Source organism: Mirounga leonina, unplaced genomic scaffold, assembly GCF_011800145.1.
Source record: "Mirounga leonina isolate KUSES-001 unplaced genomic scaffold, KU_Mleo_1.0 Mir_54, whole genome shotgun sequence".
NCBI classification, from domain to species: Eukaryota; Metazoa; Chordata; class Mammalia; order Carnivora; family Phocidae; genus Mirounga; species Mirounga leonina.
Window position 1 is genome coordinate 9,491,378 of NW_023270812.1, and position 53,167 is coordinate 9,544,544.

Below are 53,167 nucleotides of genomic sequence, written 5' to 3' on the forward strand. Positions count from 1 at the left end.
CCAGTACTTCAGCTCCAGCATCCAGTCCTGCAGCCCCGGCCTCCAGTCCTGCAGACCAAGGTCCAGTACTTCAGACCAACATCCAGTGCTGCAGACCCGACATGCAGGGCAACAAATGCGTTGTGCAGGCCTGACACCAGAAGAATACTGGGGCCAGTTTGGGAACACTGACAGGTAGGGTTTCGGTTCTAAACTGGACATCTCCTTACTACAAGTGAAGTTTTCAAAATATCTTCATTTGCAAGCAGTCAGCGGGGGAAGGGCAGACTTTGGGGCAGATGGTTCTGTGTTCTGATTTCAGCCCTGCCACTCACCCTGTGGCACTGGGAACCAGCTCTTCCCAGCCTAATCGCCTCAAGACATACACCTACTTCAGTGGTTAAATGAGAATAGATATACTGCACCTGATCTCAGGCGAAATAGCAGGAGGCTGCCTTACTCTGTTTTACTTGTGAGTGTACTCACGGACTCAGTTTATCTTCCAACTAGGAATTTGAAAGAGTGAAACCCTCCTTACTAGAGGAATAACTAATCCAACCCATCTTTCCAGTTTTGCATAAACACTGCAAACCTTCAAAAAACTGTCTACTGTTCTCTGGTTGCTCCAGGGTGAATGAACACTAGCCCATGGGGAAGAAGCATTTTTTTCCTTATTACCCACCATGGATATTTTAAAGAGAGATTAAAAATTAGGGCTACCTGTACAATATGAATTTCAGAGTATCTTGGAGCTTTCCATAAATATACTACTCTAAGGTCATCAAGTGATAGGTTTTGCTTTTGAGTTTGGTAAGATCATAATGAAAATGTCTATTATTTTGTTTTGTTACATCACCTAGATTCCTAAAATCTGACAATTAAAAGGTGATCCCCAGGGACTTTTATTATCCATCATAATGCCTTCAGTAGAGATTTTATCTCATCTCAGATAAATACAGGTATTATAAAGACCCTAAAAAAGCAGATCATACACTTGCTCAAATAAAGCAGTCCAATGTTCAGCATCTTTTGGGCAGAAAATACTTATATTTGGCCTATTTATACTAAAGTGTGAGATCTTATCTTTTTGTCCTTAATTTTAAAAGATCAGAAAATAGATGATAAACATCTGCTATAAGATAAATCTCTATGCTTCTAACTAATAAAAGAGTAAATACATCTATACCTTCTGTAAAGACTTCCTTTTGAACTATAGTAACTTTAGCTTTCCATATGCAAAAAGAGGGAACAAATGGATATCTCTGGTAATGGACAGAAAGCTTTCCAAGGATATATGAGATTGAACCATGTAAAACTGACAATGTCTAACCACTTTTAACCTAAAAAGGACAATTTCCTATGTTTCAACCTGTACTTGGGTATAAGACATTTTACTTGGGAGATAATACTGAACATTTAAGAATGTGGTTTGGGTTTTTTCATTTCTTGTACCTCCTGAGCCAGGCTTAGTTTCCTTAAAAATACTGCACAAAGTGTATTGGGGGTGTGACCCCCAATGCAAACAGTACAATCGTGGAATCTAGGCTCTGAAGCCAGACTGCCTGAGTTAGAGTCCTGGCTCCCCCACTTTGTAACTCTGGGATTTTGAGCAGGCAACCCACACTATTTCACTTTCTCATGTGTGAAAATGAAGGTGATAACAATTCCTACCTTGCAGCATTGTTATAAGGATTGAATAAAAAAATTGCTGCAATGGATCCTCATTTTTCATGGGTTCCGTATTTGCAAATTCGCCTAATTGCCAAAGTTCATTTGTAACCTCTAAATCAATACTTGCAAGTGTGTTCATGGTAACTGAAGGACAGGTGCAGAACAGCATAAAATTTGAATCATCTGGGGCACATGGTCCCTGCTAAGAGGGAGCAAGGTGATGCTCTGCCTTCTCATTTCAGTTCATACCATAAACAAGTGCCATTTTTGTGGCCTATTTAGTGTCATGTTTTTCACATCTTTGTGCTTTTTGTTGATTTCTTTTTTTAAGACTTCTCTTTTTTAAAGATTTTATTTATTTATTTATTTATGACAGAGAGAGCATGAGTGGGGGAGGGACAGAAGGAGAGAGAATCTCAAGCAGACTCCCCAAAGAGTTGGACATTCAACCAACTGAGCCACCCAGGCGCACCTTTTGTTGATGATTTCACTGTTTTGAATGGTCCCCAAGCCTAGTGCTAAGGGCGGTCTAGTGTTCCTGCTCAGGAGGAGGCCTTGGCTCCCAGGCTGCTTCCCCTGGGACCATGGTCCCCACACCTGAAATCAGCCCCTGCCCCCTCCCCCTGCCTCCCTCACTTCCCCTGATTGCAGGAAAGCAAGAATAAACGAGGCAAAGACCAGGCCAGAGAGGAGAGCCTGGATCAGGGAGACAGAGGTCTCCCCGCTGGGGGAGTGGGCCACGGGAGCTGGAGACTGGTCCTTTCTGCAGGCCCAGCCCACCCTCCAGATGGGAGCCTCCATCCTGTGTCAGGATCTCTGCACAAACCACCACCCCTTATTCCCACTTTTGGTGAATGAGGCTTGGTTCCCAGAGAGCTTCTTAGGAGAGGAACATCATACAGGGATGTAGGAGTCCTTCCCTTGTGGCAGCACTTCCAGCATTTTGAAAAAAGATACTGTAGAACTTTTAAAATGTCCTGTTCCCTCCTCTAAGATCTCATGTAGCACTTGGTAGGAAGTATCAAATGTGTCCAATACTCTTAAGCATTCAGATAGGAAATGACACTTGAAATTGAATTAGAAGTATCTTGGAAAGAGTGCAGACCCCTAAGTTTGGATAGATGGAGTAATGTTTAATCACTGCTCTTTTACTCTCTCTCATGAGCTTGTCTCAACCACTTCTCTGGACATGGTAGCAAATCTTGATACAAGTAGTAACATCATATCCTCCTTAAGGACTAAGCCCCCCCCCCCCCCCCCCCCCGCTTTGTGAAGGAACAAATCAGTAACCAGTGAGCAGGTCTGTGGCCAGAGTTACCTGAGTCCTTCACAGCAGAAGGGGTCTGGGTCAGAGGGGAGCAAGGTGGGCCTGAGCAGAGGGAACAGGACTGCTTGCGAAGGTGTGGGTGGAAAGCAGAGATTCCTGTAGTTGCTTAGAAGTTATAGAACTGAGCTGAGAAGAGACAATACAGACCTCGGGAAAAACAGCCTAAGTTCTAATCATGTTTCCTGTTTTTCCAAAGAGACCTTAATTCTCCCTGTCGCATTTCCTGGTCCTGTTCCTGACATCCCCCCGGAAACAGAGTGAGCTGCTCTGACCACCACTGCCAGGAAGGTGACAGGAGGGAGGTGGCCGATTACAACAGAGCGCTAGCCCCATCCCCACACTTCCACTGAGGCCACAGGGATCCTGCGCTGATCCAGAGGCACACCCGCCCCAAGGGAAGGCAGACACGGAGGCCAGTATGTCCCAGGGTTTGAGGAGGCCAGCGATCCCAGGAGATACAAGGTGTGCAGGTGGTCACCACCACCTCTGGCTGGTACGTCCAGGCTGGCCCCACCTGCAGCCACTCTCCATGCACTGGCTGGGGAGGCCCTTTAATTTTATTTATTTCTTAATTTTTTGGTGTGGAGGTCCTTTTTAATCTGTTCCACTCATTCTTCTGCTTAAAAGCTTTCCACTCCCCCCATGTTTTTAGAATAAAGATCACAGCGATAGTCATAAAGGACAGAGTAAGTTAGCATAATATAGAGAACTGGTCAGTCTTCTTTCCAGCCTCATGCATTACCACATTCTTTGCACAACCTGGGCGTGTGCACACGTGTGTACATGCATAAACACACTCAGAAACTCACATGATTAGCCAGACCATCCTGCTCAAAGTCTATGAAATCTGTGCCCCACCTAAAAGCCTTTCTCTACTCAGTTCTCGTTGCTTGAAATCTTCCCCAAAATGCCTTGTCCCCCACCCCCAACGCCTCCAAGCTTCTTTTCTTGGCCAGTTCTCACTGACCTATGGGTCTCCTTGGAGAGCCTTCCTGGACCTCCCAAGACATGGCCAGGTGCCCCTCCCTGTGCCCTCCTAGCTGCTCTGTCCATCCTGCACAGACTCACCAATCACTCTGCTGATGCCTGTCCCCAGTCAGCTGCCCCCCGAGACAACCTGGTTCGTGTCCTGGCCCCATCCCGGAGCCGAGAGCCCGGCGCTGGGTGGAAGCTCAGCATGAGTTCCTCTAATGAATAAATGAGTAACAATAACTAGAGCATGTTAAAGAATCTGAGGTATAAATTGCTTCCGTATGACATCTAGGGTTGACTATAGAGGAGAAAATAAAGCCAGATGTTAATTAATGAACAGTTATTTCTTGCGTATGTCCTGTGTGGCCATGCTACCCGGGTCGGCAGCGTATGTCCATGGATGAGTGACAGAAGTCCTGTCCCTACCCAGTGATGGAGCTGGCTGGGAGAGAAGAGGCTTTAAGAAGTCATTATAATGGGCAAACTGTGGTTCAGCCAAGCCATGGGATATTACTCAGCCCTAAAAAGAAACAAGCTATCAAGTCATGAAAAGACATGGAGGAACCTTAAATGCACATTACTAAGTGAAAGAAGCCAATCTGAAAAGGCTACATCCTGTATGATTCCAACCACATGACATTCTGGAGAAGGCAAAACTACAGAGACAGTGAAAAGATCGGTGTTTGCCAGGGGCTGGAGAGAGGGGTGAACAGGTAGTGCACAAGGGGCCTTTAGGGCAGTGAAACTGTTCTGTATGACACTGTCATGGGGGACACATGTTGTCACACTTTTATCAAAACCCATAGAATGGGGGCACCTGGGTGGCTCAGTTATTAAGCGTCTGCCTTCGGCTCAGGTCACGATCCCAGGGTCCTGGGATCGAGCCCCGCATCGGGCTCCCTGCTCGGCGGGAGGCCTGCATCTCCCTCTCCTGCTCCCCCTGCTTGTGTTCCCTCTCTCGCTGTGTCTCTCTCTGTCAAATAAATAAAAATAAAATCTTTAAAAAAAAAAAAAACCCATAGAATGTACAACACAAGGAAGAAACCCTGGTGTAGAAGACGGACTTCAGTTAGTAACAATGTATCAGTTGGCTCATCAATTGTAACAAACACTAACGAGCCCTAATGCAAGATGTTTATAGTAGGGGAAACAGGGACCGGAGAGGCAATATATGGGAACTCTCTACTTTCTGCCCTTTTTCCAGGAAACCTAAAACTGCTCCAAAAATGTATTAATTTAAAAAATAATAATATACCACTGAGTTCGTTGTATTTGTGAGCGTGGCTCTGTAAGGACATGCAGGTTTCCGCAAGAGCTGTGCCTGGGAGCTCTGCTGGTCTCCACAAGCAGGAGAGGCCACTGAGACCTCAGGAATGAGTGGGCACAGACCGCGGAGAGGGACTCCAGGAGGAGGGCGATGCTCATGCGAGGCCTTGAGCTGGGAAGGAGCTTAGCGCATTTGAAACAGGAAGAAAGTTGTGAGTGTACGTTGTTTGGCTGGTATGAGCAGCACAAGAGGGAGGAGCACAAGCAGGGAAGAGCCTGCTTCTCCCTCTCTCTCTGCTCCTCCCACTCGTGCTCTCTCTCTCTCTGACAGATAAATAAAATCTTAAAAAAAAAAAAAGAAGGAAAGCTCATTCACTCAGACAGTCACTCAGACTAAGCCCTATGCAGGACTCCATCCAGGGACTCCGGGATCATGACCTGAGCCGAAGGCAGTCGTTTAACCAACTGAGCCACCCAGACGCCCTCAAGAGAGAAGTTTTTATACCTCGATTCCCCAGGAGAGAAACTGCCTCCCTAGGGGAGGTGGGAAGGAGCTGACTGGGGAAGGCTTGCAGACCATTGTCTTGGTCGGTTTGGGCCATCACAACAAATACCAGACTGTGCAGCTTATGGAAATTTCTGTCCCACAGCTCTGCAGGCTGGAAGTCCAAGACCAAGGCGCTAGCTGATTCGGTGTCTGGTGAGGGCCCAGTTCCTGGCTTGTGGACGGTCGACTTCTCCCGGTGTCCTCATATGCTGGACAGAAAGGAAGCTCTGGTGTCTCCCTCTTTGTATAAAGGTGTTAATTCCATCATGAGAGCACCAATCTCGTGGCCTAATCTATCCTAATCTCCCCCAGAGGCCCCCTCCAAATATTATCGCCTTGGGGATTAGGGTTTCGACATACGAAGTTTGGAGGGACATAAACATTCAGTCCATAGCAAGTCTGTTAAGGATCTGGAATTGTCACCTCTGAAAGATGGGAAGCCATTGAATTTGTCACATCAAATGCGAATGGGACACATCAGATTTGCGGTTTTTAGAAAGCTCGATCACTCAGGACACGTGGGTGGCTCAGTCAGTTAAGCATCTGTCTTCAGCTCAGGTCATGATCTGGGGTCCTGGGATCGAGCCCCAAATCGGCCTCTCTGCTCAGTGGGGAGCCTGCTTCTCCCTCTCCCTCTGCTCCTCCCACTCGTGCTCTCTCTCTCTCTCTGACAGATAAAATCTTTAAAAAAAAAAAAAAAAGAAAGCTCATTCACTCATGCTTGGAAAGTGGGTCTCAGAGGGCAGGCGTGGATGTGCACCATCTCTTAGGGTTTGTAAGGTGGGCCAGAGGAGGGAGGGGCACCATACCTTAGACAGCGATGGTGTGGAAATGGGCAGAGGGAACAGTCACCAGACTAACGATGGGATCCACAGGCCTTGATGGCTCGCAGAGAGGGTAGCAGTGGAGGGGGGCTCCCGGGGTGGGCACGGAGCGTGGTGCGCAGATGGACTAGAGATGGAAATTTGGGGGGCATCTGGGTGGAGCCCTAGTGGTGCAGGAAACCCCCCAGGAAGCGTGTGGGCAGAAGAGACGTCTGCACAAAGGAGAGGAGCAGTGAGCAGAGGGCGGGGAAGCGGCGCAGTGTCTAAGATAAGCAAGGCGGCTGGACTCACATCGGCCACCACAGCGCCTGCGCACTTCTGTAGCTCTCCCTTCAGAGGACTAGTGAGGATTCGAATGGCTCGACTAAAGCAGGCATTTCCTCTGCCATGGGTGCTCATGGAACATCACCCCATTACCGAAGAAAAGATCCAGAATCTTTGCTGCGCGCGCATTAAGTATGTCCAGCGAAGCCCAATTCACCTTGACACTCAGGTTCACATTTGCTGAGCCATGTAAGTCACCAAATGGTAAGTGAGTGAAATATTTTCCCCAGGGACCTGCACTTTGTAGAAAATATTCTGCTTCTAAATTTTGCCCATATGTGTTATTATAAAAAAAAGACACAAAGGTGACTTTTCATGGCTATCGGGCATTGTATCTTTTCAAGAGAGAAGTTTTTGTTTTGTTTTTTTTAAAGATTTTATTTATTTATTTGAGAGAGAGAGAATGAGAGAGAGCACATGAGAGAGGGGAGGGTCAGAGAGAGAAGGAGGCTTCCCGCTGAGCAGGGAGCCCGATGCAGGACTCGATCCAGGGACTCCAGGATCATGACCTGAGCTGAAGACAGTCGCTTAACCAACTGAGCCACCCAGGCGCCCTCAAGAGAGAAGTTTTTATACCTCGATTCCCCAGGAGAGAAACTGCCTTCCCCAGATCCTATCTCCTGAAAGGCAGCAGGGGGAACCTGGTACCCTAAGAACAGAACTCTCCTCTTCGCTGTATCTTTCCAACAACAGCTGGTGTCATCGGCCACAGTGTCCCTGCTGCAGTCACAGCTATGTTGAAGTGGAGCTCCAGTCACTGTGTTCATGTCCTTCCGAAACTCCTGAAAGTCAGGATTACTTTCCGGAAACTCCTTTGCTAGTGCATGAAGACAAGTCCTCCTTCCGTGACTGACGCTTGGAATTAATGGGCCAGCAGTAAACAAGTTTTGGATGTTGATTGCTTAAAAGCAAAAGTAAAGTTAGCATTTTGATCATTTATTTCTCCTGATCTATTTGCTAATATCCCAGCACTCAGGTGGCTCATCCAAGGTTACATGTGAGAGGGGTCAGCCTAGTGACCGAGGACAGGTGCGCACCATTGTGCAGCCCACCGCAAGGCCAGTATTGGGAGCTAACGCAAGGTTGGCAACAGCCACAACTCGGGGTGGGGCAGGGGGGAGGCCCGTGTGTGTGGCCAGAAAGGCTTAGCAACCTGCACTTTCTTGAGGCGGACTTGGCTGATGATCAGGACAGTTTGGCAATAGCTTTTCTCAACGTTGGAGGCTGTCTGTGCTTGAATCCTGACCTGAATAGCAAGACCAATTCACTTTATGTTTTTCTCTGTTTTCTTCTCTATAAACTGGGAATCATAATAGAATTACATAATAGGGATGTTATAAGGATTAAATGAGATTATACAAGTGGGGTCTTAGAATGGCACCTGCTACATACCATGAGCTCCATCAATGAATGATGGATTTTGGCATTGTTTGTTTGGATAAACCATTTCTTGTATTCCAGCTTGGTCACTTATTGGGTATGATCTTGTGCAGATGGTTTTGTTTGTGTTTTAACTTCATGTGTCTCCTTAGGAAAAAGAAAACATTATTACAGCAGTTTTTTGTTGATTGCATCTTCTGGCAATTCTGTTCTCTGGATAAGAAAATGAACTGCAATTTTGTGCTGGGCATGGCGCCTACTTAAGATTCTTTCTCTTCCTCTCCCTCTGCCCATTCTTTCTCTCTCTCTCTTTAAAAAACAAAACAGCCCCACATATTTAAAAGTTCACTTAGGGGCGCCTGGGTGGCTCAGTCGTTAAGCGTCTGCCTTCGGCTCAGGTCGTGATCTCAGGGTACTGGGATCGAGCCCCACATCGGGCTCCCTGCTCCACGGGAAGCCTGCTTCTCCCTCTCCCACTCCCCCTGCTTGCGTTCCCTCTCTCGCTGTCTCTCTTTCTGTCAAATAAATAAAATCTAAAAAAAAAAAAAAAAAAAGAGTCTCTTATGAAAAAGAAAATGAAAAAAAAAGAGTTCACTTACAGGGGGCACCTGGGTGGCTCAGTTGGTTGGGCATCTGCCTTCAGCTCAGGTTGTGACCTCAGGATCCTGGAATCAAGCCCCATGTTGAGCTCCCTGCTCAGTGGGAAGCCTGCTTCTCCTTCTCCCTCTATTCCCTGCTCATGCTTGCGCTCTCTCTCTCTCTCAAATAAATAAATGCTCTTCTGTTTTGTTGTTTTAAAGATTATATTTATTTATTTGACTGGGTGGGGGAGGGGAGAGCCCAAGTTGGGGGTGGGGAGAGGCAGAGGGTGAAGCATGCCCCACCCCGCTGAGCGGGGAGCCCAATGCGGGGCTCCATCCCAGGACCCCGGGATCATGACCTGAGCAGAAGGCGGATGCTTAACCGACTGAGCCACCCAGGGGCCCCTTCCGTTTTATTTTGTTTTGGTTTGATTTTTGGTTTTGGGCTGTCCTTTAGCTGGTTAAAGGTGCAGCAAATGACACCCAAATTAACAAACTCTTGGTGACCAGAATTCATCTGGGTGGGCTGGGTGGGAGATGGTGAGGACGGGCTCTCAGGCGTCCTCCCCGACAGGAAAAGCCTCCTATGTTCACCAGCTGCCTCTCCCACGCGGATATATATTTATGGAGGCGGAAGTCAGTCAGGGGTAGACTTCTGTGTTGGCATCAGGGTCACTTGCAGAGGGGCTGGTTACAAACAAAACGTGCAGGTGGTACGATCCAATCCCAGTCTGTGTGTCTTCGCCCCTGCCTGACTTGGGCCCAGACGCCCCATCCGCCGTCTGCGCGCTCTTTGTCCTGGGTTTGCACGTACGCCTTAGCAGATGAAAGGGGTATTCCAGTAAGGTGGATGTCAGCAAATACTAGCTGAACATGAAGCCCAATGTATCACTCATGACCTCTGCGTTCAAACCTTGTGAGGCCACAAGGTGGCGGAATTTTGCCACAAAATAGTCTCAGATGGGGCGGCGGGGGTTGGTAATCTCTCCCTTTGGGGCCTTGCTGGCATTCTGGAGGCAAGTGTTTGCCTGTTTCCCGGTTCCCGTTCACATGCTGCCTACTGCTCAGAGTCCAAGGAAGTCCCTTCCTGCACGGCCCAGTGACCATGTCCCCAAGAGACCTCAGCTGACCGAGGGGGAGAGAAAGTGAGCTCTGCCGGTAGGTGGATCGCACAGGGGGGGTTCATTTATCTTCCTCCCTCCCTCCCTTCCTTCTGAGGCGGGGTCGCCCAGCGCGATGGTCAGGACAGAATTCCTGAGACCTTTTACAGTGCAGCTTAGTAAGTTTATTTGAGTAGCATGAGGACAGGACCCGTGGGCAGAAGGAGTTGCACTTTTGCTGTATGAAGCTGGTGGTTATTATATGCTTAGTGCTCAAGCAGGAGGGGAGGGGATGTGCAGGGATTATTGGATCATGAATGTCTTCAAATTTCTATTTGTAAACAACTTCCACAAGATTTCTCTGGTGCCCGTCGTTCGGTTGGATATTAACTGTTGGTGAGATTTACAGGCAGTCATGAGACCCTTTAAGAATGTAGCAGCCAGCGTGTATTTGATCCTTATAGGAACTCCGCAGGCTACAGGTCAGCCTTCTGGGCTATAGGTGAACATTTTCTGCTTCTATCCCTCATCCCTCTCCCTCTCTCCCTCCCTCTCTCTCTTACTTCCTCTCTCTCCCTCCTTCCCTCTCCCCCTCCTTCTCTCTCTCCCTCTCCCCCCTTCGCTCTCTCCCTCCCTCCCCCTTTCTCTCCCTCCTTCCCTCTCCCCCCTCTCCCTCCCTCTCTCTTTGTTCCTCTCTCCCTCTCTCTCCCTCTCTTTCTCTTCCTCTCTTCCTCCCTCCCTCCCTCTCTCTCTCTCCCTTCTTCCCTCTCCCCCCCCCCATCCCTCCCTCCCTCCCTTCCTCCCATTTTCAGGAGCCTCCATCTCCTTTCTTACTTTTGGCCTTGACCTTTGCATTTCTGCCTATGGAGCAGCCCGCTAGTGTCTCTGTAACAGGAAAAGAGCAAAGGGCCGAGGGCCACCCCTGGGAAATGAGCTCTGTGTCCAGGGCTTTCTGGAAGGACTTCTGGGTCCCGGAGGTCCCCAGGAGGACACGTGTGTGCCCCGACGGCAGTGCGTCCTCTGAGTTCTGCTTACGAACACCAGCGGGGCGGCCAGTGCTCGCATCTTTCTCACGGAATGAGACAAGCGTCTCAGCTAGCGTGGCTGTGGCAACGACCACATCCGAATTTGTGCTTCTAGGTGAACCGTCCAGGGTGACTGGGAATGAGACCCACGGCAGTGCTCAGGGGCTAGGTGGTGGGTTCTGGTCTTAAAGAGCTGGATTCGGGCTCTCAACCCGAGCTGCATGATTGGTCTGCTGTGCTAGTTCAGCTCTTCGCATCCAGGCTCTTCACGTGTGACGTGCTCGGCGCATCTTAAGGGCTCCGTATACATTAGTTAGTACAATGGCATCCTGTTTGTCGCAGCTCGTCTTTGTCCTGCAAGATGTCTCCTTTCAAAGTAACTGTAGACTCACAAAATCCTTGCAGACGTAAGTAGAGTTTGCTTCTACCCTTCCCCTAATTTCCTAATGTTAACATCTTACAGAACCAGACCACTGGGATCGAAACCAGGAAGTCGGTGCTGGAGTAATAGTATTGTGCACTGATCGACAGACCTTACTCGGTTCCTCCATCTGTCCTGCCAACACGCTGCTTTCTGGGGCAGGATCCCTTCCGCCTTGCGTTCGGCCGCCGTGTCTCCAGCCTGCGGCAGCTCTACTACCTTTATTTTTCATAACCTTAACACTTTTTTTAAATTTTTTTTTTAAAGATTTTATTTATTTGAGAGAGAGAGACAAAGAGAGCAGAGGCAGGGGGAGTGGGAGAGGGAGAAGCAGGCTCCCGCCGAGCAGGGAGCCCGACGCGGGACTTGATCCCAGGACCCTGGGATCATGACCTGGGCCGAAGGCAGACGCCCAACCGACTGAGCCACCCAGGCGCCCTGAGGCTATGAGAATTCTTAGTGCATCCTGTCAGGAAGGGCATGGTGTGTCTGTATCTTACTACAGATACTCCTAACTTTGATCCCTTGGGCAGGGTTGCTGGCCGCCAGATGCCTTCACTGTAGAATTGCTGTTTTCCAGTGTCATTAATGTGTACCTGGGAGGAGATACGTTGACACTGCAACTGTCATTTCTCCTGATGCCTCCGCCCACTGAGTCCAGCATCAACAATGAATCTGGCCTGTGCCCAGTATTCCCGTGGTGTTGGCCTAACGGGAATTTTCATCACCCATTCAATATTTATCTCGTGGCATTCTATCATAAGGCGGAGCTCGCCCCATCTTCCGCATGAACACATGTATATACATGTATGCATGCGTGTGTGTATTCATTTACTCATTCATTTAATTATTCAGTTGTAGGACTACGGACTTCTGGGTATTTATTTTACTCTGTGAGTTCGTAATTGCTATCATTATTTGTTTTGTTGCTTAAATTTGTCCCTGATTGGGAGCTCTGCAAGCTGGCTCTTGTGTTCTTTCAATATGCCCTCTTCATTTCTTGCGACTTCCTTAACTTCTGGCACGATGCAATGTGTTTCCCCCACCCCACCATTTCCCGGGGAACCCCGGTTCCTTTCACGGGAAATGGGTGTTTATGAACGGGGATCTGGCCTAGCCCTAGGTATGTGTGTTCGTCCTGCGTACCATCGCCTCCAGGCCACCTGAGCAGGTAGAGCCGGGGGGACTTTTGCATATACACACATCATGAGTTCAGTCTTAGACGCCCACTTTGCCTTCGTCTTTTTCTGAGAGCCAGAAATCTGGCTCTGGTCATCCAGTGTATTTACGTATTTGCTGGGTCCTGGATTAAACGAACATAGTTTCAGACCTTCTTGCCCGCACTGTTGTGGAAAACACATTTCCTGATGAGAGTATAACATTTGTGTGTAGGTTTCTTCATTCCAGCTTCCCATGTGCAGTTGATATACTGTTCTCCAGACTGATACAGGCTAGTTCTTTTCTACCCCACCCTGCTGTAGTTCTGTCTTCATTCCTAAGGCCGGTAGGGGCATTTCCTGCTGCTGCATTCCATTTGGGATCCCCCAACAACCCAGCTCAGTCTAAGAATTTATTTTTGGCGGAATTGTTCCAAGAGAACTATACCCAAACACGCGCAGACACTTTTCCTCCATTCCCTCCCCCTCCTCCTGCCTCCCCATCCCCGCCCTCCCCTTGCAGGCAGGTAGCTCATTAACTCCTGGTTTGTGCTTCCTGTGCTGATTTTGCACAAAAGATCAGACACACGTACTTGCCTCACCCCTTCTTTCCTACATGAGGATGGCATGTATGCCTTTTTCACTTAATATATTCTGAAATCAGTCCATATCAGTTCTTAGAGCTCTCTCTCTCTCTCTCTGTTACAAGGGCATAATGCTACACTGCGTTCCATAGTTTTCTCAATGACTACTTAGGTTCTTTCTGTAATTTTTCAATAAAGACAATGTTGCAATAAGTAACCTAATGCACACACATACATAATTTTTTAATTGTTGGAATTATAAGTTGTGTACTGCCATGTCAAACTGCCCCTGAGTGTAATAGCTTCAAACGGCAAACATCTGTGAGGCCGGAGTCTGTGAGCAGCTTGGCTGGGTCATCAGCTCAGGGTCCGCCCTGCAAGGGTGTCCTTAGGCTGCCATCAGGCCAGAGGGCAGGGCTGCCGTCTCAGCTGACAGCTGGGCTGACGGAGGACCCCTCGCAAGCTCCCACGTGGTGCTGCGGGCCGGAGGCCATCCCTCACAGGTTGTTAGGCCACCAGGTTGGACGGAAGCTGCCCCCACTCCCGGATCCTATAATGGACTTTCCATAGGTATTTGATCTCCCTGAATTCCACATCTCTTGTAACAATCTCCCGGATTTGTTTCTTTTCTTATCCCAATTCTTCCTTCAAGAGCATTTCCGATGCATGGCAAACTTTTGGGGCTTTATATGAGGGAGAACATTTATATTACACTCACACTTGAATGACAATTTGAATACAATTTTAACATTCAGAGTTATTTTCTTTTACTACATTAAAAACATTACACCATTAACCTCGCATACCATTTTGCTATTAAGAAGTCTTTTATCCGTCTTTTATTCCTTGGTAGGTAGGTGAAGAAATAATTTGTCGTTCAGCCAGGAGACTTTTGAGAGTGAAGGGCACACTACTAATGATTAAGCTTGGACAGTAGGTGTAAACCAGCAAGGTCATAGCTGAACGAAGTCACTAAATAGGTTTATCTATTTATAGGTTGTTTGGTCAACCTATTTATAGGTGATTTGTTCTTTTGCTCTGGAATCTTTTAGAATTTTCTTTCTGCATTTGATATTCTTGGGTTTTGCTGTAGTGCTCCTACACGTGGTTTTCCTGCGTCCCTGCTTGGCCTTCTGTGAATTCTTTATGCCTGAACCACTGCTCTCCCTCCCACCTTCTCTCCCCCCGCACCGCCCCCATCTATGTTCCCTCTACTGATTTCTCAATAGAGAAATCAGGGCCAGGGCGGAGCAGCAAGCTGCCAGCACTGCACCGCACCCCCGGCTCACTGCCTGGGCTCCCACTGCCACACGGGCACGGTTCTCAGCGGCGGGAGCCGCCCGGGCCCCAAGGCGGCTGTTCTGCCAGAGCCTGCTTCCCGGGACGCTTCCACCGGGAAGCCTGACCGGCCGGGGGTGGTGTGCCAGGAGCCAGAGCTGATCAACAGGGAGCCTGACACCCCTGAAGCCAAGACTGCACTAGATGCTAACTCACTCGAATTTAAGTTAAAAAAAGAAAAACAAATGGAGTTTGGGAACTTCCTAAAATCCATAAGGGCTGTTTAAATCATGTGGGCTGCGTTTATGACACGCCTTCCCTCCCTGCGGATGCCCTGGGGAGCCTGCAATCTCCGCAGTTTTCCGAACTGCCTGTTGGCCGAGTGACCCAGGTCTACCCACGATGTCACTCTAACCTGAGACAGCTAACACCAACACGGAAAACCGGACACTTCCTTCGAGGGCTTTTTGTTTTGTTTTGTTTTGTTTAATTTTATTTATTTATTTGAGAGAGATAGAATGAGAGACAGAGAGCATGAGAGGGAGGAGGGTCAGAGGGAGAAGCAAACTCCCGCCAAGCAGGGAGCCCGATGCGGGACTCGATCCCGGGACTCCAGGATCATGACCTGAGCCGAAGGCAGTCGCTTAACCAACTGAGCCACCTAGGCGCCCCTACCCCAAGTGTTTTTAAAGACTTCTAGCAACTTCTAAACACTACAACAAATTATGAAGTTGTAATTCTTCATGAGAAAGGCTTTTAGGGGCGGCTGACTGCCTTAGTCGGGGGAGCGTGTGACTCTTCATCTCGGGGTTCGAGCCCCACGTTGGGTGTAGAGATTATTCTAAAAAATAAGAACTTTTTTTTTAAAAAGGCTTTTAGAAGGAAGTGGAGTGGGTTGAATTTAAATGTGGTAAAACTTGAACATCTGCTGAGCACTCTATTACTGTGCGTGAGGTAGTCCACTTTCTAGGTTAAATGCAAAGCGCAGTAGACTCGTGGCCAGGAAGGGGCCCAGGCATGCCCAGGGCGTGCTCTCGGAGCCTGCTCTAATGTGTTCTGCCCTATGTTCCTATTTCTCTCTCTTGGCCAGAAGCAGAGATATTGCGGTGAAGCTCACTGCTGCCCACACGAGCCTTCCAGCCGCCCCGTGCTCACCCTTCCCTGACTTACAGCTCAGTCGGGCCCAAAGTACTGTTGCTGAGCCAAACGAAGCACATTTCGTCTTGGGTTTCTTTGTTTTTCTTTTCTTTTCTTTTTATTAACATATACTGTATTATTTGTTTCAGGGGTACAAGTCTGTGATTCAACAGGCTTACACAATTCACAGGGCTCACCATAGCACATACCCTCCCCAATGTTCATCACCCATCCACCCCGTCCCTCCCACCCCCCTCCCTATCGTTTGTATTTTTAAACAATTAGAGTCACTAAAAGGTGGCAAGTACATAACTATGGTCACTATACTCGAAGGGTATTTAATTGTGCTAGAAAAGATATAAATAAAGCATTTTGACTTCCGAGTAAAGGGAAAATTTCAGACAAAACCCTAGAGCTTGCTTTTACCTAAGTCGCCTTTGCTTCCCTGTGGGATCTGAAGAAACCCTGAAGGCACATCTCCCTGGAATCTCCCAGAGGAAAGTTAAACAGGGACTCACACAATCAGGAGCATGTTCACGGAGAGAATTGTTTGAATTTACGCAGGGTAAGCCTTGGTGTGGAAATTCACAGCACGGTCTGTGGGAACTTTGGGGTGTCGTTATTACTTACAGAGAAGAGTCAGAAAGGGCACAAGAGAACTTTCACATCAGGACAAGATTAAAAAGTCAAACTGGGGAGGGAGGTGACGGTACTAGAAATAAAATAGTAAAAGGCAGAACTGACTTGTTTAGCCAGAACTCATCAGTTCTGGCTTGAAGCACTCACAGAGATTGCTCAGATGGGCCAGTCACCTCGAAACGCACGGGCTCACCCAGCCCCGATTTCCTGCACTAGGAAGACTGGCCCAGAGCTCCTGCGTCCTCCTTGTCCTCCTGGGAACAATCGGCTGCCAGAAGGCACACACCTTCGCCTGAGAACAAACGTGCACAATCGTGGGGAACGCCACACTGAGTATGTGCCTGGGCAACACATAGTGAGAGATTATTTTATGTGAATTTACAACTACTACCTGGAACTTACATACTTAGGACATGCACTCTGAGGACAAACTGTAAGGAAAATTTTGAGCTTTTATTTCATAGTTTCATCATTTATGGTAATAAAGGTGTGATTGTGAAACCATTTTTGTCTAGTTGGGTAATGAAGTGTCCGAGTTGTTAGAAATGGTGCTGTTCAGTACAAAAGATTCAACTGTGAAAATCAAATACTGTACTATATACAACAGCAGAAGTATCAGTACGGACTTACGATGTTTTAGAAACCTCTGTTTTAGTGCTGGGCGCCGACACGGCCACAAGGGACTGTCCTGCCAGCAGCGAGAGCCTGCAGGAGCTCCGAGGGTGGTGCACTCCATTCCCCACACATGGAGACGGCGCGGCCCAGGAAGGACGTGTCTCCATGTGGAGGATAGGAGGCACCATGCGCCAGATCATTTCTGCTGTCAGAGATCGGTGGGATCTTATCTGAAGATACCTTTAAAGGGGTTACTAGTGGCCAAAGGAATGACATTCGAGCCAAAAAGAATAACGGGTGAGGGGAATCAAAAAGTACAAGCTTCCAGTTATAAAATAAGCAAGCCATGGGATGTGATGGACAGCATGGTGACTGTAGTTAATAACAGTGTATTGAGTATTTGGAAGTTGCTAAGAGGGTCACCTGGGTGGCTCAGTCGTTAAGCGTCCGCCTTCGGCTCAGGTCATGATCCCAGGGTCCTGGGATCGAGCCCCGCATCGGGCTCCCTGCTCGGCGGGAAGCCTGCTTCTCCCTCTCCCACTCCCCCTGCTTGTGGTCTCTCTCTCTGTCAAATAATAAATAAAATCTTTAAAAAAAAAAGTTGCTAAGAGAGTAGATCTTTTTCTTTAAAGATTTTATTTCTTTGAGAGAGAGAGAGAGAGCATGAGTGGAGGGGAGGGACAGAGGGAGAAGCAGGCTCCCCTGAGCAGGGAGCCTGATGCGGGACTCGATCCCAGGACCCTGGGATCATGACCTGGGCCGAAGGAAGACACTTAACCGACTGAGCCACTCAGGTGCCCCAAGAGACTAGATCTTAAAATCCTTATCACAAGAAAAAACTGTAATTGTGGCAACGGATGTTAACAGACTCGCGGTAATCACTTTGCACACATACGGACGTCAAATCAGTATGTCGTACACCTGAAAATCATGTCAATTACACCTCGATAAAAAATGATAAAATTTACCACTTACCGCAGACTTAACCCAAATTAAATCCTTCACAAATCCTACTACTTAGCCTTTTGACATCTGCCTGTTCACCTTGGGTCATAAGAGCCAGGATCCTGAGAAAACCCCATTTTCTGCATGAACTCCTGCTCCCCAGACTCTGCTCACTTTTTTTCTTCTGTAAACTCTGATTAAATTTATAGTTATTAGTCACAAACTTATAATCGTTAATTGCAACTTTATTGGGTACACTTCACTCTCCAATGTTGAACTTCCCATTCTGCTGGAGGCGGGTAGCTGTTTCAGACATTTTTCTTTTATTAATACGCTCCCGATATCTAAAACAATGCAGAATGCATGACAAGATTGTTTTCCTTTATTTTTTAAAAATACATAATTATTTATTTGAGAGAGAGAGAGAGAGAGCACGAATAGGAAGGGCAAAGGCAGAGGGAAAGAGAGCATCTCAAGCAGACTCCTCGCGGAGTGCAGAGCCCGGCAGGGGGCTTAATCCCACAACCCCAAGATCACGACCTGAGCTGAAACCAAAAGTCAGACGCCCAACCGGCTGAGCCACCCAAGAGCCCCAGGTTGTTTTCCTGTGTGACATGAGCAGCCCTGATGAGTGAGGGGGACCTACCACCTTCTAGTGGGGGGGGGGGGGGGGGGGGGGGGAAAGAAACAAGAGCCCCCCCCCCCCCCAATGGTTAGTTCAGGCGGGAAGGGCCCATGGGGCACAGAATGGTCACATCTGCCGCAGACAGACGAGCTTCCCGAGTTAGGAAGGCAGTTAGGGCCGCTCCTCACCGGGGCTTGGCTTTAGATCACGAGGTCTCGTGGTCTCTAAGCTAGCGTCCCCTCCAGACCTGCAAAGGGAGCTCATCTTTGAGGCCATCAAGTGACTTCTAAGTAATGTGACCTCACGTGGACCTGTGGGGACCTCAGATGTAAGGACTCGCACTTCCTACCTACTAGTCTGTAAACGCCCCATACAGAAGGATCCAGAAAACCCCTACGGAGCCAAGCTGCAGGTGTAAAAGGTCCAGGAGTGACAGCGCAGCCTGAGGCGGGCGGGCAGGACCAGGACCACCGCCACCCACGCACCCACCCACCCAGGCACCTGGGACCGTGCAGCGCTGAGCCAGGCCGAGGGGGGGAGGGGGGATTAGGAAACAAAGGGCGCTTATTCTCTGGTTTCCTCACACCGGCCACAGGCGCCAAGTGCAGGGACACAACGTGCAGGAAGCACTGGGCGACGGTCACCTCCTCCGCCCCACGAAGCTGACACAACGAGAAAGGAGACGCCTGTGTAGCCAAAACCACACGTTAGCCTCGCCGGCTCGTGCCAACCTCACCTTGGAAGCTCGACAGCGCGTTTGTGTCCTCGCCACCTTTATTATTGGGAAGGAAAAAGACTTCGAGCCCTTGTGTATTACTTCTGGGGAGAACGTCACCGGCGGTAATGAAACGTCGGCAATACGTCCTACTGGGCCTCTTAAGGTCAGTCCAGTGCGGCCTCAACCCAACCCCGTCTTTGCGTTTCAGCGGTGGGGCTGGGGCTGCGTTCCCGCTCCTGCGCTCCCGCCCCGAGCGGGCCTGTGGCCCGCACACCGCGCACCTGCTGAGGACGGGCGAAGGGACCGGAGCGATGACCACCACCGAGCACAGCGCCCTGAGCGCAGGGCGACCACCACCTTTTGTGACCCCCGCAGACCAAGCCCTGCCGGTCCCGGGACAAGGCAGGAGAGCCGGGGCTGGCCCAGCACGACGCCCGCGTCCCGGCGGCAGGAGGGCGCACAGCCAGCCCGCAGGCTTCTCTCCACAAGGCTACTGCCCGGCTGAAACCCCGTAGTTAGAAGGGTCCTTTTTGCTAACGAGCCACGCCGGCCATCGTAAAGCAGCCAAGGACAGTCAGAATAAAAGCACAAAGGGCGCCTGCCCCGGGCGCTCACGCAGGCGCCGAGGCTGGGCGAGATCCGGCCCCCGGCCCCCGGCCCCCGGCCCCCGGCCCCGCAGCGCGGCCTCCCGGCCTCCCGCCCCCCCACGCGGGTCTCCTTCCGCAAACCCTCCGCGCACCCGTCCCCCGCCTTCGTCCCTGCGAGCGCTCGGCTCTGGGCCGAGAAGGCGGACGCGGGGCACCTTCGGGCGCTCTGGGGGAGCCAGGGACAGGCCCGGGCCCGGGGTGGGCGCGTCGCGCCTTGCCCCGCGGCACGGGGCTCTCGTTCCTTGAGCGACTTGTGCGTCCGCACGTACTTCGCACCCGAGGGCTCGTCTGGGCCCTCTGCAGGCCTCCGGCTCGCGTGGGAAGCACCCGTGGGAGAGCAGCGACCCCGCCGGCCCCTCCGAGCCGCAGGGACGCGGCCACCGAAGCAGCCCGCAGCCGCGAGGTCGCGCGGCCTTTCCCGCTCGACGTCGGCGCCGCGGGCCCCGGCGAGCGGGGGGAGGCCCTTGCTCTCACCGGCACACGGGCCGGCCGGGCGGGAGTCCTGCCACGGGGCGGCAGAGGAAGGCCCCGGAGCAGAGGCGCGGCGCCGGCTGGCGTGGGCCGGCGGAGAGCGAGGGCCGGGAAGGCCTGGGCTGGCCCTTCCGGCGCCCCTGCGGTTGGGCTGCGTGCCCTTCACGAAGCCAGTCCAGCCTCTGGCCGCCCCGCGCCGGGTCGACGGCGGGGCCCCGCGCGGCCGAGCAGCAGCGCCAGCCCCGCCTGCCCCCCCCCCCCCGGCCCGGCCCGAGGGCAGCTCGCGCGCCGAGCCCCGAGACGAGCCCCGAGACGACGCTTGGTGACCGGCCTCCACCCGCACAGAGAAAGCGGCAGCGGAGAACCGACGCGGGGGCGCCCGGGCCGCCCGCGCCCGCCGCTGCCACGGGGACAGAGGCCGCCGAGCGTCCCCGGCGAAGCTGTTACCGCCCCGCCTTCACCGCACAACCGGGGCGGCCAGGCGAGGGCTGTGGTCGCCGTGGCCCCTCCGGCCGCGGGGACGCCTTCCCGGGAGCCCCGCTCTTACCCACGACGGTCTCTTCAGGGATATTCCAGCACAGCGAGATACTTACCGTACTCGTTTGACAGAGCTTTAAGTCATTTATTGCCATTAAGTTACAGCACTTGAATATACACGCCGCGTGGAAGCACAGACCCGTTCTCTACGGCTGGCGAGGACAGCGCGCGTGGCCAGCCGCGGTGGGCTCGTGGTCAGTAAAGACTTAAGGACTCCGAGGACTTTAGTGCTAAGAAGTACAAATTTTCTCTGTTCGGTCTTCCATTAAGTAAATTCTACCAAGTAATATACATATTACTGCAGATAAAACCATCATTGGGAGTTATTAAATTGATTGCATATTCTGAGCTACTCTTTATGAAAAGAAGTAAAACATCCGGTATGTGTAAGGCAGCAGAGAGCTGGTTTAGGGGCTCTCCGCTATTTCTAGAAAAATTGGTTAGTAAAAATAGCAGTCAGCTGATTTTCCTTAGCAAGACTATTCTGAGCAGCGCTGGGCGACACTGTCCCTCCGCAGACCTGCTTTCTCGAGTTCCACTGTTACACTGATGCCTTTTTACTCATCCTGGAGACAAACACACAAAAAAATTCAATGAGAAACAAATTTCGCTGCCCACCCCAAAGGCCTTGGGTGGCGTTCAGAAACACCTTGACATTTATTTCAACTTATCATTTTATAAAATGTTAATCTGCATTGCATTCACTGGCCAATCAGGGTTTTAAATTCAGCAGCATATTTCTTCTTTCCCAATGGCACATTTTTGCTCCGAATCCGGCTTCCCCAACCGGTAACACCTGTCTCCGTACACACATTCACACCCAGCCCCCCAAGGCCTCGAGATTTGAGTTTCTCTCTCCCCAGCTCCCAAGACAGAAGCGATTAAATCGGATCTGCTTACTCGTGCTTGAGAAGGCGTCCTCCCTGGATGAGCTGGGCTACTTCGTTCGTGGCGTGGCAAGCAAACAGGAGCCAGTTTCGAGGCTGAACCTTGTAGGCAAATCTCATGAACGTCAAGGAGTAACAACAGAGAGCTGCCACAAACAGCAAAGCAAAGACTCACAATCCAGCAGATTCGGAGCCGGTGTGATCACACATCGGTGGCTCAATCACTTCATCAGAAAAAGAGCTCTTCTGCTAAAACTTTCCACACGATAGAAGTTGTTGCTTAAACGCTCCCAAGAATGGGAAGCTCATCCTGTATTTTCTCCACTGTGAGGTATTTTACTTAGTAAACGTTTCAGGCACACGTTTGTTTGCTAGAGTGGGCTGTTTGCTCCAGCTGCTTTTTCTGTCCCCTTAGAATTGTTTGCAACCCACGGTCTCAAAGAATGGCCACTTAATCCCCATGAGACTTTTATGGTCAAATATCAGGATTCCAAATAAATTTAAAGGCACTTCTTCCAAACAAAGTGCAAGAGGACACATTCTTCAGTTGTGTGTACTAGATCTAAAGGCACACAGGACCTTAACACTTCCTGGATAAGTATTTCAAAGCACCACCGTTTTCTTCCTCTGCATGCACAAGCAACACCCTTCCGTGCCATCATATATCTGTATGTTATTTTCCAACAGTGACTGTAGTATCTGGAGCTACAAACCTGAAATGTAAACAGGAGCCTAAAGTCCTCCCAATTATTCAAATCTGTGTCCTTACCAAATGTCATCCGCCCACTGATAATCTCTGGAGACTTTTTCATGTCATTGATGGCAGCAATGGGAAGACCCCAGTTGGCTACAGGGCCCCAGAAATGCTACAAAATGAGAGGAGGGGAGAGGAGAGGAGAAGGGTAAGGCGGGGTGTGAACACTGCAATTTCTTCCTTTAAACTATAATGGGAATGTTCGAAATGATTCTTCACGTTTACATCGTGCGGGTTTACTGGTTAACGGATAGCCGCTTAACATCTGGGCACGGACTATTCAAGGGTTTGCCTGGACATTGGAGGCTCTTCCAGGGTGAGCCCCGAGTCAGAAAGGACTTGGCCCTTCACCAAGGTCCGCATGAACTTCCAGCTTACCGGTAGGTAATCTCCGTCCCACTGAGAGAACTTTCAATCAGATTAACTTCTTACCCAATTCCCGCCGGCCGCAACTTAAACCTCCTTACAACTGTTCTCGATAATGTAATGTTTAAACTATCAAAATCTCTTTTTCAAATTTTCATTAAGGTATTTGTCAATCTCTCTTACAATGCCGATCCCAGATTGGAGATTGTTTCTGAGGAAGGCAACTTAAAAAGGGAGAACTGGCTTTTCAGCTCCTATGAGCTGTATTTGGATCAGAGAGCCTGGAAATCACTCAGAACCCCAGAGATACTAAGAAATTAAGACTGGAAGATACTTTCAAAGTCCTAGCAGCAACCTACGCCTGGAAAGGGCTCAACAGCTCTTCAGGCTGTGACGGCAGTCGTCCCAGGACCGCAAAACGACGTCCATGTTTAACGGCAACAACATCCAATCGACTGAAGTTCTGAGGCTGAACTAAGTTCAGTGGCTTCTCCCATTAAATTGAAAATTCTTTTATTAATGTACACTTTGCAATACTTTAAAGTATGAGAGAAACCACACATTGTTGGCTAAACACCCTTTTCAGTTATCAGACTATTATCAGTGATCCACTTCTGCCCTCAGAGCATTTAAGATAAACTCAGACTGCTGAATGCATTTCTAACACTGACCAGGAGTCATTAAAATCCGGAATTCCGTAAGAAGTAGGAAACCAGGGAAATACAAGAGAAGTAAATGAGAATTATGTCTGGCATGATAGGAGAATATTTCGAAACGCTTACGTAACGCGCTTCAATGTAAGCAGGAGGCCCAGGCCACCAGGAGCTGTAAAGCGCCAGAGCCCCCACAGGGCCAGCAAGCTAAGCATGGAAGCGTCTACAGCAGAGTTACGACCCCGAAAATCAGACACAGCTGGTGTAAAGGATCTCGGAGGTTCTGGGGTGGCTAATGAGTCCTCTTGTCTTCGGACTGGATATTGTCTGAGGAAGACCCACACTTTTGGAACTGTTATTTCTTATACCTGGACGTGGGGTGGCCATTTCCCCTCCCTCTCCCCACCGGAGCTCTGGAGAGGTCTGGAGAGGGAGGGTGCCTCGCCTTCCCTTACCAGCTGCCTTCTGTCCCCACCTGTCCTTTTCCTGGGAGGCCCTTGCTTTCTCCGCTCCCTGTCGTGCCAGTGTCTCCCTTTCCTCCCCTACTGACCTGACCTTTCTCCACTTTGGTCTAGTTTCAACTTTTTCTAGTTCACCTCTTTCCGTAGATAGCTCTGCTCTGTGCGTTGGTCCAATGTCTACCTTCTCACGCATAGAGCTGGGGCTGGAACAGAGCCTGGAGAGTTCTCCACCACCAGGCACAAAGGCGTCTCCACCCACAGCCAGGGCCAAGGAGCAGGACCATGGCGTAGATCTGACACCTCAAGTAGCCCTGGGGGGCTTGTGCTCAAAGGGTGGCGTCACAGGTTCTAGTGTGAGGACTGTTACACATGAACAGTTCTGCAAGTTAGGGGCGGTATACACACTTGTGATGATGAACATTGAGCTACACTTCAGACAGGTTTCTTAAAAAGAACATGAAAGGTAAAAATGATCTCAACACTAGTTTACTACAAGATCCAACCTTAGAAAGTTAAGACTGCATCCTTTCTATCTAGTGCAAGCTTCTAGTTCCCACTTCCCTGTTTGGTCCAGCTCAGCAGTCGATGCACTGGTCCTGCCAGGAGTGAGCGCCCCGAGTGGATGAGGACCACCAAGGGGCCACTGGGAGAGCCACCAGGCATGGCGGCCGCATCTGCATCTGCATCTGCTAGCTCAAGCAAAGGAAGCCAGGTCTGCTGTCCATAAGTCTGGCAATGCACAAAGCCTGCAAGAGCCTGAAATAAAGTAGAACAGTGTTCTTACCGTACTATTTTGTGAAGAGTCCCCAAGGTTCAGACAGGAGAGATGTGGGAGGGGAAAAAAAAAAAAAAAGATCAGATGCTTTGGAAGATTTCGGTTCTTAGGTTACTTCAACCTCACACGTGTGTTCAAGTTTCAGCAGCAGAACGACCAGCTGAGCAGGACGCATTCCCAACAACTCTGACCCAGCGAAATTAAACCTCAATTTTATGAAAATAAACATAAGCCTTAGAGTGAAGCTGTCCAATAGAAATATAATGCAGGTCACCACTAGGAGCCACATATGTAATTTAAAAATTTCTAGAAGCCACATTAGACGTAAAAAGAAGCTACAGAATTTTATTAAGTTTATTCTAACATATCAAAAATATTTTAATGAATATGTACTCAACCAAAACTTAGCAATGAGATATTTTACATTCTTTCTTTGTTCTAAGTGTCTGAGATCTGGTGTGTGTTGACATTCATGGCGTGTCACTTGGACAGGCCACGGGGACGATGCTCTGCTGCCTTCTGCGGCCCAGGCTTGCACACGGCATTTCTCTGGAAATGACGAGAAGAGAACGGAGTGCTACAGGACTCTAGCAACAGTGAGCTCGCCATTTTTACTAACAGGTTATCACCAGAATGAAAGCCCCTAAAAATAGTCATGTAATTATACATTTCGTTCACTTCAAAACTCTGGAACCTCAAACAGTGCCTGGCATTTACAAGCATTCAGGAAGTGTTTGTTGAATGAATGAGTAGCAAAAACTTTCAACACTGTGTTTTTCTGAATGTTAAACTTGGTACCGTTTAAAAACACATCAAAAGTTTTATAATGAATTACTTCTATTTCTGACATGGGAATTCTTTTTGCAGGATATAGCTTAATTGTTCTGTACAGCAAAATCTTAAAAGTTTACATACTGAAAGAGTTAATGAAGTAAAATGATAAAATCCCTTATAAACACACATCCAAACGGCTCTTCTCACCATTTTGACTTGGAGGTTGAGAAGGTTCTAATTTCCAGCATGAAAATATTTGTTGACAGTGCTAATAATATTCTTCAAATAGGTTCTATTATGAAATACAAGAAGCCTAGAAAGAGCCTTTCAAAGTTAAGTCAATTGTTAGAACAAATTATGTTTCAACTGTGGTAACAGATGGTGTTACCCAAGACTACGTCACAGGAAGTCCAAACTGGGCAGGGTGCTTTGTGGCAGGAGGGGTGGGCCGCCTTACTGGATCAGTGTAACCTAGCAGACTGTGGGCTACGCTCAGCTGCAGTGTCACCACTCTTTGTTGTTGCTAGTTTCAGAGGTAGGATTTAGTGATTCATCAGCTGCATAAAACACCCAGTGCTCATCACATCTCATGCCCTCCTTCATGTCCATCACCCAGTTATCCCATCCCCCTACCACCTCCCCTCCGGCAACCCTCAGTTTGTTCCCTAGAGTTATGAGTCTCTTATGGTTTGTCTCCCTCTCTATTTTCATCTTTTATTATTTTTCCCTCCCTTTCCCTGTGTTCATCTGTTTTGTTTCTTAAATTCCACATGAGTGAAATCATATGGTGTTTGTCTTTCTCTGACTTACTTCACTTAGCACAATACCCTCTAGTTCCATCCACAGTGTTGCAAATGGCAAGATTTCATTCTTTTTGATGGCTGAGTAATATTCCATTGTGTGTGTGTATGTGTGTGTATACACACACATACACACACACACCACCTCTTCTTTACCCATTCATCTGTCGATGGACATCATCTGGGCTCTTCCTGTATTGTGGCTATTGTGGACATTGCTGCTATAAACACTGGGGTGCAGGTGCCCCTTCAGATCACTATGTTTGTATCATTGGGGTAAATACCCAGTAGTACAATTGCTGGATCGTATGGTAGCTCTACTTTCAACTTTTTGAGGAACCTCCATACTGTTTTCCAGAGTGGCTGCACCAGCTTGCATTCCCACCAACAGTGTAGGAGGGTTCCCCTTTTTCTGCATCCTTGCCAACATCTGTTGTTTCCTGACTTGTCCATTTTAGCCATTCTGACTGGTGTGAGGTGGTATCTCATTGTGGTTTTGATTTATATTTTCCTGATACTGATGTTGAGCACTTTTTCATGTGTCTATTGGCTATTTGTATGTCTTCTTTGGAGAAATGTCTGTTCATGTCTTCTGCCCATTTCTTGACTGGATATTTTGGTTTTTGCAGTGTCATTATTCTTAAAGCATCTTTGTTCAGGATCTGAACAAAGAACCATATTTAATTAGCCATAAATTACCAGTGGCACATTTTTTCCCACAAAAATATTTTAAAAGATGTAGCTTTTAAAACCTAAAATGTCAACTTGGAGATAATTTAGTTTTCAATTCAGAACTCTTCCTGAACTGTACCCTACCCAGCAAAGTTATCATTCACAATTGAAGGAGGGAGAAAGAATTTTCCAGACAAGCAAAAGCTAAAGAAGTTCATCACCATTAAATTAGCCTTAAAAGAAATGGGGTTAATTAGCAACAAGAACACATATGAAAGAATAAATCTCACTGGAAAAATAAATATATAGCAAAGGTAAGTGGATTAATTACTTATAAAGCTAGTATGAAGGTTAAAAGACAAAAGTAGTAAAAATAACAATGATTACAATAATTAGTTAAGGGACAGACAAGAAAAAATATGTAAAATATTGCAAAAACATAAGGGGGGGTACGTTGAGCTTTAGAATGAGATCAAACTTACAGTTGTTATCAACTGAAAACTGACTGTTACAGATATGAGTTGTTATATATTAGCCTCATGGTAACCACAGAGCAAAACCTAGAGTAAATGACAAAAAATAAAGGTCACCAAACCACAAAGAAAGAGAGAGAACAATGTAACAGAAAACTACAAAAATATCCAGAAAATAAGCAAAACGGCAATAAGCATATACCCACCAACAATTCCTTTAAATGTAAATAGACTAAATTCTTCATAGCTGAGTTGGATTAAAAAAAAAACAAGATTCATCTATATACTATCTACAACACACAAACTAAAAGGATAGAAAAAGATTCCATGCAAATGGAAACAAAAGAATGTAGTTATTTATACTGATATCAGACAAAATAGACTTTAAAACAAAGAGGGTAGTAAGAGACAAAAAAGGGTGTTACATAATGGTAAAAGGGTTAATCCAACAAGGGGACATAACAGTTGCAACATAGGAGCATCCAAATATATAAAGCTACTATTAACATACCTAAAGGGTGAAACAGACATCAATTTAATAACAGAAGGACTTTAATACCTTGCTTACATCAATGGATAAATCATCCAGATAAAATTGGTAAGGCAACATTAGCCTTAACTAGCAAGTTAGACCAGATGAAGTTAACAGACCAGAAAAGAACATTTCATCCAAAAGCAACAGAATACATATTCTTCTTAAGTGCACACGAACATTTTCCAAGATAGATCATGCTACTGAATAACTGATAGGTCAAAGAAGAAATAAAAAAATGCCTTGAGACAAACGAACAAGGAAATGTATCATACCAAAATTTATGGGATGCAGCAAAAGCAGTTCTAAGAAAGAAGTTCAAAGCAATAAATGCCTACCTCAAGAAACAAGAAAAGTCTCAAGAAAAGTCTCAATCTAACATACTTTGAAGAACTATAAAAAAAAACAAAAGCCCAAAGTTATTAGAAGGAAGAAAATAACAAAGATTAGAGCAGAAATAAATGAAATTGGAACCAAAAAAGATAAAAGATCAATACAACTAAGAGCTGGGTCTTTGAAAAGATAAACAATACCTTAGCTAGACTCACCAAGAAAAAAAGAGAACTCAAATAAAACCAGAAATGTAAGAGATATTAAAAGTGATGCCACAGAAATACAAAGGACTGTAGGAGACCACTATGAATAATTGTACACCAACAACTGGACAACCTAGAAGAAATGGATAAATTCCTAGAAACATACAACCTACCAAGGCTGAATCAAGATAAAATAGAAAATCTGAACAGACTGATTACTAGTGAAGAAATTGAATCAGTAATTAAAAACCTCCTAACAAACAGAAGTCCAGGACCACAGAGCTTCACTGGAGAACTCTTATAAAAAACATTTTACAAGGCCAGCATTGCCCTGATACCCAAACCAAACAAGGATGCCATACAAAAAGGAAAATTACAGGCCAATATCCTTGATAAACATAGATGCAAAAATCCTCGATAAAATATTAGCAAACTGAGCTCAACAATACATTAAAAGGACCATACACTATGATCCAGTGAGATTTGTTCTAGGGAGTCAAGGATGGTTCAACATCCACAAATCAATGTGCCATATACTGCACTGTACCACATTAACAAAATGAAGGATACAAAAAATATGAGCCATCTCAATAGATGCAGAAAAAAAAATTGACAAAACTGAACACCCATTTATGGTAACTCTCAACAAAGGAGAAACAGAGACTGTACTGATAAAAAGTAACTGAACATAATAAAGACCACATAAAACAAGCACACAGCTAATGTCACACTCAATGGTGAAAAGCTAAAAGCTTTTCCTCTAAGATTGGGAACAAGGATGTCTACTCTTGCCACTTTTATTCAACATAGTATTGGATGTCCTAGCCAGAGCAATTAGGGAAGAAAAAGAAAGGGCACTGAAATTGGAAAGAAAAAAAGTAAAACTGTTACTGTTTGTGGGGCCCCTGGCTGGCTCAGTTGGTAGAGCACATGACTTTTGATCTCGAGGTTGTGAGCTCGAGCCCCATGTTGGATGTAGAGATTACTTAAAAATAAAATCTTTAAGGAGCACCTGGGTGCACAGTCCGTCAAGTGACTCTTGATTTCGGCTCAGGGTCGTGTGACTTAACTCCGAGAAGGGCTCCACATTCAGCAGGGACTCTGCTTGAGACTGTCTCTCCCTCTCCCTCTGCCCTCACCCTGCTCATGTGCTCTTTCTCAAATAAATAAATCTTAAAAACAAAACAAAAAAAAGATCTTAGGGAAAAAAAAACTGTTAGTATTTGCAGTTGACATGATATAAAATAGAGAGAACCCTGAAGACTCCACCAAAAAATGTTAAACAAATTCAGTAAAGCTGCAGATCATAAAATCGGTATACAGAAATCTGTTGTTTCTTTACACTAATAATAAACTATCAGAAAGAAATTAAGAAAATAATCCCATTTACAACTGCATCAAAAAGAATAAAACACCTAGTAATAAATTTAATCAAGGAGGTGAAAGACCTGTATGTTGAAAACTATAGATACTAGTGAAAGAAACTAAAGACACAAACACAAAGCTATTCCATGCTCAGGGTTGGGAAGAACTAATACTGTTAAAATGTTCATACTACCCAAAGCAATATACAGATTCAATGAAATCCCTGTCAAAATTCCAATAGCATTTTCCACAGAAATAGAACAATCCTAAAATTTGCATGGAATCATAAAAGACCTTGAATAGGCAAAGCAATCTTGAAAAGGAAGAACAAAGCTGGAGGCATCAGGTTCGCTGATTTCAAACTATATTACAAAGATGTAGTAATTAAAACAGTATAGCATTGGCATAAAAACACAGATCAATAGAACAGAATAGAGCCCAGAAATAAACCCACACATATTTGGTCAATATATTTATGACAAAGGAGCCAAGAACATACAATGGGGAAAAGACAGTCTCTTCGATAAATGGTGTTGGAAAATTGGACAGCCACATGCAAAAGAGGGAAACTGGACCATTATCTTATACTAGACACAAAAATGGATTAAAGACTTGAAACCATAAAACTCCTAGAAGAAAACTAGGCGGTAAGCTCCTTGACAGTGGTCTTGGCAATGATTTTCTGAATCTGACAGCAAAAGCAAAAATAAGTAAGTGGGACTCCATCAAACTAACAAGCTTCTGCACAGTAAAAGAAACCATCAGTAAAATGAAAAGGCAACATATTGAATGGAAGAAAATCCTTGCAAATCATATAACTGATAAAGGACTAATATTCAAAACAGTAACTCATACAATTCAATAGCAAAAAAAAACCAGCATGATTAAAAAATGGGCAGAAGATCTGAATAGACTTTTTTCCAAAAAAGACATACAGATGGCCAACAGGTACATGAATAGATACTCCACATTCACTAATCATCAGGAAAACGCAAATCAAAGCCACGAGGTATCACTGCACACCTGTTACAATGACTACTATCAAAAATATTAAAAGTAAGTGTTGGCAAAGATGTGGGGAATGTAAACTGGCTGTGCACTGTTGGTGGGAATGTAACTGGTGTGGCCACCGTGGAACACAGTATGGAGGTCCCTCAAAAAATTAAAACTGAATTAAATATGACCCAGCAATTCCACTTCTGGGTATCTGAAGAAAACAAAAACACTAATTTGAAAAGCCACGTATACCCCTATGTTCACTGAGGCATTATTTACAAGAGCCAAGATATGAAAACAACCTAAGTGTCCCCTGATGGACGAATGGATAAAGAAACTGTAGTACATATACAATGGAATATTACTCAACCGTAACAAATTTTACCATTTGCTACAAAGTGGATGGACCTCAAGGGCATTACACTAACTGAAATAAGTCAGAGAAAGACAAATACTGTGTGATCTCTCTTATATGTGTAATCTTAAAAACAAAACCAAAAAAATAAGCTCAATAGATACAGAGAACAGATTGGTCGTTGCCAGAGGCAGGGGGTGGGGGATGTGAGAAATGGGTGAGCTGTTTTGTTAAGAGTTTAAATAAGCTGAATAAAAATTCAAAAAGAACGTAATGTTGATTACTTAGTAATTTAATGACTGTAAAACAATCAGAGAATAAAATAATTCTAAACAACACTGGTAAATACAAAAATCCACAACTCAACATCTCTTAATTCTATGTCAGTTGTCCAAAACATGAATCAACTAAGTCAGAAAATCTGGAATGCATATTTTTGCAGAGCCATGCTAATGAAAAAAAAGAAAAGCTTCTTAGCGTGTATGAATATCTGTTCCAAAGAATGATAAATTTATAAGCAACACACAAACTTCAATTTGGGGAGAGTAATGTAAAACTGTAAAAAAAAAAAAAAATACCCCTGGTTTTGGGGCACCTGGGTGGCTCAGTCAGTTAAGTGTCCCATTCTTGATTTTGGCTCAGGTCATGATCTCGGGGCCATGAGATGGAGCTCCGAGACGGGCTACACGCTCAGTGCAGAGTCCGCTTGAGATTCTCTCCCTCATCCCACACCCCCAACCCCTTCACCAGTGTGCACGCATGCTCTCAAATAAATAAATCTTCAAAAAAAACCAAAAAAACCCTTGATTTTTCTCTTTATTTGGTATGCTGCCTTTATTTCCATGAAGTTAAAAAAAAAAAAAAAGTATAAGGGTCTTTCTTCTTGTGTTCACTTACAACCTTGAACTCTCAGGGGGAAACTCAACCTTCCCGGCTGAGGATGATGGTGGAGGTGATGAAGGACAACCACCATGTGTTTTTTAAAAACAAAACAAAACAAAACACCAAAAACCTTATCTTGTTTTTCTCTTTAATCTGGAAGTGATTGGTAGGTTTGAGATTTCCTCTAAGCTCATTTTTATTTTCATAATGTCTCCTGAACACTGCAGACAGTACCTGTTAGCTTTCTCTGAAAGCACTGTTAGTCCACGTAACTGGTCACTTGCTTAGATAGTACTAAGGGGTCCAAGTGACAGCCTCATACGGTCTTTTTAAGCCACTGCTTACAGTAAAGTGGGGTAAGAGTCTGAGATGCTCTACGCTGCAGTTCTTCTGCAGCCTGAAAATGCTCACCTATGTCTTATTGTCACCAAGTTTTACCAGATTTTCTAATTCAAGTTAAAATGAGGAAGTTTTCACAACTAGAATGGGTGATGTTCCACTGGACCATTTGCTGGTCCAAACTAACTGAACAGAAAAGACCTCTGGAAACTGGACTGTACAGACAACAAGGCTCTCTTGTGGCCAGTTCTGCTTCAACACTATCTACTTCATGAGATGTCTGAAGGTCAGTTATATGGCGGGGAAGGAAAACCAGGGGCAGGGTACCAGAAGCAGCATGGCAGAGAGGAGAGGCACAAAGTACCTCACACCTTACTTCTTTTCTTTTTTAAAGATTTAATTTATTTATGAGAGAGAGAAAGAACGAGCGGGGGGGGGGGTGAGGAGCAGAGCGAGAGGGACAAGCAGACTCTGCGTTGAGCACAGAGCCTGACACAGGACTCGATCTCAGGACTCTGAGATCACGACCTGAGCCGAAATCAAGAATTGGACGCTTAACTGGCTGAGCCACCCAGGCGCCCCAACCCTACTTCTTTTTGAACCATTTTTGTGCATTACTATCTTCCTCTAAATCCTAACCCGACATTCCCGCTGTGGCTCCACAAACTTGGTGTCCAGAGGGTCTCAAGTTTGGTCTAAATATTAATTTCTCGTGTGGCAAGTGAGGTGTTGGACTATCAGACACCTAAGGTCTGTTCCAGCTCTGCTAGTCTATCATTTGGGAAGGGGTCCCTGTTGTTCTACTGGGACTTCTCACCTGGGTAGTAAGAAATCTTCAAAGCTTTCCAGAAAACAAGGAGTTAAAATTAGAATAGCATACCTTATTAACTGAAGAATATTCATGGCAAACAACCCATTAATTTCAGATTTGTAAGTGTGCTAACAGGCTAACGAATTTAAAAACACTCCATGACCTAGGTTCTGCTTAAGAAAACATCCTTTACATGTATATATCCAAATACATACATACATATACACATATCCATTCACCTCTCAGGAAGGGGGGTAAATCTGTAGAGTAAATCTGCATAGACTGCTACTGACTCAATCATTAAAGCGTATGTCCTACACCTCACAACTTCTTTGTTCAATCTTACTCTTCCTAACCAAAATTCCGGACAGGGAAGGAATGCAAGGACAGCAAGGAATGAGGACAGAACGGCAAAAGCAAAAAGAGCTATCTTTTTTTTACTCCATCAAGAAGGTATATGAAGAATTAAAAAAAAAAAAAAAAAAAAAAAAGATAGGGGTGCCTGCTAGCTCAGTCAGTAGAGCACACGACTCCTGATCTCAGGGTCACGAGTGCAAGTCCCACACTGGGAGTGGAGATTACTTAAAAAGTAATAATAATGACAGAGGTCCAGGAAGTTCTTGATGCAAGATCCTCATTAAGGTAAGAAATCATGAGAGATGGAAGGCACCAAAAAGAGGGTACCAGAACCCAGGGAACTAAACATGGAATACTACTCTTGTCAAGCACTACGCTATGTTGTTAAACAGCTACCAAAGCACAAAAGGTAAGTAATTGCCCAGGACCACACAGCTAAAAATTACCAGGGCTAGGGTTCTAACTCATCATTTGGGTTTAATAATACTGTAAATCACTTATAGTAAAAATTGTAATTATTTAATAGCAAGACCTTATTTAATTGTCCCTGGTTGTCCTGGTAATGCCTTTTACAGCTGTTTTCTTCTATGCTGGATCCAATCAAAATCCACACACTACCTATGGTTAGAGCCTGTTTCCTTAACTCCTCTTTCTCAGTGAAAAAAAATCAACATTTCAAAATACACTCGGAGGGGTGCCTGGCTGTCTCAGTCGATATAGCATGCTACTCTTGATCTCAGGATTATGAGTTGGAGCCCCATGTTGGGTGTAGAGATTACTTAAAAATAAAATCTTGGGGCACCTGGGTGGCTCAGATGGTTGGGCATCTGCCTTCGGCTCGGGTCATGATATTGGGGTCCTGGGATCGAGTCCCGCATTTGGATCCTTGCTTAGCAGGGAGCCTGCTTCTCCCTCTACCACTCCCCCTGCTTATACTCTCCCTCTCTGGCAAATAAATAAATAAAATCTTTAAAATAAATAAATAAGTAAAATAAAATCTTAAAAAGAAAAAATACACTTGGAAATCCACTTTAGTAAGAAAGACATTTCAATTTTACTCATAAAATGTGACTGACAGAACTTTAAATATCTGTATGAGATATGATTTTAAATTTTTTCTGAAATGCTCAACTATGTTATTAAAATAGTTTTTAAAATTCTGGAACAGCTTTAGTTTAGAAAAATCTCTATATCCCTTCAGTAGGCTGTAAAAAAAATCCAGATCTTCAGATGGTAGGGAGTGCAAAGTAGATAGAACAAGTTCTCGAGGAGATGAGAAGAACCTCATTTCTGATCTGGAAGAGGGACACAATGAAGTTTTCTTCTTTATGCTTCATTCTTCTTTACAAAAGCACAGCAGGGCTGTGAGCAAGAAGCCTGGAAGAACACAGAGGGAAAACTTTCCTCTGCTAAGTTCTAGGAGGAAGAGTTTCTCTTTCTAGGAGAAAAAGCTTACATAAAGATCTGGTAAGAGTTCAGATACCAGCCTCAAACCTCCATCACTGGCAGCGCCGGCAGGAAACCCCACTGCGCCAAGAATGGTATGGAGTACACGCCTGGCAGCTCCCTCCACCTACTCACCCACTCAGTTCACAGAAGTAATTCCAGGTCAGAAATCACAGAACTTTATGCCTCACACTTCAGATTTTAACTTTTTCTGTAACAGTATACTGTGTTTCTGCTCACACACAAAAAACAGAATATTAATTGAACAGTGATTTGGAGTTTCTGAGTATTTTCACATCCCTCATCCAGTTTAATGTTCTCAAGAACCCAACCAGACAGGGCAATATCATTAAACCCATGTCATAGTAACCGAGGTCCAATGGGATTAGACTTGCTTGTGATCCCTTGGTTAGGAGTGGTTCTTCTGTCTGGTACCCTAGCAGGCAGCTCTCTTCCTGGACACTGCAATTCTCTTCTTTTCCTCATTGAGTCAAAGCTTAACTCAAAGTAACACTGGAAAAAGTATATGCACAGTAAGCCACATGAAGTTAATCTCAGGAAAAAAGGTTAAGCCATATGTCAAAGTATTTAATGGAGAAGCCTGGCTCTCAGAAACCTATCTACTAGAGGAAAAAAGAAAAAGAAATAGAAAATAATAGTAAAAATAGTAATAGAAATAAGAAATAGAAAACCAGGCTCTCTTCCTGGTTAGGAACAAATTATTCCTATTACATAATTCCTATTATCACATTACATAACACTATTACAAACATTAGGTAACCATCAGTATTTTTTAAAAATATGAATGAGTGTAATCACTTTATTTTTAATTATTCTGTACAATTTTATCCCTAGCTGTACCTAAGGATTAGGAAGGCTCATTATCCAAAGCAGAAAACATTAGTAAAAAAGGTAACATTCAAAGCCAGAGAAACTTAACTGCAGGGACTGAGAACATATCCTCGTACTACTACTTGCTCAGATTTTCCCAACACATTAATCTGATAAATCACTGTGCTCCACAGTACTAAACATCTGTCTTAATTAATCACAGTCCTATTTATTTATTTATAAAAATTTTTTTTAAGATTTTATTTATTTGACAAAGAGGCAGCAAGAGAGGGAACACAAGCAGGGGGAGTGGGAGAGGGAGAAGCAGGCTTCCCGCCGAGCAGAGAGCCCTACGTGGGGGCTCGATCCCAGGACTCCAGGATCATGACCTGAGCCGCAGGCAGAAGCTTACTGACTGAGCCACCCAAGTGCCCCAATCACAGTCCTATTTAAGTACAGAAACTTCCTATCTGGAAAGTCAGGAGTGAAGCCTGTTTCCAAATTTACTCTATCATTTGAGACTGAATTCTCTCTCTCATGGTACTGCTCTGTAAAATTAGAAGTAAACAGTATTTGCAACAAAGTTCAGGCCTTAAAAATTAATCCTTTTTATACTGGCAAAAATTCAGTTGCCTTCACACTGCATCCTTTGGATAGTTGTACAGGACTTATTTCTCCTCAGCTGTCATCACTTTGCTTCTTTACCACACTATTAACTATTGAAAGAAAAAAAAAAAAAGAACAAACCCAAAACGCGGCCCTACACCTACCTAAGTTTTAAAATCACAACCCAGGAAAACTAAAAATTATACCCCTAAAAAAACCCAAAAAACAAAAAACTATTTAAAACTGTTTCAAAGTTATACTAAATATTCTGAAATAAAAGCAGGCGCCTCAAGATTCGAGGAGAAAATAAAATACAGCAAGTGTGTCTTCAGGCCTTTACTCGCAAACGCCCTTTGGTTCTAACTGGAAAGGAAATCGAGTAAGAGAAAGTATGTCCTTGGAGATACTCCACTTTGGTTGGCAGAATATTCGTATCTAAAAACATGTGAGGGGCGCCTGGGTGGCTCAGTCGTTAAGCGTCTGTCTGCCTTCGGCTCAGGTCATGGTCCCAGGGTCCTGGGATCGAGCCCCGCGTCGGGATCCCTGCTTCTCCCTCTCCCACTCCCCCTGCTTGTGTTCCCTCTCTGTCAAATAAACAAATAAAACCTAAAAAAAAAAAAAGTGAGATTTTACTCCCTTCCCGGCTTTGACTGGAAGTCTTTCAAACGAAAAAACCGAAAGCCGAGCTGGACCCAGCATTTGTATTTCCGTGGCCGCAGGACAGGCGTTCGCGCGCACCTGCCGCGCACCTGCGCTCACCAGCGCTCTCACAGCGCCTCCCACTGGCGCCTTCCAGCCCCGCATCCCGGCACCGCCACCGCACACCTGGGCGCGCAGCTGCCGGACAGGTGCACCAGGCCCCGCCCGACTTGGAGGACTCGGCGACTTCCAGCCAGGAAACCGCGCCGGGGGCGAGGGTCCTCTCGCTGCCGCCCCCCGCCCGGCCGGCTGCCGCCCCGCTGCCCCGTCGGTCCCCCGCCCGGCCGGCTGCCTCCCCGCTGCCCCGCCGTCCCCCGCCCGGCCGGCCCCTGCCCCGCTGCCCCGTCCGTCCCCCGCCCGGCCGGCCCCTGACCCGCTGCCCCGTCGGTCCCCTGCCCGGCCGGCCCCTGACCCGCTGGTCCCCCGCCCGGCCGGCTGCCGCCCCGCTGCCCCGCCGTCCCCCGCCCGGCCGGCCCCTGCCCCGCCGCCGCCCCGCCGCTCGACCACCGCCCCGCTGCCCCGCCGCCCGGCTACCGCGCCCTTGTGGCTCCGCGTCCCGGGCGGCGCAGACCCGACCTCCGGGAGACCTCGGTGGTTCCGGGGGTCTCGTCACCTCATGAGGTAGTCCCGAAAGTCCTTGCTCCGGACATAGTCCGCCGCCCTCCGCACCAGCGCGCCCGCCATGGCCGTGCCCGACACCAGGCCGCCCACACTGCGCTCGCCTCCGCTCCTCGGAGCCCAATGACACCCAGCCTAGCGGACAGCACGGACACCGCACCCGGCCGCGGGCTCGCCTCACGACAGCCGGCTCCGCCTTACGGCCGCGCCGCATCGGCCGGCTCTCGGCCTATGGGAGGACGCGGGGCTGGAAGTGGCGACGCGGATTGGCTCGCTCGCGCCGCACACCTTCTCACCGCCCCTCCGCGGCGCTCGGGGGCGGGGCCTGCTGCCGTAAAACGGCCGGGGCCCGCCGGGGATTGGCTGGCGGTCCCTCCCGGCGCGTTGGGGGCGGTCCCGACGCCGACGGCCGGGTTCCTGCGTCGGCATGAGGGTGTGTGGCCGCGTCCTCGCAAGGGCACCTTGGCCGGGCCCCGGGCCCGCTGGGAGTGTGAGATTCCTCCACAAACTTCCTTAGGTTCGGGTCTTTGCAGACTTCTGCGGGCCCCAAGTGAAGACGATCGGGTCCCTTGAAATGCCTTTGGGGAGGTGTAGGGTACCGGGAGCACCACTGGCAGGAACGTAGATTGGATGTAACCGCCTTGGGCTCTGGGCGGGTGCTTGACATTGACCAAGGACGGACCAGCAAGCTTGTGCAATTTCAGATGCACAGCATTGTTTTTAATACGCTCTTTAGAGCCTTCTGTTAATTTCCCACTGCATGGAGGACAACGAGCTAGAGACTTCCAATAAAGGAATATATAAAGGGAAAAATGCCTTGCTGAGCCCCTAACCTGGGACCTGAGTCCGGTTCTGTTTTACTCTGAGAGCCATGCTTTCCCCATGATTTCATGTTGCCATGAGAAGGACTTCTTCCACGTTAATATGTATCTTTGCTACTTTAAATATGGAGCAGGGATTGGGACACCTGGGTGGCTCAGTGTGTTAAGCATCTGCCTTCCGCTCAGGTCATGATCCCAGGGTCTTGGGATTGAGCCCCATGTCAGGCTCCCTGCTTGGTGGGGAGCCTGCTTCTCTCTCTGCCTGCCTCTCCCCACTGCTTGTGCTCTCACTCTCTCTGACAAATACATAAAATCTTAAAAAAACAAACAAAAATAAATATGGAGCTGGGGCGCCTGGGTGGCTCAGTCCTTTAAGCATCTGACTTCTGCTCAGGTCATGATCTCGGGGTCCTGGGATCGAGCCCCAGTGGGGCTTCCCACTCATCGGGGAGTCTGCTTGTCCCTCTGCCCCTGCTTGTGCTCTCTCTTTCTCTCAAATAAATGGATAAAACCTTTAAATATGGAGCAGGCTATATGGTCCAATGTATAAGAGAACATAACAGTAGGCAAGAGATCCAGCTACATTATTTCATAAAACTCAAGAAAGACCTAAACACCCTACATGGTCCCTACACGGACAGAGTATAGAAGGTAAAAATGCAAACATCGCTGAATACTTTGAGTCCCAGGTTTGTGGAGGAATCTCACACGCCCATCCAAGTTCAGAAATGACGATCACACACGGGCTGTCCTCAGCGCTTCCCCGTTGACTGTTAGGAACAGGATCTGTGAGCTCACACAGATTGCCGAAGTCAGAGTGGGGGAAAGCTGGCCCAGTTACAGAGCACCTGCATGGGCCAGAGTTGTGTAGGCAGCTTGCACACGCTGTGTGTCCAGGGCAGTGCTTGGGTTTGTAGGAGGGTCGGGGTCCCCAGTTGGGTGTCCCATGCAGGGGTTCATGGCAGGCAGTTCTGTGATGCCTCATATGGTCGAAGAAATCTTCTATATGGTAGTAAACTAGCTACATTTTTTCACCTAATTCTCAAAATAGCAAAAAAATAAGGAAAAGAGGAAACAGTAGATGTGCTTATGAACTAACACACTTCATTTCACATGTTTTCTTCTGGAAACGGGTTATAATGACCATTTTGTCTGTCTGGGAGGGCTATTGTGATGACGAGGCAACTTTTGAGGCGCACTTAGTGGGTGAGAAAGTGTTTTATAAACAAAGACATGTTGCTTTGTCCGGCTGCCCACTTTTATTCCAGCCCAACACCTGCCTTTCTTTGGCAGTTAGGGAGGCACACATAAGTTTGATGGCTTTAGTAATTTAAAGAATGTAGTAAATAAGTAAGCCGAGAAACTCGGGAGTTCAGTGAGAACTGGGGACACTTGCACTCAGAGGCCTGGGCACCATCTGGAATATGAATGTGTACTGTCTTGCCAAGTTATCTCTTGGGTCCTACCTGTCATGAATCCGTCGTGCTGCCCCCAAAGCTTGGTGAATGCTTTCGGATTAGCAGCCCATCCCCATCCACTTTTTTCCAGGCTCACTGTTCCCATAGTGTTCCTACAGAAGTCACAAAGAAACAGTTTCACAGGCAAGGAAGCTTCACTTGGCAATTCAGGAATTTCCTAGTGAATAAATGGTGAAGGATAAAGGAAACAGAGACATCACTATTTTGCATTCCCTACTGTAATGAGTGATTGAGGCCACAAGCTTCCCAGGACACTAAACCCAACAACTGAAAGGGGAGAGGGAACTGGGTAAACCACGGGAGGCAAACTGTCGCTCCCAGATTGCTCGCTGCTGGTTTATGGGGAAAACAAGCCAACACGCTTTATTATGAGTATAGGCAGCTTTCTCCAGTGCTGTGTTCTTGGGACCCTTGGGGGAAATTAAGCCATGGGGGGGGGGGGGGGGGGGGGGGTTTCTTGGTTCAAGGTATTTAGGAAACTTTGAATCTGACAAGGTTCATTTTTTTTCTGCTGCACTTCTGAGAGCCTTTACTTAGGTCACCTGAACTGTGACAGCATAAAAGAAGCTTATCCCATGTAGCATTTCCCAGATTTCCTGAACCATGGGCCTTTTCGGAAGGAGCATTGTGTAGGATTGGTGGTCGGAGGGTTCCAGTGTCTGTGTGTCCTCCCAGCCAAGGTGTGCCCGCAGAAGAAACCGGACCTTCAAATCAGGTGAATACATCCTGCCCCCTTTTATTTAGCTGCCTGCATTTGGCAAGTCTCTAAAACCCCCTCGGCTTCAGTTTTTTCATCTATAAAATGGAAACAATAAATGTCACACCATACATGTTGTTGAGTTTCTGTGGGAATTGCCAGGAGTAACATACGGACAAGGTCCACAGTGGCCACCACAGACTCAGTAAATGTTGACCTCTTCCTGTATTCCACATTAGCACAGCTTGAATGCCCCCACGGGCCTACCCACCAGCCTCTTCCCTTGTCTAAGGCTCAGATGGTTTGTTTTTTAATCAGGGAGAGTGTGTAAATATTGAGCCACCTTTAATCTTCCAAGCATTATTTACTCTGAGGACGAAGGGCTGCGATGTTATCCTGTTCATCTCTGCCCTTGGAGAAAGGTCAGAGGTACCCCAGCCCTCTCTAGGGCCTCATCTCAACTTCTCCTACACGATTGTTTGGTTCTGGGTATGGTGAAAACCACTCTGGGGGAGCATATGACCGGGGACTTGGGCTGCCTCCATTTTGACCTCAAACTCTCCAGTTGGGTTCTTCTTTCCATCTGGTCTCTTGGCTCAGGGGGAAGACCCTATGGGCAAAGCATCTCCTCAAGGGAACAAAACTACCCCTCAAGCAACAAGGATTGCCCTGAGCCAGCAAGACCACACCAGTGATTGACTCTGAGACAGTGATCAGTTTGACCTTCACTGCCCACCTGCACACAACCACCCATCTTTGCCCCACATTTACCTACATAAACCTGGAAATATTTTCGGCACTTCGGAGATAGCCTTTGAAACACTAGTTTTCTCTGTCTTTCCAGTGTTGGCCTCACTGAAATAAATCCCTTTCTTCTTTCACAGCCACTCGTGTCCCTGCTTGGGTTTTGTCAGCAGTGACAGCAGACCCAGTGTGTTTGGGACCCCTGGAGCCAAGTGCTCCTGCATCCCTGTGATGTGGTTTTGGAATATAGGTGAGGTTCAGTGGGGTGGAGTCCAGAGCAAACGACCAAGAAAGAATTCTTGAGATGTCTTTGGTGCAAAATGGTGGCTTATTAAAGCACAGGGACAGGACCCGTGGGCAGAAAGAGCTGCTGCCCCAGGGCTGTGAGGGGTGGCTGATTATATACTGTGGGTTGGGGGAAGTAAGGAAAAGGAGGTTTCGAGAAAGAACTTTCATATGCTAAAGAAGACTCACAGAATACTGGAGGCCTTGCCATTGTCAAGTTAAGGTTGTTTACCCCTCTAGTAAGGCATTAACATTAAGATAGTTGGGAACTTCCTGGAGGAACCTTACATGCTGCCCACTTCAAGTATCTGTCGATGGGCTGCAGGTTATAAGGGCATTTAATTGTATTTACATTCCCTTCTGGAAGCTATTGCTAAGGCTTTTGTAAGTAAACTGAGGAAGAAGACTCAGGTCTTGCAGGATTGTGATCTCTATAAGTTAACCATTTGTTTTTCCTTTAGGACAGCCAGGAGTGCCTGAGGAATGTCTTATATATCCCATGGGGTGGTGGGGTTGCGGGGTGTCAGCTTCTGCTTTGTCCTCAGCTTGCCTTCTGTTCCTTCATTACCTGTGCCCCTGCTACAAGGGCATCAACAGAAATGGAAGCTCACATCTCTGACTACAGACTTAGTCCGTGGTGGGAGCCAGCCTGCTTTCTCCACTGCAGCAGGACGGAGCTGGGATGAGCCCTTGGGCTGTGACTGCAGAAGCCTGGAAAGCCCTCTGATCTGCCCTGACACTGGCTGAAATTCTACCTTTGTGAGAATGAGAGGGGTTGTGCTGATAGAAAAGGAATTCTTGGGGAGGAGCTCCCCCTGACTAAACTCAGGACAATATCAGCATCAGAAAGAACAGTGACTATAAGCAATGGAGATGCCTCTTCCCCCTGATCCTCAAGGGAGAACAAAAAGATGTAAAGAAACACCACAGAATGGGACAACATTTCTGCAAATCATATATCGGATATGGAACTTGCACCTAAGATATTGAAAGAATGCTTACAACCCGGTAATACAAAGACAACCCATTCAAAGAACAAGCAAAGGACTGAAGAGAGATTTCTCCAAAGAAGATACACAAATGGCCAACAAGCTCATGAAAACGTGCTCAACATTATCCGCCACGAGGGAAATGATAAGGCCATACTGCTTCCCACTCCGCAGAAGGGCAGCAAATGGAGCACCACGTGTCCGTAAGGATGTAGAGGAAGAGGCCCCCTCACAGAGTGGAGCCACAGCCTGGAGAACAGTCTGGCAGTTCCTCCAATGACTAAACACAGAACTGCCACATGACTCAGCAGTCCCACTCCCAGATCCCCACCCAAGAGAATTGAAAACATATGTTCACACAGCCCTTGTAACCAAATGCTCATAGCAGCATTGTAAATAAGAGCCAAAAAGTGAAAACAACCCAAATGTTGGATCAACTGACGAATAGATAAGTAGAATGTGGAATAACCATACAATGGAATATTATTCAGCAATAAAAAGAAACGAAGTCTTGGCACATGCTACCACATGGATGGATCCTGCAAGCACCATGCTTATGGAGACGCCAGGCACACGGGACCACATGCAGTACGATCCCACTCATATGAAATGTCCAGAGTGGGCACATCCAGTGAGACAGTAAATACACGGGTGGCTGTGAGGAACGGGGCATGGGTACTCAGTCTCCCTCCAGGTGATGAAAATGCTCCAACATGGGTTGTGGTGATGGGTGGTACAGCTCTGGGAATGTGCTAAAAACCACCAAATTGTACACTTTAAAGGGGGAAATTGCATGATGTGTGAATTGTATCCCAGAATGATGTGTGAATTGTGTCCCAGAAGAGTTATTTTTAAAAACTTAACAGTAAAAAACAAAACAAGACAAAAAAAAAAAAAAAAAACCAACCCCACAACTTAAAAAAATGCACTGGAAATAAAAAAAGCAAACAACATAAAAACCTGAAACTCCGTTGTCATAATTATTAGTACACCAACTCTTTTGGTAATTAAAGGGAAAGAAGCATTTACCTGTATGAACTATTTCAGATAGTCCTAGTGATGAAGGAAAGCTCTTCTTCTCAGATTAAGTTGAGCTAATAAATTTGGAAGAAAGGTAGAATTAAAAGAACACCAGTTTGCAATCCCTAGGGAAATGACGGATTCAGATGAGAATCAGCAAGGAATGCTAAAAACTATTCTGTAGATAAATGGGAGTTGGATCTTTACAGGGATTATTTGCTGTCTGAAAGGGGAAATGCAAATTTACAAGGAGGGATCTAGGAGATCCTACTTAACATTACCATCAGAAGGATAGAACTCTAGTACCTCCTGGTGTGATGCCTCATCAAGGAAACAGCCCTGCAGGTGGGGTCCGCCCACACCTTGAACCTGAATCCAATCAAGCTGGTGCACAGGAAATGAAAGGATTAAAAGAAGGAATCCAATGAAATGATGAGGAAGTAATCAGGCATGTCCAGCAAGTGGAACACTTAATAGGACAGCAGGGCCACTGAACCCCTCTCCCACAGACCCTGGCATGAGGGAAAAGGGACTAGAAATATAACCGGAGTCACATGCAGAACTTTTACGTTTTTAGTAACCACAATAAGACTAAAAAGAAATAGGTGAGGATAATTTTAATGCTATAGCTTAGCCCAATATATCCAAAATATTCTTTCAATATATATTCAGTATAAAAATTATTATTGAAATGTTTTATTTTCTTCTTTGCATACTAAGTCTTCAAAATCTCGAATGTATTTTACACTTATGATTCATCTCAATTCAAATGCTAAATTTTCTTTCTTTTTAAAAAAAGTTTATGTATTAATTTTTTTTTTCTTAGTGATCTCTGATGTAGGGAAGACATTAGGGTTCAAGGCCGAGGGCCAAGAAAGAATTCTTAAGAGGTCTTTGGTGCAAAAAGGTGGTTTTATTAAAGCACAGGGACAGGACCCATGGGCAGAAAGAGCGGGACTGGGGTCATAAGGAGTGGCCCATTATATACTTTCAAGTTGGGAGGGGGTTAGGGAGAGCACAGACCTCCCAGGCATTTTGACAACAAGGTTTCAGGATCCTGAGGGGGGCTAGCTATTGTTGGAAAAGGTCATTTATTATTGTTTAGTAAACCCTTAGTCATAAAACCCTTCAGATGTCTATCAGTGGATCATATGCTTAGGGATAATTGCCAACATGTATCTTGGGGGGGTAGAGATAAAGGAAGTTTCCAAAGGAAGTTTTATGCATTAAAGTAGACTCACGGGATCCTGGGGGTCGGGCTAAGGTTGCCTTTGGCCCTTAGCAAAGTATCAACATCGAGGCAGTTAGTTCCCTAGAAGAAGGTCACCCTGCTGTTTTAAGGACTTGTCACTGGGCTGTAGGTAGTAAGGAAATTTAATAAATTTTCTTCTTCGTTTCCCACATCAGTGTCTGCTCCAGTAAACGGAATACGAATATTTTCAATATGTATCACATAGTGGAACAAAGCAATAAGAGAAACATCAGTGTCTTGTTTTAAAATTCCAATAAATCAGGGCACCTGGGTGGCTCAGTCATTAAGCGTCTGCCTTCGGCTCGGGTTGTGATCGCAGGGTCCTGGGATCGAGCCCCGCATCGGGCTCCCTGCTCCGTGGGAAGCCTGCTTCTCCCTCTCCTGCTCCCTCTGCTTGTGTTCCCTCTCTCGCTGTGTCTCTGTCAAATAAATGAATAAAATCTTAAATAAAATAAAATAAAATTCCAATAAATCCCCAATTTCAGTTAACATAGCTGGAGCACCGTCTGTTGGGACAGAAATTAGTTTATCCACCCTTAGCTGTCACTCAAGACTCAAAAATACCCTCTCCCTGGGTTGGCTTTCCAGGCCATGAATTGGCCAAGTTTCTTTCTACACCTGAAACTCTGTGGTTCATTTTACATCTGGTTTCATAGTGGAGCCGCATGGTATGTTTTAGATCAATTCATTAGGTATTACTTTGTTTAACCTAAATGATGTTTCAAACAGTGGAAGAACTTGTGTATATTCTGAATATACAACGTTGATTTAACATGTTTGTCACGCAGACAAATTTTCTGCATCACGAAACGCGGTTTCTCCTCATTCCTTGCTCTTCTCTATGCGTGGTCCTCAAGACACATCACGGATTCCTTCCTCTGACCTCCTGGCCATGACAATGGTCACCTCTATTTTACCTAAATAACCCCTTCAAGCCCCGCCGGCTTCCCACAGTGGCGCCTCTCCTCAGGGGGAAGCCCGTGACAGGGCTCCGTCTAGACTTCAGGCACACATTCTCCACCCGTGGTCGCAGTGCCGGAGATTGGGACGGCCAGGTGGATTGTGGCCCATGTGACGTGAATACGCCGGGAGCGTGGTACTGGTCACACTGCGGGGGCAGAGACATTAAAACACAGAACGAGATCAGGTCGGTTCTCCAGAAATCTTTCACCCACAAACCGGGTTGACCTTTGCCTGAGTTAAGCTTGTTGACCTGGCCTCAAAGGAATTTCCCTGTGGGTCAGGCCACTCGGGGCCGGGATGCCGTCCTAAGCAGCATATCTGAAAGCTAATATTTGGTTGTCCTTCTCTCTTATCCTTGGCCTAGTTCTACACTTAAAAAGAGAAGGTGTAGCTTTACCGAATTCCCTGCCGGGCAAGCAAACACCAGCATCACCGAATCATTAACCTTAAGGGGACATTGCCAGTGGTGAGAGACTACCACTCTGGGGGCCTTGAACAACAGCCATTGATTTCTCGCCGTTCTGGAGGCTGGAAGTCCCAAATCAAGGTGTGGCAGGGTTGGTTTCTCTTGAGGCCTCCCTGCTTGGCCACAAGGCAAGCATCTTCTCATCGTGCGTCCACACGGCCGGCCCTCCCTGTGTGTCTGCCTCCGGGTCCAAATCCCCCTTTTTGTAGGGACATCAGCCATATTGGATTAGGACCCATCCCAATGACCTCCTCTTAACCTGATCGCCTCCCTCAAACACTGTCACACTGTGAGGTCCTGCGGTCCTCCAACATGAGGATTTTGGGGGGAGGAGGACACAGTTCGACCATCACACTACCCACAGTTTCTCCTGGGTTTTATCATAACTCATTTCCTGTCCCTCCGCCTCCCGTTTCCCCGTTTCTGTACATGGCGTGTGTGGATGGCACTGTCAGGTGAGGCTTCTCTGGGGAGAGCGTGTGCGATGCCATCACTTATGAAGAGAGGGTGCCTGCTAGGCGGGCACGCGGCTTTCGGTACCCGGAGAAGACGGGGCGTGGATCGGCTTTCTTGTGCTGCAGACATTTCAAAGCCAGAACTTCCCCGCCGCACGGACTCTGCCTCGCGACCTGGGCTGAGGTCAGAGCCAGGTGGGAGGGCGACGTCCCTGCGGGGCGTGGCGCGGAGGCAAGTCTGGCCCAGGGGGGCGGGGGTGGGCGGGGGTGTCTGCCGGTGGAGCCCGTGCTGTGGGGACAGCAGCCCTGGCTGCGTTGTCTCGGGCCGAGCAGGGTCCGGGCCTGCCCTCCTGACGGCTCTGCACGTTACCAGGATGGTTTAATTCTCTTTCTGCTTAAAGTGGCTGGAGTGGATTCTCTTGTTTGAGGGAGGCCATCAAGACTCCACCCGAGTCTGTGATCGTGGACACGTGCCAGAGTCTCACCGTCCAGCACGGGAGCCCCAGCCTCGTGCAGCTGGGGGACCCTCGGAATGTGGCCGGTGTGGCCAGGGAACTGAAGTTTGCAGTGTATTTAATTTTAAGTGTAAATGTTGGTAGTCAAACGTGGGTTAGTGGCCGCTCTGTTGGTCAGCACAGCATCAACTGCAGGCGGACGTGCCTGGAGACTGACCAGTGAAGCACAGCGGCCAAGGTCATGGGGGCTGGTGCTCCAGGTCAGGGCGCCAGACCTGCTCTAGGAGAAGCGCCGTGCCGGAGGTTTTCCTCTAACAATGTAAAGTGATGGAGGCATCGTTGTCTTTTGATAGAACTTTGAGCTGCAGGGTGGACAGGGTTTGAGAAGCGACGTTGCAGCAGGAGGGCCAGGCAGGAGGTGATCACAGTGGCCGCGGTGAGAGCGGGGACCAGCCGAAGGGAGCAGGACTCCAGCAGTGGCAGGCTGTGATGACCCGTGACTGTGAGGGGCGGGAGAGGGGCTTCCGACCAAAGGACCTCTGGATGTGACCTTTGGAAATGGTGTGTGTGGAGGTGTTGCAACTGAGTTCAGGAATCTGGAGGAGAGGCAAGTTTGGGACTGCGGGGGGTGATCTGCACCCTCTGGTGGCAGTCGGTGACCGCTGCAAACACACCGATGGCCCGAGCTCCGTGCTGGGCACAGTAGTGAACTCAGGCAATCTACCTGCCACATCAAGGAGGCCACCTAACCCACCTGAGGACGCTGAAGCCCAGTTTAGAATCTCATACGGCCCCAGTTCATTCAATACCTTATCTATTTCTTTGTTAACAAATCATTTTTTTGTGCAAGGCATTGTGCTGAGCTGGGAGCAGAAAGAACACTTCCTCAGCGGTGTCCCAGGCAGGGGGAAATGGGAGCACCAAAGCCCAGGTCCCTGCAATGCTGGCTCGCTGTGGTACAGCCTCTTTGGGGAGCAACGGGGTCTAGAGAAGGTTCTACGGACACATTGCCTGAGCTGACGTGACAAGGACAGGCAGGATTTCGTTTGTTAGATGGCACCCTGGTATCGGTAAGAAACACTCGTGACCAACGTTACGCCCAAACCTGCCTACCACACATGGCACCAAGTAGTCGAGCGGATGACTGGATATAGACAGAGCTGTGGTCAAAGCAAGTCTCAGGTCCTTTCAGTGACGGAGCTGCCCGGGGCCCGGCTGTGTAGGCGATGGCGTACACGACTTGGTGTGACTCAATCAGGCCCAGAGGGTGGCCAAATTGCCTCTACGTTTTCTGCAAGGTCAACAGTCTTAATTAGAGTTCTCAGAGAAATGGAGCCAACAGGAGATATGTTTCCATCTCTAGCCACATATCTATACCTCTATATCTATCACTTAGCAATCAATCGATCTGGCTATCTATCAAGGGAGAGGGAGAGACATTTATTTTAAGGAACTGGCTCACACCATCGTGAGGACCAGCAGGTCTGACGTGCATAGATTGAGCTGCAGGCTGGAGACTCAAGTAAGAGTTGGTGTTGACATGTGGGTCTGATGGTTGGAGACTCAGGCAGGCTTTCCGTATCGTCTTGAGAATTCCTTCTTCTTTGGGAAACCTTAGTCTTTGCTCTCAAGGTCTTCATCTGATTGGCTGAGGCCCAGGACATTATGATCTGCTTTACTTAGAGTCCAGTAATTGTAAACGTTAATCACATCTAAACCATGTGTCAGGGCGATGTCTGGACTAGAGTTTGAGCAGACACGTGGGCACCATGGAGCAGCTGTCCTGCCTTGTCCAATTTATGTGAGTCCTGGAAGGTTTGGAGGAAACAGAAGTCTGAAAAACCACTGGAACCTGAGGGGTGTGGGACCCTCTGGCTTCCTTTCATCTAAGACGTCAGGGCAGTCGCTTGTCAGGTGCTGTGAGGCCAAAACTCATTATTTTGTCATTAATCATCTCAAGGGTTTAGAGACTAAACTTTCGCTACCGCTCACATCAAAGCCCATTGGGTGGAATTCTATGTGATTTTGAATTCCTTTGGATGTGTATGAGTGAGGGTATTTTGTAGCTGGGCTACAAATGTTGTTAGCAAAACTCAAGGCTCTACAAATGAGTTTTAAATTTATGTGAAGAGCCTAATTCTTATCTTAATTTCTTCTTTAAAAAAAAATCTCATCCTCAATCTGCATATTTACCTTTTCAACTGTTATTTAGGACTAAAGCCAAAACCTGATGGGTTGAGTTTCCACGTCCATAGTTTTAAGTGACGAAGAAACAAGTTTGGGCCCAGCACGGGGGTGTCTGGAACCGTGCCGACAGCGCGTGGGGCGACAGGCGGCAGCGACGTGCGAGGCAAGCACAGCAGAACACGGAACGGACGTGTCCACCACCCTGTTGTACACCTGAAACCAACACAGCATCCTGTGTCCCCCGAACCGCAGTAAAACGGAAGCCAAGTTCGAAGCCTGTGACGTTGACGTAGCTCCGTTTGATCCAGTCTCCGATTTCACAATCTCAACTCCGGTCCAAAGCAGAGCCGCAGGAGAGCTGGCTCAGCGGGGAACTGGTGGCCTGTGCCCGCCGAAAAGAAAGACCTGTGGATAAATTTCACGCGAAAACGCTGAAATTAACGGAACTCACCGCCAACAGTGATGCTTCTGAGCTGAAAGCACAGCTATCATTTAGACAACGGGGCTTTCTTGCCGAAGCTCAAGTGTGATTAAAAGCAACATACGGGAAATTGTTTCAGTGCCACATACTTGTTTGATGTTTTTCCTCATCAGAGTTAAGTGACAAACATATCCCCAAAATGGACATATGTTGTCTAGGAGTGCTTTTGATTTTAGATCCTGAATTATAGCCATTAATGGGGACTAAATTAAATAAACTATGAAGTTCATAAGCTCTGCATTGAAAGGCTGTTAACACCTGTTGCTGAGAAGAACCAATCTTTTTTTTTTTTTTTTTTTTTGGTGGTGGTTGTTTTTTTAAGTAGGCTCCACACCTACTTGATCTCTGCAATCAAGACCTGAGCTGAGATCCAGTCGGATGCTTAACCGACTGAGCCACTCAGGGACCTCAAGATCTGGTAAATCTTCAGGGCTGGTTTGTGCTTTGAACCCCCTTCCTGAACAGAGTAGCTACCTCCTTGCTCTGCTCTGTTCTCCTTCACTGCACGGGTTTATCTTACCGTGCGTCTTACTGCTTACTGTTTATTTTCTCTCTCCCTCTGCCAGGGGATTGCCTTCACCAGCGGAGGGCTCTGCCTTGCTGCTGACACATCTCTAGCTCCTGGGACCGTGATGGACATGTGGTCCGTGCTCAGGATGTGTTTTTTGAATGACTGAATCTCTGCCATGAGGGACCATCTCATTCAGTCCGATTTTTCATGCATCAATTATGGAATTGTATCACTATGTGTGGAAACACTGGCAAACTGAAAAAAAAAACCCCACGAGGTTGCAGTCACGTGAAGGAGGGTGCCGTGGACCTGAGTGAGGCCGAGCAAGCGGAGCTGTGGGGACAGGGGTGGGGGAGGGCGCGGATGGGGGCGGGGTGCATCCACACTCTCCGGAGGCAGAGCCGCACCTGACGCGGGGCCTCCGACTCTGGGCTGTGAGTCATGAGCTACATCGGGACTCGCCTTTGCAGACGGGGTTTACTCATCTTACCTAGCAGGTCACCTGAGATGAAACCTCAGGGTCTGCTGGGGCTGCGCTGGGAGCTGGGAGCCAGGCCTGTGGCCCTTCGTGTCTCTTGGTTCCAGCACCTTGGGAAGTACATGTGGGCTAACGGCCTGGGTCGGCGGAACTTAGGACAAGGGACAGGCCAAATCTGAGAACAAACGCACAATCATCTGCATAAAAGGTGTGTGGAGGACCATTTTAGGTCCTACGAAAGATGGATACTTTATCCTCGGGTGCGTTTGTGGTTGTGACTCAGGAGGAGGTCCCCATGAGAGTGAAGCAGCAGAACACCCCCAAACCTACCTCTTCTGCCCCGTCTGTTGGTGTCTCCTGGATGACACTCAGTTCAGCATTTGGGGGCAGCAGATACAGAACGGAGACGCTATGGTTGGGAGGTGAATCCTGCATTTCTGTGTGTGTGTGAGCAGTCACTGGACGGTTTTCTCTAGGACGTTTGCCCGGGGGGACAGCCCAGGAGGACAGAGGTGGTGTCCCCCTCTGGGGCAAAGGGAGGCCGGCCCTTATAAGTGACCGGGGTTTCTCAAGCCGGGGTGCCCAGCTGTGACCCAGCCTGTTGTTCATGCATTCTCTGTCACCCCGGGAGACCTGAGGGCAAGGGGAGCGGGGGTGCACCTGGGGTGCGTCGTGTCTTCGTCCGCACGCACAAGACGGTGCCCGGCTGACATGTTAGCAAACTGCCCGAACCTTCGCCCACCCAAACAAACATGCAGCCTGAAGACTATAAGCAGATCGACGCTCACTCTGTGTGGTGTGCTAGACAGAAGAATGGGCTCTCAAATCCTGGGCCCCAGAACCCATGAGTGACATAGAGGTGAGGTTCAGGCTGCTCATCAGCTGACCCTGAAATAGGGAGAGTATCCTGGGCATCTAGGTGGGCCAGTGTCACCACAAGCGTTCTCGACAGTGGAAGAGGAGGTGTGGGGGAGTGCTTGAGGTGAGAACATGGGGCTCGACCCCCTGCGGCTGGCTCTGAGTCTGGCGGAAGAGCCAGGAGCCCAGGAAAGCAGGGCCTCCAGGCCCCGGGGAAGGCAGGGCTCTGTCCCCGAAAGCCCCCAAGAAGGCAGTCCTGCCGACACCTGGACTTTAGCCCGCAACACCCACCGGGGACTTCTGACCTCCAGAGCTGTGACCCAAGGGACGGCCATCTCACCCCAGCAGGTCTGTGCCCCGGGGTCTGTCACACAGGGGATGGGGCGCGGCTGGCTGTGGGTGTGTTCGGGCATCCCGCTGTCGCCGGGGGCAGAATGTTCACGTGCTTCCCGTGGGCTCTGCAATCCCTGAGCGGTTTCAACACCCGAGCCTTGCGGTGAGCCTGAAGGGTTTCGGGGAGCAAGTCCCCTCCTCTGCTGGGGAAGCAGCCCAGAAAGTGGTGGCAGAAAAGTGTGAACGTGTGTACGTGTCTTGCTTGTGGATACGTGCTGCTCAGGAACTGACCAAATGGGAGGAAGAAATGAGGTTGGAGAGCTGAAGGCCAGGAGCGTAGCTGCTTGTTTTATTTCCGTATAAAGAGCAGGGGGGCATGAGGACGCCAGGTGGCCCTGCCCAGAGTGAGGCACAGCAGGGACGGCCGCCAGCAGCGCCCCCTGGCCCCGGGCTTCGCTACCCACACACCGTCCACCGTCTCCGGCCAGTACCCGTCCCGTCACGTGGCCAGGCTCTGTGCAGAGTGCACACGTGCACACGGGCCCACCCACGCACACCACACACGCGCACACACGGACACCACAATACACCACATGCCTGTACAAGGCACACGCGAATATACAACACACAGGCACACGCACACACGTGTGCACACAATACTACACAGGCCACATATACACGTGTGTGCATGTCGACACAATACACCACACACACGTGAGTATATAACCACACACACCTGCACATGTGTGTACACACAGGCACACACCACACACCACAGATGCACAAATATGCTCACACCATACACATGCACACAAGAATAGCCACACATGTGCATCCATATACCACACAACACATATGTGCACACACTGACACACAAGCCACGCATGCACGCACACACACGTTCATACACACACTGCACACTGCACGTGTGCACGC

The 53,167-nt window shown here is 47.7% G+C and overlaps 1 protein-coding gene across 1 annotated transcript; it reads right to left on the reverse strand.

Moving 5' to 3' along the window:
- Positions 1-20,834: 20,834 nt before the first annotated feature.
- Positions 20,835-37,921, reverse strand: MPC1 (mitochondrial pyruvate carrier 1). The gene is made up of 5 exons (XM_034991910.1): positions 37,754-37,921; positions 24,676-24,679; positions 22,427-22,523; positions 21,671-21,803; positions 20,835-21,336 (listed from the first exon to the last, which is right to left on the reverse strand). Exons 1-5 carry the CDS (start codon positions 37,822-37,824, stop codon positions 21,312-21,314), a joined length of 330 nt encoding a protein of 109 aa, XP_034847801.1. The 5' UTR covers positions 37,825-37,921; the 3' UTR covers positions 20,835-21,311.
- Between the last annotated feature and the right edge of the window lie 15,246 nt (positions 37,922-53,167).

Bases quoted from the DNA above. Each gene is read 5' to 3' on its own strand.
- MPC1 (XM_034991910.1), bottom strand. From the start codon at position 37,824: ATGGCGGGCGCGCTGGTGCGGAGGGCGGCGGACTATGTCCGGAGCAAG. The intron at 21,804-22,426 runs GTAAGGACACAG...TGTTTGTGGCAG, and splicing joins CAGTGGGCGGATGACATTTG to CTCTCTGTTGTTACTCCTTG. The intron at 21,337-21,670 runs GTAAGCAGATCC...GTTTGTCTCCAG, and splicing joins GGACGCCTTCTCAAGCACGA to GATGAGTAAAAAGGCATCAG.